Source organism: Momordica charantia (assembly GCF_013281855.1).
Source record: "Momordica charantia cultivar OHB3-1 chromosome 9 unlocalized genomic scaffold, Mcharantia_2.0 BLBB01000009.1, whole genome shotgun sequence".
Lineage (NCBI taxonomy): Eukaryota > Viridiplantae > Streptophyta > Magnoliopsida > Cucurbitales > Cucurbitaceae > Momordica > Momordica charantia.
In genome coordinates this window covers 14,788,242-14,860,330 of record NW_028275167.1, presented here as the reverse complement: position 1 = coordinate 14,860,330, position 72,089 = coordinate 14,788,242, and the positions used below count along the sequence as shown (strand labels likewise).

Here is a 72,089-nt window from a genome sequence, read left to right as displayed (position 1 = left end):
TGAGCCATAAGTTAAAGTCTACGAAGGCGCCCCACATTATACAAAGGTTGTTGCCATTTTCCAAATACCTTTCTTTTACTATCCACGAGGTTAGTACTGTTTGTCAACCTTATTTTATACGTCATCTATTTTAGTTCTATTTTACTGATTTTTGGTTGTACTTGTGACTGTAGACGTGGATTGGGTTATATATTGTTGAGAAATTTTTGTTATTTTTAATTTTACGGTTATTTTAACATTAATGTTAGGTACTTTGAATGTTATTTTAGTTATTTTAATTCTTGTTTACTGCTCCGTGTATCTTCAAATTTTGTTCCCTAATCTTTTAATAATTTATAAGTTCATAATTTTAGACAAGGAGTGTGTTGGAATGCAAAGAATTCGGAAAAGAAAGAGAATGAACATTGAACACAGTAGAGGCAATAAGAATAAGGGCATTGCAATTGCACTGCTTAGAAATCTTAGGATTCGGGAGTTTGAATTAATAAATGAATTAATTAACGAATTAGGTACGGTTACGGGTAGAGGCAATGAAAGCTCAATGGGTGGGAATAGTTGGTGAATTGGTAGATGCTTCCTCATTGGTCTCATTCTGGTGAATTAAGCTTAAAATTTTTTTTGGGTATTTTTGTGTGAGCCACTCTTTCTTCTTCTTCCTTTGCACCTATCCAAAACTGATCAATTCCACGTCTCTAACTGTAATGACCTTTTGAATAAAATAAAATAAAAGATTTGGCACAATGCAGTGAGTTCAAATATGGATGACAAAAAATATAATGGATGGTTCCACTTTTAGTTTTAAATTGTATCCTTATATTATTTGACTGCCAATGTAATCTTGTGCATCTTGGGTAATATCTTTGAATTAACTGGAAGTATATTCTTGTATCTTCTACAGGTTTTTATATTGAAATGTTACAAGTTTCACGATTCTTGTATATTTTACAATATGCTTTTAATGACCCTTTGTTCCTTTAACGCAAAGGAAGTTCTCATTAAAAAAAGAAAAGTAGAGACCAAGAGTTTTAAAAAAAATAGAGAGAAAGAGAGATGCTCACTTTGATTAAGAGGTGTTTAAAATAACGCTCTATTTATTCTATTAACAACATCATGTTATTAGGTCCTGAAATTTAATAGAGTGAGTACTGGGTGGTGCTATTCCATAATCTCTTGATCTCATTTAAGTTTTTATTATCCTTCAATTTCCAATGTCACTAATATAATTTAGCCATATGTCTTAATATTTACCCATATGTTGGCATGTAGTTAATTTTAAACGATGTTGATGATCTTTTACTTCCTTATGATAGCTAGTTTTATTATAGGCTTATGTAATATAAACTGTTGCTTATGTTGGGTTTATTATTGTTTGATATAGTGTTTTTTCCTTTGTTCATTATAGATAATTTTTAGCTAAGTTTATTATAGGCTTATGTACTATAAACTGTTGCTTATGTTTATGTTTATTTTTGTTTGATATAGTTTTTTTTCCTTTTGTCTTGGTATATAATTTTTTTAGATAAGTTATTCTATATGGATAAGTCATGGATGAACAATGTAATGCCCCGAGTCCCTCAGGTTAGTTAGTCTCGAATCAGGAGATTTTAAATTGATTGTTAATAAAATTTATCTATATTTATCGGGCTCTAAGAAAAAAAAATCAAATTAAATTAATAATTACCGAACTCTGTATGTTGGGTCTTGTCTTAAGGGGAATGGACTCCTTTCTCTTGGGCTTGGATGATTGGGCCTCCATTGAGGTGATTTAGTTTTAAAACAAACTAAAACAAAGCAAAAGAAAAAAAAAATAAAAACCCTAGACCAAAACCCTTTCTCCCTTCTTCTTCTTCCTTCTACCCTAGCTGCCCCCCTTCTTCTTTTTCGACCCAGCCGCCCCCTGTGTTTTCCGACGATCCATCCTCCCTCCTCCGACGTTCTCTTGTGCGTGCGACGTCGCGACGGTTCTGCCCACGAGTTCCACGAGCAGCGGCGGCCCAACCTTCCTTTGGCGGCGTTCGAGCAGCGGCGGCTTGCCGCGACCTTGCGGCGTTCGAGCAGCCGCGGCTGGGGGCGACTTCCCTTGGCGGCGTTCGAGCAGCGGCGGCCGGGCGCGACCTTGCGGCGTTCGAGTAATGGCGGCCGGGCGCGACTTTCCCTTGGCGGCGTCCGAGCAGCAGCGGCCGGCGACTCCCGGCGCTCCAGCGGCGGCGCTTCGTAACGGGTACAGCGGCGACGCGGCCCCCTCCTCAAAGCGGCGCACGGCGAACGACGGTAGAATTTGTATGTTACAGCGGTGTTTAGGATGTTTGGCGGTGGCCCACATCCGTTTGAAGCTCGATTTAGGCTACCCACACCTTGGCGAGTTAGATCTAGGTGACCCACATATATACGAAGTCGGTTTTTGTGGGTGAGGTCGACGCAAAACTTAAGGGCACGGTTGTGAGTAAGTAGACAAGGGGCGTGTGTGTGTGTTAATGTATGCTGGATGGTCTCTAACGTGCTGATTTTGTAGCGTTTAATGTTAATTTTGTGACGTCGTTGTGCTAAGTAATTTTTATGGTGTTAGTCGATATACTTGGAATGGTGTTGGATATTTGTCGATGAACAATGGTGAGTTTTGTGCTTTGATGAACTGTGAGCATTGCTGTGGTAATGTTTGTTGCCTGGATATGCATGTTTTGTTCGGCGTGTTTAGTGAGCTATTATCCTTGGTAATACTTGTTAAATAATGATGTTAGATATTGAGCAAGATTTGGGTTATTATTTCGTTATTAGAAAGTTGTTAAAGTTGTGAAAGCATTCTGAACTGTACTTGTGAGTTGAAAGATGCAGGGTTAGTGGTAAAAGAAAGTATATGGTAAGACTCTGGTGAAAGTTGGATTTTTGGAAGGAATGAAAGAGTGGGTGTCAGGGCCTCGGGTATAAATGGTCGGGGGCTGATATGTCACTAGTGGAGTGAAGGAGTGAGTGTCAGGGCCTCGGGTATAAATGGTCGGGGGCTGATAAGTCACTAGTGGAGTATCGAGGCCTCGGGTATAGATGGTCGAGGGTCGATACGAGGAGTTCTTTGGAGGGAAGACTATTGGGGCCTTGGGTACAAATGGTCAAGGGCCAATAAATGGTGAAGTCATCGGGGCCTCGGGTATAAATGGTCGAGGGCCGATGCAGCAGGGTCGGGGCTTTGGGTATAAATGGTCAGGGGCCGACTCTACTCGGAAGGATAACCGTGGAAGGTTAGGATAGCGGTGATGAACGTAAAGGTATTTGAGATGTTAGGGGGTCTAAAGGTTGCTTGTTAACATGTTTTCCTAGTTGTGGTTGTCACTAAATTTTATGGAATGTGTTATGTTTGAATGCATAATGTGTTGAGAAGCATGACTATGAATGTTTCATGATATGGTTGAGCATGATGTGTGCGTGTGTTGGCGAGGGCTACTTACGGAGTATATTTTATATACTCATCCCCCCCTCTATATTGTTTGTTTCAGGTGAAGGACTCGTGGGCGACCATGGTGATGGGACGGAGGAGACATGACGAGCGGGGACCATAGGCTGCTTAGTCACTCTTCCTTAGTTTAAGTGATTGGTTAAGACCTTATGTTATGGTCAATAAACTTTTGTCGTTTTGATTAATTGGGAGGGTCCGCCTTTGTTGTTAATTTCATTTTGAGAATAGGTGACTATCTTAGTTCTATTCCATTTATTGAGTTTTGCCTAGTTTGGTTAATAAACTTGTTTTGTGGGGTGGTCCACGAATGTTGTCGAATGCTACTCTGTGAGATTGATTTATTGTTAAATTGATGAGAATTGGGACTTGATATATATACTTGTTTGCATAAGGGGTTGGCATGCCGTATTTGGGGGTTAAGTTTAAGTAGTTGGGTAGTTAACGTGACCTAAAAGCGTGTGGGAAATTCTGGGTCGTTACAATTGGTATCAGAGCGGAGTTGTTCCTGTAGGCTGTCCTAGAATCTAGGTCTTTAGTGTATGGTCCTTGTCAGTCTCCTCGTCATCACCAGGTACGCTTCCTAGTGCTGTTGTTCGATCATGAATGTTTTACATTGCTTATGGTTGAGATATTATTATTGACTGATATTAGATAGGTCGGCGTGTTTTCCTTGGTCCATTATATAGACTTTGCTTGAACTTTGCACTTGTGTTGTGCCTCGGTTAATGCGTTAATGACCTTGGTGCTCTGTTCTCTGTTCCTTTAGACAATGGCTTTTCGACGGAACACGAGAGCTCACAACTACGAGGATCCGAATCCTAGGGGTTAGGAAGCGGCGGATCTAAATGTTCCCCCGGCAGTTCCTGAAGGGGTAGCACCCCCGGTCCCTCAGGCAGCACCTCAGGGAGTTCCCCAAATGAATCCTCAGGTGGCATTACTAGCTGAGGCATTGCAAGTATTGCTGGATAATGCGAATGAAGCCGGTGGAGCTCAGGTGCAGCAGCCTCGCCGGGCACAGATTCAACAAGAGGAGGTTCAGTTTATCAGGGATTTCAAACGCTTTGGACCACCCGTTTTCAACGGGGTGAGTGAGAGGCCTACTGCGGCCGAGGAATGGGTCCGGGAGTTGGAAGCCCTTTATGTGTATTTGGGATGCTCCGACGAATTCAAGGTCCGGGGAGCAGTGTTTATGCTTTGGGGAGAAGCAGTAAATTGGTGGGAGTCGGTGGCGGCAGCGGAGGATCACGCCAATGTACCCGTCACATGGGCGAGGTTTAAGGACCTACTCTATGAATACTATTTCCCCGTGACTGTCAGGAATGAAAAACGGGCAGAGTTTCTCCGTCTCACTCAAGGGAGCCTAACTGTGGCCCAACACGAGAGGAAATTCACTGAGCTGTCCCGTTTTGGAATGCAATATATTCCTACTGAACAATTAAAGATTGACAAGTTCATTGACGGTTTGCGTAGGGAGATCAAGGGGCTCATTATTCTCAAGGAACCAACTACTTATGCAGCGGCGGTCAGGTGTGCGTTGGTTATGGACAAATGTCTCGAAGAGCCTCAGTCTCAGTAGGTGATGGGCTCCAGCTCGGGGGTCAAGAGGAAATTTGCATCGTTCTCCTCCAGTCAACCCACAAGAGGACACCAGCATCTTGTGCAAAGGCAGACTGCTTCTCCAGTGTGCCCCTCTTGTAAGAAGAGCCATGCTGGACCATGTTGGGCGGGAAAAAGAATTTGTTACAGGTGCCAGAAGGAAGGACATTTCGCAAGGGAGTGTCCGATTACCGGCTCGAATACCCAAGCTTTAGGCCAGAGGATCCCTGCGACAGTGGCAGCTCAAGGTGGGACCCACAGGGCGCGCGTCTTCGCTCTCACCAGGGGAAATGTTGAGCATGCCGAGGCGGTGGTCACAGGGACTGTTTTAGTGCTTAGTATGCCTGCTTACGCATTATTTGACTCTGGATCTAGTCATTCTTTTATTGCATCTACCTTTGTTCGACATGCGAACCTAGAGCTAGAATCGTTAGGCTTTTTGTTGTCAGTATCTACACCGTCAGGTTCTGTGTTGGTCACTAGTCAAGTGGTGAAAGGAGGCCAGCTCTCTTTCGATGGTCAGACCTTGAAGGTGAAATTAATCCAACTGGACATGCAGGATTTCGATGTGATACTAGGCATGGATTGGTTAGCTGCCAACCGGGCTAATATTGATTGCTCGAAGAAGGAAGTTAGCTTTCGCAGCCCTCCGGACAAAACTTTACCTTTAAAGGAGTCAAAGTCGGGGTCCTGAGGGTGGTGTCGGCACTGAAGGCCAGCCATCTTCTCCAGCGTGGTGCCTGGGCCTATTTGGCTAGCGTTGTGGATGTTAGGAAGGTTGTGCCGAGCATCGAGGCGGTTCGTGTGGTTAATTAGTTCACTGACGTGTTCCCTGAGGACCTCTCCGGCTTGCCTCCGTCTCGCGAAGTGGACTTTTGTATAGAGTTGCTGCCAGGGACGGCTCCCATCTCGAAAGCACCTTATCGCATGGCTCCGGCAGAGTTGAAAGAGCTGAAGCTACAGTTGGAAGAATTACTCGACAAGGGTTTCATCCGCCCAAGCGTGTCCTCTTGGGGTGCACCCGTGCTCTTTTTTAAGAAGAAAGACGGTTCTATGCGGCTTTGTATAGATTACAGAGAACTAAACAAAGTTACGGTTAAGAATAAATATCCCCTACCACGGATCGATGACCTTTTTGATCAGCTTCAGGGAGCGAAAGTGTTCTCGAAGATAGACTTGCGTTCGGGGTACCACCAGTTAAGGATAGAGGAGGCCGACATTCCAAAGACAGCGTTCAGAACCAGGTATGGGCACTATGAGTTTATCGTGATGTCATTTGGACTCACAAATGCTCCGACAGCCTTTATGGAGCTAATGAATCGGGTCTTTAAGGATTATTTAGATTCATTCGTCATTGTGTTTATCGATGACATCCTGATATACTCCAAGACTGAGCAGTGTCACGAGGAGCATCTCAGGCAGGTTTTGACCACATTACGAGAAAACAAGTTGTATGCAAAGTTTTCAAAGTGTGAGTTCTGGCTGAACAAAGTGGCTTTCCTAGGTCACATAGTCACCAGGGAGGGTATTGCAGTAGACCCCGCCAAGGTAGAGTTAGTTAGCAATTGGCCAAGACCTAGTTCAGTTACAGAGATTCGTAGTTTCCTCGGCTTGGCTGGCTACTACAGGAAGTTCATCCAGAATTTTTCTCGGATAGCGGCACCGTTGACGCAGTTGACTCGTAAGAATGCTACCTTCACTTGGAGTAGCGAGTGTGAGGAGACCTTCCAAGAACTAAAGAAGCATTTGGTGTCTGTACCGGTGTTAACTGTCCCCGATGGGACGGGAGGCTTGGTGGTTTACAGCGACGCCTCGCGAAAGAGCTTGGGATGTGTGCTGATGCAACATGCGAAAGTTATAGCTTATGCCTCTCGACAACTGAAGGTGCATGAGCTTAACTACCCCACTCATGACTTAGAACTAATAGCAGTTGTCTTCGCCTTAAAGTTGTGGAGACACTACCTTTACGGAGAAGGAATTGAGGTCTTCACGGATCATCAGAGTTTGAAGTACCTTTTCACTCAGAAGGAGCTTAATTTAAGACAGAGACGGTGGCTAGAGTTGGTGAAGGATTATGATTGAGAGATTAGTTACCATCCAGGTAAAGCAAATGTGGTGGCCGATGCTCTTAGTAGAAGGGCGGCAAGTGTGGCATCTCTTGTAACGGTCTGCAGTCCAATACACAGTGAGTTGGAAAGCTTGGAGGTGGAGCTAACGGTGGATGATGTCTCCGCGTTGTTGGCTCGACTCTCAGTGGAACCTAGCCTGAGACAGAGGATCATTGTTGCCCAAAAGGAAGACCCTAGCTTGGCCAAAGGCTTTAGTATGGTGGGCCATAGGGATTTCACTCTCTCGGGTGAGGCAACTTTGCCTCTTCGCGGAAGGTTGTGTGTGCCAAAAGATTATTCTTTGAGGAAGGACTTACTGGGAGAGGCACACAATACTCCATACTCGGTCCATCCAAGAAGCACCAAAATGTACCAAGACCTTAAGAAACATTATTGGTGGCATAACATGAAGAGGGAAATAGCTCAGTTTGTTAGCAAGTGTTTGACGTGCCAACAGGTAAAGGCTTCAAGACAGAGACCTGCGGGATTGCTGCAACCTTTGAGCATACCAGTTTGGAAGTGGGACGATGTGGCTATGGACTTCATTACAGGGCTACCAAGGACGGTTAAGGGATTCACTGTGATATGGGTAGTTGTAGATCGTTTGACCAAGTCCGCTCACTTTATCCCCGGCAAGGCCACATATACCATAGAAAAATGGGCGGAACTGTACTTGCAGGAAATTGTCAGGCTACATGGTATACCGGTATCCATAGTGTCCGATCGCGACCCGCGTTTCACCTCGACTTTTTGGCAGAGTTTACACAAGTCCCTGGGCACTAAGTTGGACTTTAGCACGGCGTTTCACCCCCAAACCGATGGTCAGACGGAGCGTGTGAACCAGGTTTTAGAGGACATGCTCAGAGCTTGCATGTTAGACTCAAGTACCTCTACCTAATAGAGTTCACCTATAATAACAGTTTTCAGGCCACGATTGGGATGGCCCCATACGAGGCACTGTATGGGAAGGAGTGCCGGTCTCCGGTGAATTGGGACGAAGTCAGAGAAAGAGTTCTCTTGGGATCGGATTTGGTGCAGGCGACTAACGGCGCCATTCAAAAGATCAGGGGAAAGATGCAAGTTGCACAAAGCCGTCAAAAGAGTTATGCAGACGTCAGGCGTAGGGAGCTCGAGTTTGTGGTAGGTGAGCGGGTGTTTCTTCGTGTGGCACCCGTAAAGGGGATTTTACGATTCGGGAAGAAGGGCAAGCTCAGTGCAAGGTTCATTGGGCCTTTTGAAATTTTGGAACGTATCGGCCCAGTCGCGTATAGGTTGGCCTTGTCACCGTCGTTGGCAGCGGTTCACAATGTGTTTCACGTGTCTATGCTGAGGAAGTACATTCATGACCCTTCACACATTTTGGACCCTGAACCATTACAACTAGATGAGTCTTGTGCTATGAGGAGGTACCCGTCCAGATTTTGGCAAAAGAAACCAAGTTGTTGAGGAATCGGGCAATTCGCCTGGTTAAGGTTTTGTGGAGAAACCACCAAGTGGAAGAAGCTACTTGGTAGCGGGAGGACGACATCAAGGCAAGGTACCCTGAACTGTTGGAACAGTAAACTTTCGGGGACGAAAGTTTTTTAAGGAGGGAAGTCTGTAACGCCCCGAGTCCCTCAGGTTAGTTAGTCTCGAATCAGGAGATTTTTCATTTAATTTTAAATTGATTGTTAATTAAATTTATTGATTGTTAATTAAATTTATTGATTGTTAATTAAATTTATCTATATTTAACGGGCTCTAAGAAAAAAAAATCTAATTAAATTAATAATTACCAAACTCTGTATGTTGGGTTTTGTCTTAAGGGGAATGAACTCCTTTCTCTTGGGCTTGGATGATTGAGCCTCCATTAAGGTGATTTAGTTTTAAAACAATGTAAAACAAAGCAAAAGAAAAAAAATAGAAACCCTAGCCCAAAACCCTTTCTACCTTCTTCTTCTTCCTTCTACCCTAGCCCCCCCCCCCCCCCCGATTTTCTTCTTCTTTTTCGACCCAGCCGCCCCCCTGTGTTTTCCGGCCCCATCCTCCCTCCTCCGGCGTTCTCTTGTGCGTGCGACGTCGCGGCGGTTCTGCACACGGGTTCCACGAGCAGCGACGGCGCAACCTTCCCTTGGCGGCGTTCGAGCAGCGGCGGCCGGGCGCGACTTCCCTTGGCGGCGTTCAAGCAGGGCGGTCGGGCGCGACCTTGCGGCGTTCGAGCAGCGGCGGCCGGGCGCGACTTTCCCTTGGCGGCGTCCGAGCAGCGGCGGCCGGCGACTCCCGGCGCTCCAGCGGCAGCGCTTCGTAACGGGTACAGCGACGGCACGGCCCCCTCCTCACAACGGCGCACGGCGAACGGCGGTACAGCAGCGGAATGGCGGTAGAATTTGTACATTACAGCGGTGTTTAGGACGTTTGGCGGTGCCCCACATCCGTTCGAAGATCGATTTAGGCTACCCACACCTTGGCGAGTTAGATCTAGGTGACCCACATATATACGAAGTCGGTTTTGGTTGGTGAGGTCGACCCAAAACTTAAGGGCACGGTTGTGAGTAAGTAGACAAGGGGCGTGTGCGTGTGTTAATGTATGCTCGATGGTCTCTAACGTGCTGATTTTGTAGCGTTTAATGTTAATTTTGTGACGTTGTTGTGCTAAGTAATTTTTATGGTGTTAGTCGATATACTTGGAATGGTGTTGGATATTTGTCGATGAACAATGGTGAGTTTTGTGCTTTGATGAACTGTGAGCATTGCTGTGGTAATGTTTGTTGCCTGGATATGCATGTTTTGTTCGGCGTGTTTAGTGAGCTATTATCCTTGGTAATACTTGTTAAATAATGATGTTAGATATTGAGCATGATTTGGGTTATTATTTCGTTATTAGAAAGTTGTTAAAGTTGTGAAAGCATTCTGAACTGTACTTGTGAGTTGAAAGATGCAGGGTTAGTGGTAAAAGAAAGTATATGGTAAGACTCTGGTGAAAGTTGGATTTTTGGAAGGAATGAAAGAGTGGGTGTCAGGGCCTCGGGTATAAATGGTCGGGGGCTGATACGTCACTAGTGGAGTATCGAGGCCTCGGGTATAGATGGTCGAGGGTCGATACGAGGAGTTCTTTGGAGGGAAGACTATTGGGGCCTTGGGTACAAATGGTCAAGGGCCAATAGATGGTGAAGTCATCGGGGCCTCGGGTATAAATGGTCGAGGGCCGATGCAGCAGGGTCGGGGCTTTGGGTATAAATGGTCCGGGGCCGACTCTACTCGGAAGGATAACCGTGGAAGGTTAGGATAGCGGTGATGAACGTAAAGGTATTTGAGATGTTAGGGGGTCTAAAGGTTGCTTGTTAACATGTTTTCCTAGTTGTGGTTGTCACTAAATTTTATGGAATGTGTTATGTTTGAATGCATAATGTGTTGAGAAGCATGACTATGAATGTTTCATGATATGGTTGAGCATGATGTGTGCGTGTGTTGGCGAGGGCTACTTACGGAGTATATTTTATATACTCACCCCCCCTCTATATTGTTTGTTTCAGGTGAAGGACTTGTGGGCGACCATGGTGATGGGACGGAGGAGACATGACGAGCGGGGACCATAGGCTGCTTAGTCACTCTTGCTTAGTTTAAGTGATTGGTTAAGACCTTATGTTATGGTCAATAAACTTTTGTCGTTTTGATTAATTGGGAGAGTCCCCCTTTGTTGTTAATTTCATTTCGAGAATAGGTGACTATCTTAGTTCTATTCCATTTATTGAGTTTTGCCTAGTTTTGTTAATAAACTTGTTTTGTGGGGTGGTCCACGAATGTTGTTGAATGCTACTCTGTGAGATTGATTTATTGTTAAATTGATGAGAATTGGGACTTGATATATATACTTGTTTGCATAAGGGGTTGGCATGCCGTATTTGGGGGTTAAGTTTAAGTAGTTGGGTAGTTAACGTGACCTAGAAGCGTGTGGGAAATTCTGGGTCGTTACAAACAAAGATAGAATGTTAATGGAATATAACTTAGGTGTTGAGAAGTTCATTGAAAATGGACTACGACATTCAAAAGGGTCAAAATGCATATGGTGTCCTTGCTTGAACTTTGCAAATGTAGTTCTACAAGAGTTGAACATAGTTAGAGAACACTTATTTATTTATGGTTTTGATAAGAGTTATAAATATGGATTTGGCATGGTGAGCAACTACCTAAGGATGAAAGTGGTACTAATAAGGGAAAAGAAGATTATGATGATGATGACATAAAGAATACAACTAATATGTTTGAAGCTGTACAAGACTATTTTTCAAATAAGTTTGAAAACTTTGAACAACTATTAAGTGCGACATGTTTAAGATAGTTGACACATCTGAAGTTGCGAAAGAAAGTTATTCCTCACCATACGAACGCGCAAAAAAGTTGGCTAACATTTTCGCTTTAGGACAAACAAACCAAAAAATAATGATACCTTACAATAGCGGGTAAGAAACAATGTTTTTTATAACTTGTGGTTGTCATAATTTAGTTATTTTATATTTGTTTCGCTGATGTTAACTTTTTTCTTATAAGAATCATTGGACATTATGTGTTGTTGATGTGCATAATAATATGATTTACGTTTTAGACTCTTTGCAACCCTGCTATTAAGGAAGACATTAAATATGTTGTCAATAGGTAAGTATTATCTATATTTTTAGTTTGATACATTAATGTGTAGGATTGATAACTTTTTTTTTTTTAAATATATTTAGGGCTCTGAGAATGTTTATGGCATAGAATACTATTACACAAGTAGAAAAAATCCTACTTAGCTTCTTCTACGGGTAAGTATAACTATATTGCTTTATGTTATTATTTTTTAATAAGTTCTAAAACTTAGCATTTTTATATATGTATAGTGCCCATGTCAATCAGGATCGATAGAGTGTGGATGTTATGTCATGAGGAAAATTCGACATATAATGCATAATCGAGACACTCCAATACCTAATCTTGTATGTCTTTCATGCACGCTCAAAACACAACTCTACTTTTCATATTTGAATTATATATTTATATTATTTATACTTTGTTACATGTAGTTCAATTCAAAAAAGCCGTATACTCAAGCCGAACTTGATGAGGTACATGATGAATGAACTAGATTTGTTGCGAACTACGCTTAGTTTGGGTTAGATAGTAAATATAGTTTTATCGTTTTAGCCTTTTAATATGTAAAACCTTGAACCATTTATATGTTATTTCAATATGCATTGCTTGTATTTGTGAACTACTCAACATTTTACTTGGTTTGTTCATTTAACACTTCTTAATATTGTTTACTTAATGAACTAGATATTATAGAAGGATTACCGTGTGTTCTAGTTGCTGAATTTCTGAATTCTATTGAAGATGTGTATTAGAATTTCTACTGATTGTATTGATGGTGTGCTGATGATTGTGTTTGTGATGTGCTGATACAGATCTTTTAATTATTAATTTATTTTGTACGATTGTTTGACTAGATATATTTTGATACAGGTCTTTTAGGTATTATGGTATGTGGAATATTTTATTCATATTTTTGTTTCAGGTTTTGTAAAAAACAATGTCAGTTTAGAACTGACATGGTAGCCAACTGACATTGTAATTATGAACGAAAACAATGTCAGTTATAGAGGAACGATGTCGGATCTATCAATGTCGGTAATTAACTGACATTATATGGACAATCAATGTCGGTCTGGAACTGACATTACAGACCAACCGACATCGTAGGCTATAATGACACCACGGTTAATGTCGGTTTGGAACCGACATTGAAATAACCGACATCGAACATATACAATGTCGGTTTTATTAATGTCAGTTGGCAACCGACATTGTTTGAGAAACGACATTGTACGATACGATAACACCCGGGTTAATGTCGGTTTGAAAACCGACATCTAATATGTATGATGTCAGTTGACAACTGACATTGCAGGCCAATTTTGTAGTAGTGCTAGGATCCGGTGTCCATCGCCACGTCGTCCCCCTTCCAAATAGGTATTCTTAAAGGTTGCAACAACCCGGCGGGTCGCTGAAGATCCACTGGCACTCTGATCCCCTTGTGTAAACCCTTAACAAACCTTTTTGATTTTCACTACTTCGGTGGAATTAATTCCAGAGCAAAACGGGAGAGTTCTGTAAACTCCTTTCATATTGGCTACCGTCAAGGTTCCCTGGGTGAAATGGAGAAACTCCGCTTCCTTCGTATCTTTTACCGTCTCTGGAAAAAATAGTCGTACAATAAGTTCTTGAACCTTACCCACGAGATCGGTACATTAGCGTGGTCTTCCGCCGCTGCTACTGAGTCCCACCAATTTAGGGTCTCGCCCCTTAACATGAAGACCACACCCTTAACCTTGAACTGGTCCCCACAACCCAAGTATGCGTAAAGAGCTTCCAGCTCTCTGACCCACTCTTCTGCTGCCGTCGCTTCCTCACTCCTTCTGTCAAAGGTGGGGGGTCCGTAACGCTTGAAATCCTTGATGAATTCGGCCTCGCCTTGAGGGGCATGAAAATGTCGGGGTGGCGGAGCCTGTGCACCCCCAGCCCCAACTGCGTTATCTATCAGTGCCTGCAACGCCTCAGCAAGAAACGCCACCTGAGGGTTCACCTAGGGAACCGCCGAGGGAACTGGGGGATTCACCCGCTGTTGAGCCTCTGCTGAAGGTACTAGGGCAACTACCCTTGCCTGAACACCAGCCGGAGGGGGCGGGAGGTCAGCCATATTCTCACCACCGATGGTTGGATCGAAATCTGCACGCAACCTCATACTTCGACGGGGCGGCATGGCCTGGATGAAATAGCACCACATCAATAAGCAAAGCGTTAGTACGTTCCTCTAGCGTAGTCTCGAAGGAGTGTGGCAGTCATAATTTTCACATAAGTGCAAGATCAAGTGTAACTAACTAATACGCCTAGGGAACACACTAGGTCTGATCTAAGCAGGGCCACCACCAAAACTGATAAGGAAAGAATCACGCACAAAAGCAATTTCAAATGATGCATTCAAGTTCATGAACAATAAGCACAAAGCGTACCAGGTGACGACAAGAAGGCCGACCGGACCACTACTCCTGACCACCCTAGGTACTAGGTCAGTCTACAGGAAAGTTTTGGCTCTGATACCAACTGTAACGCCCCCAAAATTCACTACAAGGAATGGGGTACCGTTGCCATAACTATTCACCCCTTTTGTTTTTTTTTCATTAATGAAACATAAGATGGAAGAAAACCCGTGGGGTTTCGGTCACAAAAAAAAAAACAAAAAACCTGGAAACACATATTGGCCTCAATGGCTAATAACCCAAAAAAAGAAAAGGGACCGGATCCTAGGAAACCCACAATTTGCTTCAGTGGCTAATAAACCAATTAAAGAAAGTTACAATTATTTGTTTCCACAATTCAACAACTCACCTTGGTTTTAAACAATAATAATGAATCCGGACAGCTAACAGCTCGGTGAAAGAACAAGTATGAAATAAGAAAAAAAAACAAAAAAAAAACGTCCCATGAGTCAACAAAATCTGATACCGCTAGCACTAAGTTTCTAACGCGAAAGGCAAGGAAATCCCAATCCAACTATCCTAAACAAAACATAACTAGTGGTCCCTCCTCAGTCAAGCCTCCTCCACGTCATCACCACGGCCGAGGGTCCTGTTCACACCGTGAACTGGATCGTCGTGTCGTCGCCGGTTGTGGTCATCAGAGGAAGGCTCGCCGGCGATGGTCGTGAGGCAGCCCAAGTGGAGAAAGCTTTTTTTTTTCCTTTTTCCTAGAAGCCAACACGTGAAGGTGGGGGAAAAGGCTAGGGTTTCCCTTTTTTTTATATATATCTTTTTGTTTTAAATTCCAAATAGCTAGGGTTTTGGGCATTTGATAAATCCACACAAGGCCCCTTCTTTGGATAAGTTTTGGGTTCTAAGAAAGCCCACTTAACTAATAAATTGATTAAAAGAAAACAAGACCCATGGACTCCAAAAGATTACAAATGCAGACCTCACCTCCCTATACTTAATTAGTTTCAGTAATAGAATTAAGCAATCGGCCCAACGACCCAGGACAAGTGCCACGGCAACCCACTCACAGTCAACAACTATTAAATACATACATAAAACCAATAACTCACAACAATTACTACAATAATTAAAAAACTGACATAGAGCAATTAGATAAATTTAAGATTATCTCTAAGAAGAAACTCCCGGGACTCGAGGGTAATCTGACCTGAGTAACGTAGGGCCGGACCTGAGTAACGCGGGGCGTTACACAGGGCTTCCTCAAGCCTTGCAAGCTACTTCATCATCTTCTACTGCTGAGCCATCATATCATTGATAGCTCCTAAAGGTGCAGCTCCTCGGCAAGAAAGCTTTGGGAGCATCAGATGCTCTAGCAACGGTTTGTCTATCACCAACTTATCCTCGATAAACTCCTTATCATTCAGCACTGACGTGACAAAGCTTGGTGATCAGACTAGGAAATAATGGACACCCGTCTTCTTTATGGCACATTGGATGATCTTGCAATGAATGATTTGCCCTACATTAATCGATTTGCCCTCTAATAAGCATGATAGCAGTATCACCCTTTCCTTTGTGATGGAAGAATCGTGGGTTGTCGACATAATCCTGCATTTGTGAAAATAAAGCCATACATTTTGTTTAGAAGTTATTAAGCTGGACAATAGCAAGTGATCACCCTAGGGTGTAATTGTCCAAGCAGCTCTCTTTATCTCAACCACACTTAGGGCATGCTCCAATTGCTGCAGCGTGGGCTGCTGCACCTATTTGTTGATATCCGCTTTTGGCCTGTTTGGCAGTTGTAAGGTTTTGTTGATGTGCTCTGGCGACCAGTTTACCTCCATCTCTCTAACCACCATGCACCCGATGCTATTCGAATAAAAATTCATGCAGAACTTCCTGACCAGCCCCATGGTTACTAGAATGGAGGGCACGTATAAATGCTCCCACCCTCTTAGGTCAAAACCCCATGTCAGTCACCCACATCCGATGATCCGGTTCAACTTGCTAGCCTCCAAGCCCGGTGAAGAAAGAAATGCAAATTCAAAAGATCTCGTGAGCTAATGGTGCCTGAGAGTGCCATAACATAAGTAACTTAGTGCTCTCGGCAACCAAAGGGGACGTAGGGGGAGATGGAACAACGTCCAAGCTGTGACAACCCAACAGCAAGAACCTGCTTCTCAGCAAAGAAAGTTCCACGGAGCCAAGCATTCTGCCAGACGTCCTGGCCTGGGAGCCACGAAAGCTTTTGTTTTAGTATTGAGTAGTACTAAAATAGCTAAGTTGACAAAGGTAAACAGCCCCCTATTTTTTATAGTCGTAAAGGGCTTCTCAGAAAAGTTGAAGGAGGCATTCGAAAGCGTCGAGACTGCCCTGTGCTACGCCTATATCTCCAGGTGCCAGACTATCTGCCCCTACTCAACTAAAAAAAAAGGCAGGCTGCCCTGACAACCGACACTCTACCTCGAGCTTTTGTTCTTGGACCGAATCTCATTTCCTGGAGCGCTAAGAAGCTGCTAGGATTTCCCGAGGATCTAAAACCTCAATCCTTGAGCAATTTCCTACACAAATTGGGCATGTCGGTCGGATGAAAGCTTTTATCTAAAAAAGAACTCATGTTGCTTGACTTTCTTGAAGTTCTCAACCGCTTTGTGATCAACAAAATGGCTGTAGGTGGCCTCATATGGTAGCATCATGTTGAACGGCTTGCAAGAGCCGGAGGATGTTGGGCCCTACAGAACAGAAGGGGAAATAGATTGTCGCTTCTTCTCAGACGAATAAACGATCTTTACAAATTTAAAGGGCTTCTTCCCCTTGCTTTTTGTCGCTGGAGGCGGAGGGATTAACTCTTGGTCTTTTGGGCTCTTGCAGACTTAACCTTCTTGCTCGGGCTAGGGGAGACAAGAGATTCTTGACAATCTTTTTGTTGGGTGTCTTGCCCTAAACTCGTAGTTTGTATTATGTAAAAACAAATGTATATTCAATAAATTTGTTGTTGAAACATTGAATTTTCCAAATACAATAAACTAAACATCCAAGGTTATTTTAATGTAATCGGGACAGTATATATACTGGGTATATATTTGATATACGGGGTATGTATTTGATATACCCCTGATATATGAATGGATAATATCCCGTGAATAACCTAAATGGTCTATAGTATATGGATAAGGCTGGGTACCTTATCCTGGCAACACTATGGATACGACCCACTCTGTAAAGATTATAGACGACTCGATCCAGGTCATTCGTGTGGAGACATGCAATTGGGGGTATCCTGTACAATGAGTTTGTATAAGTCCGGACCGCGAAATAGGCAATCTTTAGATGTAACACCGTTAACTAATAGATTGTTATTTCTTAGGATGACCAGGAAACTCATTCTCAATCCTGAGTGAGTTATGGACTCCTGTCCTTGAGGGCTCGTCCTTTGATCTGTATGGGTGAGAGTGGCCCGAGTCGCCGAGTCAACATTCCTACCATTTTGGGGACGAGACCGAGTGGGGAGCTGGGAACATAACTTCACAAGATGGAATTCTCTCCTCCTCGACTTTAGGGGAGTAGATGAGTGTTCCCTTAAATGCTGACTCCGGGACTTGAACAAGGGGCCCCACCCTCTCATTGGCATAGAGGCACTTTCAGTTATTGGTTGGACCATAACCGGGTTGTTCATTAGAGGAGTAGTGGTGTTGAAGGAGTAAGATGTAAATCAGGGGTAAAACGGTAATTTGACCCAACTTGAGTTACGAACATTCCCGAAGGATTGACTCGTCATTAATGGTCGTGTATCCATGGACACGAAAACATTCTGCAGTGAGAAGAGTGCAACTACGGGTCTTTAGTGGAATGACCCGTAGTTAACGAATCTAGATTAACTCGATGAATGAGTTGGACCAATTAATCTTGCATCGTTGGAGCTTCAGATCTGTAGGTCCATTAGGTCCCCTTGGTAGCTCATAACGGGTAAAACGAGGATCAAGTTTTTGGAAGAATTTGAATTGTTCAAATTACTTAAGGGATTATATGTATATTGATACATTATAATATATAGTTAATTGTAAATTAAAATTATATATTATGAGAGATATTATTTGAATGTGATTCAAATAAAATTAATATGAATAAGATTCATATTAAAACTATAGGTAAAAAATAATGTGCATAAGATCTTCATTAGAACTATAGGTTATACGAGAGAAATGTTATAGAATATGATTCTATTTTTTATGATAAATAATTAAGTGTTAATTATTTATTTGGTTTTATATATATATATGAATTATTAATTGGATTAATAATTAATAATTATTTATTAATTAATATGATCAGTTAATAAAATAATTTTATATTTTAATTATTATATATATATTATTTATATATAAATATATATATATATTATTAATATTATTAATATTAATAATATTAAACTCCCCTGCAAAATTGCAGGGAGTGGGAGGTTAGTGTGATGTGGGGAGTTACCCCACGTCACTGCTTTTTGTTTTTTTTTTTTTGCAGTTCTGCAAAAGACAGAGAATAGAAGAAAAACACCCAAGGTTTTTTTCTCTAATTTTAAGCTCTTTCTCTCGATTTTTTCCCTCTCGCTCCAAAGGATTGCTCCCACCAGCACGATCCCGAGACCCAAGAGGATAGCGAGAAAGATCCGGTGGTGGTGTTCGAGGGGAACTCACTGAAGAAACGTTCTTCAAATGTTTGATTTTTCCCCTATATTTCCTTCTTTCCATTTGGATTTTGTATCCCGAAAATCAGCAACGAAGATCCACTTCCGCTCTAGGAATCACATCACTTCACTTTTGCTACCTCATTCTAGACGTTGGCCCAAAAGTAGCGACCCTTTCGCCTGCTTAGCAGGAATTGTCTCATTTGGGGCAATAGACGTTGACTTGGCTGCCAGCTTGTGCACAGATTTTATAGCATTCTGCATTGGGGCTTCGCGGTAGGGAAGACAACTTACGATAAGGCTAGGCGATACAGTCATTGAGTGGCAGGGGAGCCTTCTACAGTCATGACTAGGTTTGTGGCGGGGGCTCGAGGATTTTATGAGATGGTGGGTTGGGGCTGTGAGAGGTTTGAGCGGGGATAGGATGGGCTACACTACAACAGGTGCTTTTTCCTAAGCAGGTTGTGGCGGTGAAGGTTTGCAGATTTGAAAAATATCATGCATGATCTGAACTTGTTGGGCTGATCTGCATCGAACTTCGTGACCTGAAAGCATCGCTAGGCGTGATGTGTTTTGGATCATCAACATAATCATTTGCCGACTGGTCACTATCGGACAACTTAACCTCTAGGTATTTGTTGCAGTTGGCTTTCTGTTTGTACGAGGCATTCTAGGCGTGAGTTAGGTTGAAGGGAAGAAAATGGTGAGGGGTTCTGAATTTTAAGGACAACAAATGAGGAGGGTTGTCTGGAGAGGCTAGACAAATCGTGGGCCGCTTGAGTAGAGAATGAGAGGTACATGAATGAACCGATACCATATCCGAATGAGAGAGATCTTGAGATCATGGAAGAATGATCAACAAAGGCTTAAAAGAATTAATAGTCATTACCTATACTAACAAGGTGCACCTTCCTTTTCGATGACTCAATCATAAGAGCTCCAAAATTAAGCGTGCTAGACTTGGAGCAATCTTAAGTTGAGTGACCTCCTAGTTGCTTTATTAGGAAGTATGTGAGTGAGGACAAAGTATGAAGACGGTGGCGCTGCCAAGTCGTAAGAGAATGTCGGGACAAATAGGTGTCAAATCTAGATTTCGAATCCTGGTCAAAATATTGGGCTTGGGGCGTTACATACCGCCACGTCCCTTACGATTTTGTTTAAATTTTCTCCCAAATAATTTTACCAAAACTTCCATTTCCATCCAGTACTTCTTCCCTTAATTAATTTTTACATTTAATCTTAGTGCCCACGACGTAATAATTCACCCGTTTCGTTTTGCCATTGCATGCATGCTTGGCACGTGTGTCTTCTGGGGTGTTAATGCTCCCGCCTCTTTCCTTGTCTCTGCCAAACGTCTCTCTCCACTTTCAATTAATGCTCCATCCTCATAAACACTCTAGATCTTCTTTTGCCTTACAAATACTCTTGCCGATGATAAAACTATAGGAAATTAGAAAACAAACTAAGACTAAGCAAAATTAAATGAGACAAAACCAAAAGTAACTAGAAATTGGTGATAGAGATAATTAAAATTAATGCCCTGCTCCATTTATTCCCTTCTTCCTTTGGTTTAGTCCACAACGAATTGGTGAGTTCCATCATATCTCAACAACTACTCTCCCTTCTAGGTTGTATTCTTAAATCATGCCATTTTCTAAATTTTCTCCTTCTAGATCTTGACATTCTCATATGCTGCTTGTCTAAATTCCTCAAGCTCCAGAATTGTAGCCTTCTTACATCTCCTGTTGTAGCATAGTGAAATTTAGCTTCTTCACTACCATAAGGCTTTATGCTATAGCTCCAAAAGTAAGTGGCTGGGTTTTCTGAATAGTAGCTTGTATGGTAAAGTACCCAATGATGTTTTAAAAGCTGTGCGATAAGTCCGTAGAGCATCATCTAATTTGATTGCCCTCGAGGTTCCAATTTGATGTTGTATCTTGCAAAAAACATTGCTACATCTTTGTTAATGAAACGAGATCCTTCATCACTAATGGCTACCCTCGGGGTTCCAAACTGTGTAAAAGTGTTATTGTGGAAGAACTTGGTGTTGGGTACTCTGTCCTAAAACTCGTAGTTTGTAAATAGTGAACATTAATGTGAGGTTATTCAGACAAATGTTGTTAAATGAAAGTGAATTTGTTTTTTTAATAAATCCAATAAACTACGAACCCTTGGCTATTATAATGAGTACTTGGACTTTATGTGGAGACATAAACTGGATCAAGTTCAAGTAAATAGCCTAAACAGTCTATAGTACATGGATCAAGTTGGGTACTTTTTCCTGGAGACACTATTGAATACGGCCCGCTTTATGATTGTTACAAATGTTGTAAGGTGTCATAAACGAAGTGATCCTGATTCGTTCGTGTAGAAACATGTGAGCGGGGGTGTTCTACACAATGAAATTGTGTAAGACTGACCCTGAAATAATCAGTGTTACGTATTAACACCGTTTACGGATAACACTGATTAATTTCGTTTATGGATGACCTAAATAACTTGATCTAAATCCTGAGCCATCTATGAACTCTTATTTATTCAGGATTCTCCCTTGATCTGCATAGGTGAGAGTAAACTCATCAGCGCTGCTCAATATGCCTCCCATTTCAGGGATAAGACTGGGTAGATAGCTGGGGACATAGAATTAGCAAGACGGAATTCACTCCTACTCGATTTAGGGATAGTAGAGAGGTTGTTCCCTTAAGGGCTGATCCCGGGTCTTGAACAAGGGGCCCCATCCTCTCACTGGCCCGACAGGAATTGGATTTAGTGATTTGATCCTAAATCAATTGTTCATTAGAGGGATAGTGGTACTTAAGGAGAAAAGATGTAACTTAGGGGTAAAACGGTTTTTTTTACCTAGCTGCGGTTACGAACGGCCTGTGAAGGATCAACTTACCGATGACGGTTATATCGAATGGACACAAATATATCTACAGTGAGGGGAGTGCATCTACAGGCTATAGTGGACAATCCTGTTAGTTAATGAATGTTGATTAACTAAGTTAAAGAGTTTGACCGGTTAGTCTCGAATCGTTGGAGCCCATGATCTGTAGGTCCAACAGGTCTCCATGCTAGCTCATAAATGATAAAATTGATGAACTAGGTGAAGCAAGAATTTGAAGTGTTCAAATTCGATTTTTAAGGGAATATTGTATTTTATATGAGATATAATATATAATCTAATTGACATTTAATGGAGAGTATGACTTACTTAAATTAGTTTTAAATAAGTTCAAAGCATGAAAAAGAGTTGTAATTTGATTAATGTGATTAATCAAGCTTAGGTGTCAAAGACCAATTAATATGAGATATTGATTTGGTTTGGTTTTTGTTTTAATAGAAAATTGATATTTCAATTTTTGTTTTTATAAAAATTAGTTTTATCAAAGTTTTATTTAAAAAATCAAGTTAGTGGAAAAATCCAACTTCAAAGATGGATTTTCCCACTAACTAGTGGTTTTTGAAGTGTTTCTTCAAGGCAATGACACCTATCTTTTACATGCTAGTAGAGTTTGAAGTGGAAGGCATGCAAGGCATGTCTTTGCATGCATTTGGTCTTTATATAGGTGATGAAGATCACTTGGATAAGGCTAATGCTTACTTGCATAAGTGCAGAATTTTTCCACTCAAATTTCTATTGTCTTCTCCTAGCCATTAGTGTTTTCCTTTTGTTTTCACTCAAAATTCGGTCCCACAACCGTGTTCATCAACCCGAGGATAGCACGGATTTGTCGTTAGTGGTCCCATTTGTTGGGTGTGTTGCCTTAAACTCGTAGTTTGTATTTTGTAAAAATAAATGTCTATTTAATAAATTTTTATTCAATAAATTTGTTGTTGAATCATAGCTTTGCATTGTCCAAAATCCAATAAACTAAACATCCAAGGTCATTTTTGATGTAATCGGGACAGTATATATACTGAGTATATAGTTGATATACGGGGTATATATTTGATATACCCCTGATATATGAATGGATAATGTCCCGTGATTAACCTAAAGGGTCTATAGTATATGGATAAGGTTGGGTATCTTATCCTGGCAACACTATGGATACGGCCCGCTCTGTAAAGGTTACAGACGACTCGATCCAGGTCATTCGTGTGGAGACATGCGAGTGGGGGTACCTATACAATGAGTTTGTATAAGACCGGACCGCGAACATAGGCAATCTTTAGATGTAACACCGTTAACTAATAGATTGCCATTTCTTAGGATGATCAGGCAACTCATTCTCAATCCTGAGTGAGTTATGGACTCTTGCCCGTGAGGGCTCGTTCTTTGATCTGTATGGGTGAGAGTGGCCCGAGTCCCCGACTCAACATTCCTACCTTTTTGGGGACGAGACCGAGTGGGGAGCTGGGAACATAACTTCACAAGATAGAATTCACTCCTCCCTGACTTTAGGGGAGTAGAGGAGTGTTCCCTTAAATGCTGACTCCGGGACTTGAACAAGGGGCCCCACCCTCTAATTAGCCGAGAGGGACTTCCGGTTATTGGTTGGACCATAACCGGGTTGTTCATTAGAGGAGCAGTGGTGTTTAAGGAGTAAGATGTAACTCAGGGGTAAAATGGTAATTTGACCCAACTTGAGATACGAACACTCGTGAAGGATTGACTCGTCATTTATGGTCGTATATCCATGGACACGAAAACGTTCTGCAGTGAGGAGAGTGCAACTGCGGGTCTTTAGTGGAATGACCCGTAGTTAACGAATCTTGATTAACTCGGTCAATGAGTTTGACCGATTAATCTCGCATCGTTGGTGCTTCTGATCTGTAGGTCCATTAGGTCCCCTTGCTAGCTCATAACGGGTACAACGAGGATCAAGGTTTTGGAAGAATTTGAAATGTTCAAATTACTTAAGGGATTATATGTATATTGATACATTATAATATATATAGTTAATTATAAATTAAAACTATATATTATGAGAGAAATTATTTGAATGAGATTCAAATAAAATTAATATGAATAAGATTCATGTTAAAACTATAGGTAAAAAATAATGTGCATAAGATGTACATTAGAACTATAGGTTATACGAGAGAAATGTCATAGAATATGATTCTATTTTTAGGATAAATAATTAAATGTTAATTATTTATTTGATTTATATATATATATATTAATTTTATAATATTTAATAATTATTTATTAATTAATATGATTAATTAATAAATTAAGTTTATATTTTAATTATTATATATATATTAATTATTTATATAAATATATATATATTTATTAATATATATATATTAATTATTTATATAAATATATGTATATTATTAATATTTTTAATATTAATAATATTAAACTCCCCTACAAAATTGCAAGGGAGTGGGAGGTTAGTGTGACGTGGGGAGTTACCCCACATCACTGTTTTTGTTTTTTGCAGTTGTGCAAAAATACAGAATACAGAACAAAGAAGTGGAACTCCCAGTTTTTCTCTCCATCAAGCTCTCTCCCTCAACTCTCCTTGACATTCCAAACAAAAGGCTCTCACAAGCACGGTTCTCGAAACCAAAGAGGATAGCAAGGAAGACATAGTGGTGGTGTTCGAGGGAAACTTGTTGAAGAAACGTTCTTCAAAGGTAAAGTTTCCTCTGTATTTTCCTACTTTGTAAATCGATTTTGTATCCCGAAAATCAGCACCTAAAATCCGTTTCTGCTCCGGGAATCACATCCCTTCACCATTGAGTTAGGAGAAGAAGTTATAATGGAGGTCTTCAAAGGTATAAAGTTAATCTTTTTCTCTTTACCTTTTTCATCTTTTTTCCAAGCATGCTTATTTTAGTTAAATTGCTTCATTAAGTGTATTATGATCCTTAGCTTCCGCTGTGCATGTCTAAGAGTTCCATCATGTGGTATCAGAGCATGCTTTTTACACTTATTTAGCTTGGTGGGGTTTAATTCATAAGATGAATTGTTGCATGTACTAAAACGGTTTCTGTTTTGGCATCCCTTCTTTTAGCTTGCTTTTGGTTATTTAATTATTGTAATTAAGCCCTCGTTTTGGGCTTTGTTGTGCTTGATCGAGTCTGTAATTTACTTGAGTCATTTAGAGTTAATCAGAGGTTGTAAACGAAGCCGGTTCAAGATCAAAAGCATGCTGTCTTTTCCGTTATTTTTGCTGTTTTTTGAATTTCCAGCACTTAATTTCACCTTTTGGAGGCCGATTCGAGTACCTTGGAAGGCAGTTTGGGCGGTTCAAGGCTACTTCAAGCTTATTAATGTAATAGCTTAGTTTGTGTGTGCTTGGGATGCCAAAATCAACCATTTTTAGTAGTTGTTCAATTATTTATGCATGTTTGATGTATGTTTAATTGAAGATTAAATCCTTTATGCATAAAGTATGTCATATAGATTTAAAACCCCGCCATAGGATAAGCATGGTTGCATTTATGTTATAAGAGTTATAATGTATGTGAATGCATGGAATTAATTTCATAAATTAGATATAAATGTTATATTAGTTTATGACTTTAATTAGTGAATGCATGGAATTAATTTCATAAATTAGATATAAATGTTATATTAGTTTATGACTTTAATTGGTGAATGCATGAAATTAATATCATAAATTAGATATAAATGTTATTAGTTTATGACTTTACTAAGTGGATGCTTGTTTTAGATTTATGTCAATCATATAATTGTTATGTCTATATATATTTTATAAGTGTTATAAAATCACTTAGACTTTTATAATCTATAAGAAAGATAAACTTGCATGCTCACCTAGGGTTAACCGGTGCATAGCAATTTGTTCCGTCTAATAGTTAAAATAGGACGATAACTTATAAAACAAAAGTTGTTTACTCACCCGGTGAGATCTTGTCTAAGGTTGGGGGTACTTAAGTTGACGGTTTACGAAACACCTCCTACCTGGAGATCAAACTGGCGTCTGAGTCAATAACCCTATTTTTATGAGCATGCGTGAGAGATGTGAGGTAATAAAATTGGTTTATCACCTAGACATCGTAGGTTAATCCCAGTATAAGAGTTATACTGGGAAAATCACCTAGACTTAGGTTGTATATAATTAGCCGGTATATAGCTTAATAATTACCCAATTTTTATAATAGAACACTTTAGTGGGAGATTAATAGTGTATGAGATACATTATTTATAGCTGTCACGTTCCTAAGAGTTCACACCGTGAGATTCATGCTCGGCTTCGAGTTGCTATTTGGGCAATCTCCCTTCGGAAAGTATTTGCATGGGTCAATAACAAGGTGAATAGGGGAAGTAGTTCATAGTAAGTGGGTGAAGGGTGTGTGTCAACACGTCCCACGGTCTCTTCCATTAGGTCACACCGTGAGATTCTTATGTTGCACCTGCTTGGTGTTTATAAGCGTCTATCCCTTCGGAGGGTTGTAACATAGGATGCGGAATACCGTGAACTCCAAAAATGGATAGGGTTACTTAGGTCTGTTTTCAGCAATTGTCTCTCCTTCGAGGGCTTGTTTGATTCCGATCTCTGTAATTCGAAAATGGCGGGTCTACACTTACAAGACTTGCTACGTGTTAGTAAATTCTTGACCAAATTAACGATAAGTAAGTACTATAGAGATAAGAGTTACTCCAGAGGTAGTATTTAATCAAGAATGTCTTGATTCGGTGAAGGAGTAGTCGACTGCCCTTCGGTGGGGCCTACTCTGACTCACTGAAGTATCGTTGCAAAAGTAATAATGAATGGGTACATTATTTCTTGCTAAATAAAATTGGATGAAATAATTAAAGAGTTATACAATTCACTAATAGTTTTGTTCACTTTTCATCAATGTCTACTTCAACTATACAACTGCTAGCTTCCGATAAACTTAACGGAGACAATTACGGAATATGGAAATCGAATTTAAGCACAATACTAGTTATTGACGATCTAAGGTTCGTTTTAACGGAGGAGTGTCCTCCAGCCCCTGCCCCTAATGCAAACCGAACAGTTCGGGATGCCTATGATAGATGGGTTAAAGCTAATGAAAAAGCTCGTGTCTACATTTTAGCCAGTATATCAGAAGTATTGTCTAAAAAGCACGAGAGATTAGCAACTGCAAGAGAGATCATGGACTCTCTACAAGCCCTATTTGGACAACCATAAAAAACTATCATGCATGATGCGATTAAGTATGTTTACAACTACAGAATGAAGGAAGGATCTTCCGTAAGGGAGCATGTTTTGAACATGATGGTTCACTTCAACGTTGCAGAAGTGAACGGCGCAGTCATGAACGAAATAAGTCAGGTTGGATTCATCATGCAATCTCTTCCGAAGAGTTATTTTCAATTCAAAACGAATGCTATGATGAATAAGATTGAATACAACCTGACAACCCTTCTGAATGAACTCCAACTTTACGAATCTTTGTTGAAAAACAAAGGTTTTGAGGCTGAGGCAAATGTTGCTACTACCTCAAAGAGAAAATTCCACAAGGGATCTTCCTCTGGGAGTAAATCTGGACCTTCTTATCAGAAGAAAGGAATTCAGAAGAAGAAGAAGGACAAAGGGAAGGGGAAGGCTCCGGCTGCGGTAAAAGGCAACGAAAAAATTGCAAAAGGAAAATGTTTCCATTGCAATGAAAATGGGCACTGGAAAAGAAATTGCCCCAAATACCTCGCCGAGAAAAGAGCTGAGAAGGAAAACCAAGGTAAATTCGAATTACTAGTCATTGAAACATGTATAGTGGAGAATGATGATGCTACCTGGATACTAGATTCAGGAGCCACTAATCATGTTTGTTCTTCTTTTCAGGAAACTAGTTCCTGGAGACTGCTTGGAGAAGATGAGGTCACTCTTCGGGTTGGATCAGGGGAGCTCATCTCAGCAAAAGCAGTGGGAGGAATTAAGTTGATTTTTGGAAATAGATATCTGTTTTTGGAAAATGTTCTTTATGTACCTTCCTGTAAACGGAACTTGATATCTATTTCATGTTTGCTAGAAAATTTGTACATCGTAAATTTCAATCTTAATGAAGCGTTCATTTTGAAAAGAGGCGTACAAATATGTTCTGCATACCTAGAAAACAACTTATATAAGTTAAAACCAACGAAAGTTGAAGCTGTCTATAATACTAAAATGTTTAAAACGGTTGAAACTCAAATTAAAAGGCAACGTGTTTGTCAAAGTACCTATCTTTGGCCCTTAAGACTTGGACACATTAATCTCAATAGGATTGAGAGATTGGTTAAGAGCAGACTTCTAAGCAAGTTAGAAGATGATTCTTTGCCGCCATGTGAGTCATGTCTTGAGGGAAAAATGACAAAGAGATCTTTTACTGGAAAAAGTCATCGAGCCAAAGAACCTTTAGAACTCGTACATTCAGACCTTTGTGGACCAATGAATGTTAGAGCTCGAGGAGGGTATGAATATTTCATCAGCTTTATTGATGATTTTTCTAGGTATGGTTACATTTACCTGATAAATCACAAGTCTGAAGCCCTTGAAAAGTTCAAGGAGTTTAAGATCGAGGTTGAGAACCAATTAGGTAAAACAATTAAGACACTTCGATCAGATCCAGGTGGGGAGTATATGGACTTGAAATTTCAAGACTATATGATAGAACATGGAATTCAGTCACAACTCTCTGCACCAGGAACGCCTCAGCAGAACGGTGTATCTGAACGAAGAAACAGAACATTGTTAGACATGGCTCGATCCATGACGAGTTTTGCTCAGTTGCCTAACTCGTTCTGGGGGTATGCAATAGAGACTGCAGCTTACATTTTGAATAACGTTCCCTCTAAAAGTGTTTTAGAAACACCTCATGAGTTATGGACCGGGCGCAAAGCTAGTTTACGTCATTTTCGAATCTGGGGTTGTCCAGCACACGTGTTGGTACAAAATCCTAAGAAATTGGAACGTCGTTCAAAATTGTGTCTTTTTGTGGGATACCCTAAAGGAACGAGAGGTGGTCTGTTTTATGATCCTCAAGATGAAAAGGTAGTTGTATCGACAAACGCCACATTCCTAGAGGAAGACCACATACGAGATCATAAACCCCGCAGCAAACTAGTATTAGAAGAGATTTCAAAAGATGCTACAGATAAATCAACAAGAGTTGTTGATCAGACTGGTCCATCAACAAGAGTTGATAATAGACCAAGCACATCTGGTCCGTCACATCCTTCTCAAGAGATGAGAGAGCCTCGACATAGTGGCAGAGTTGTAAGACAGCCTGACCACTATAGGTTTAATTGAAACCGAAGTCACCATGCCTGATGATGGCTTAGAGGATCCATTGACCTATAAAAGGGCAATGTATGATGTTGATCGAGATCAGTGGATCAAAGCCATGGACCTCGAAATGGAGTCTATGTACTTCAATTCATTCTGGGAGCTTGTAGACAAACTAGATGAGGTAAGACCTATCGGTTGCAAATGGATCTATAAGCGTAAAAGAGACCATTCGGGAAAGGTACAAACCTATAAAGCCCGATTAGTAGCAAAAGGTTACACCCAGGTGGAGGGGATAGACTATGAAGAAACCTTTTCACCTGTTGCTATGATTAAATCTATTAGGATACTTTTATCCATTGCCACTTTTTATGATTATGAAATTTGGCAAATGGATGTCAAAACTGCCTTTCTGAATGGTTATCTTGACGAAAGTATCTATATGGTCCAACCAGAAGGGTTCGTAGAACAGGGTCAGGAACAAAAAGTTTGCAAACTTAAAAAATCCATTTATGGATTAAAACAAGCATCCAGATCCTGGAACATGAGATTTGACGCTGCGGTCAAATCTTACGGTTTTGAACAAAATATTGATAAACCTTGTGTTTACAAAAGGATCATCAACTCCACGGTAGCATTTCTTGTTTTGTATGTAGATGACATCCTACTTATTGGGAATAATGTAGGATATTTAACTGACATTAAAAATTGGCTAGAAACCCAATTTCAAATGAAAGATCTTGGAGAGGCACATTATGTTCTAGGTATCCAAATAGTTCGAAACCGAAATAACAGAACGCTAGCTATGTTTCAAACATCTTATATAGACAAAGTATTATCTAAATATAAGATGTAGGATTCCAAGAGAGGTCTTCTACCTTTCAGATATGAAATACATCTATCGAAGGAACAATGTCCTAAGACACCTCAAGAAATGGAGGATATGAGACGTGTTCCCTATGCATCAGCAATCGGGAGTTTGATGTATGCAATGCTATGTACCCGACCAGACATATGCTTTGCAGTAGGGATAGTCAGTAGGTATCAGTCCAATCCCGGTTATGCACATTGGACTGCTGTTAAGAATATCTTCAAGTATCTTAGGAGAACAAGGAACTATGTGCTCGTGTATGGAAATAAGGATCTGATCCTTACTGGATACACTGACTCCGATTTTCAGACTGATATAGACTCAAGGAGATCTACTTCGGGATCGGTGTTCACTCTTAATGGAGGAGCAGTAGTGTGGAGAAGTATAAAGCAGAGCTGCATTGCCGACTCCACAATGGAAGCAGAATATGTTGCTGCATGCGAAGCAGCCAAGGAAGCAGTATGGCTTAGGAAGTTCCTAAATGATCTAGAAGTTGTTACAGACATACATCTGCCCATCACTTTGTATTGCGATAACAGTGGGGCAGTGGCGAACTCCAAAGAACCGAAAAGCCATAAGCGTGGAAAGCATATTGAGCGCAAATACCATCTCATCAGAGAAATTGTGCAGAGAGGAGACGTTAGTGTAAGACAAATAGCGTCTAAGCACAACATTGCTGATCCATTTACGAAGGCCCTCCCGGCTAGTGTTTTTTAGAGTCATCTAAAAAGTTTAGGACTACGATTAGAATAAATAGGGCAAGTGGGAGAAATTGGGTATGAGATGCCCTAGTTTATTGTATTTACATTTCTCGCACTTAACTCAACCACGTTGTAAACCACTAGGAGTTTTAGTCCAAGTGGGAGTTTGTTGGGTACTCTGTCCTAAAACTCGTAGTTTGTAAATAGTGAACTTTAATCTGAAGTTATTCAGATAAATGTTGTTAAATAAAAGTGAATTTGTTTTTTAATAAATCCAATAAACTACGAACCCTTGGCTATTATAATGAGTACTTGGACTTTATGTGGAGACATAAACTGGATCAAGTTCAAGTAAATAGCCTAAACAGTCTATAGTACATGGATCAAGTTGGGTACTTTTTCCTGGAGACACTATTGAATACGGCCCGCTTTATGATTGTTACAAATGTTGTAAGGTGTCATAAACGAAGTGATCCTGATTCGTTCGTGTAGAAACATGTGAGCGGGGGTGTTCTACACAATGAGATTGTGTAAGACTGACTCTGAAATAATCAGTGTTACGTATTAACACCGTTTACGGATAATACTGATTAAATTCGTTTATCGATGACCTAAATAACTTGATCTAAATCCTGAGCCATCTATGAACTCCTATTTATTCAGGATTCTCCCTTGATCTACATGGGTGAGAGTAAGCTCATCAGCGCTGCTCAATATGCCTCCCATTTCAGGGATAAGACTGGGTAGATAGCTGGGGACATAGAATTAGCAAGACGGAATTCACTCCTACTCGATTTAGGGATAGTAGAGAGGTTGTTCCCTTAAGGGCTGATCCCGGGTCTTGAACAAGGGGCCCCATCCTCTCACTGGCCCGACAGGAATTGGATTTAGTGATTTGATCCTAAATCAATTGTACATTAGAGGGATAGTGGTACTTAAGGAGAAAAGATGTAACTGAGGGGTAAAACGGTTTTTTTTTACCTAGCTGAGGTTACGAACGGCCGGTGAAGGATCAACTTACTGATGACGGTTATATCGAATGGACACAAATATATATATCTACAGTGAGGGGAGTGCATCTACAGGCTATAGTGGACAGTCCTGTTAGTTAACGAATGTTGATTAACTAAGTTAAAGAGTTTGACCGGTTAGTCTCGAATCGTTGGAGCCCATGATCTGTAGGTCCAACAGGTCTCCATGCTAGCTCATACAGGATAAAATTGATGAACTAGGTGAAGCAAGAATTTGAAGTGTTCAAATTCGGTTTTTAAGGGAACATTGTATTTTATATGAGATATAATATATAATCTAATTGACATTTAATGGAGAGTATGATTTATTTAAATTAGTTTTAAATAAGTTCAAAGCATGAAAAAGAGTTTGTAATTTGATTAATGTGATTAATCAAGCTTAGGTGTCAAAGACCAATTAATATGAGATATTGATTTGGTTTGGTTTTTGTTTTAATAGAAAATTGATATTTCAATTTTTGTTTTTATAAAAAATAGTTTTATGAAAGTTTTATTTAAAAAATCAAGTTAGTGGAGAAATCCAACTTCAAAGTTGGATTTTCCCAGTAACTAGTGGTTTTTGAAGTGTTTCTTCAAGGCAATGACACCTATCTTTTATATGCTAGTGGAGTTTGAAGTGAAAGGCATGCAAGGCATGTCTTTGCATGCATTTGGTCTTTATATAGGTGATGAAGATCACTTGGATAAGGCTAATGCTTACTTGCATAAGTGTAGAATTTTTCCACTCAAATTTCTATTGTCTTCTTCTAGCCATTAGTGTTTTCCCTTTGTTTTCACTCAAAATTCGGTCTCACAACCGTGTTCATCAACAAGAGGATAGCACGGATTTGTCGTTGGTGGTCCCATTGAGTTAGGAGAAGAAGTTATAATAGAGGTCTTCAAAGGTATAAAGTTAATCTTTTTCTCTTTACCTTTTTCATCTTTTTTCCAAGCATGCTTATTTTAGTTAAATTGCTTCATTAAGTGTATTATGATCCTTAGCTTCCGCTGTGCATGTCTAAGAGTTCCATCACTTGGTTACCACCTTAGCATGACTAGTAAAGCAAGCAGTTGCTTCTACCCACTTAGAGATGTAATCTACTGCTAATAATATAAAAATGTGCCCATTGGATGAGGGAGAAGGACCCATAACATCTATTCCCCAAATGTCAAAAAGCTCCACCTTAAGGATATACGTCAATGGCATTTCTGATATTTTGGAGATATTTTCTATCTTTCAACATTCATCACAATGCTTCACCAACTCATGAGCATCCTTAAAAATAGTTGGCCAAAAGTACCCACTCTGAAAAACCTTGGCTACTGTCCTTTGGCCTTAAAATGTCCTCCATAGGGTGTAGAATGTCATTTTGCTAGGACATGACGTGCTTCAGCATGGGCAATGCACTTCCTCATGATTTTGTCTTGCCATAACTTGTAGAGAAAAGTACCATCCCAAAAATAGAATTTACACTCATGAAGGAACCTCTTCAATTGCTGCTTGTTCATCTCACTCGATTTAATACCATAGGATACTAAATTGGCGATATCCACAACCCACAACTCTCCCTCTTCTAAATTGAGTTGTCTGATTGCCAACAGCTGCTAATCTTGGAAAGTCTCTCTAATTTAAGTTTCAATGCTTGACTCTCCTGACCAGTTAATCTTTACAGGTGATCTGCTATAAGATTCTCTGATCTTCTATTGTCTTTTGATTTCAATATCAAATTATTGCAAGAGAAAAATCCAGCAAAGGAATTGGGGTTTGACATCTTTCTTTGTGAATAAATACTTCAAGGGTGCATGATCTGTGTAGACTACCACCTTTGTGCCCACGAAATAAGCTATGAACTTCTCGAAGGTGAACATTACTACCAGCAACTTCTTCTCTGTTGTTGTGTTGTTGATTTGTGCCTCAATCAAAGTCATGCTAGCATAGTAGATGGGGTATAGTACCTTGCCCTTCCTTTGAGCTAAAACAGCTTCCACAGCATAGTCGCTTGCGTCGCACATCAGCTCAAAAGGTTAAGTTCAGTTAGGTGTTGTGATGATTAGAGCATGGGTTAAAGCATGCTTCAGCCTGTTAAAAGCTTGCAAACAATCAAAGGTGGAGTTAAAAGTTTTTATCCGCCTTGAGTAATGAACAGAGAGGTTTAGAGATTTTTTAGAAATCCTTGATGAATCTCCTGTAAAAGCTGGAATGTCCTAGAAAGTTTCGGACTCCTTTGACATTCACTAGTGGTGGCAGCTTCTTAATGCTTATATTTTCGCCTTATCAACCTAAATGCCTTTCTGAGAAACTCAATGCTCCGACATGATGCCCTCCTACACCATGAAATGACATTTTTCCAAATCCAACACTAAATTAGTCTCTTCATACCTCTGTAAAACCTTGTGCAAATTCTCTAAGCATTCTACGAAGATTTATCCAATACTAAGAAGTCTTCCATGAAGCACTGAAATGTTGCCATCATGCAGCACTGAAATGTTGCTGGTGCATACAGAGTCCGAATGACATCCATCGAAAAGCAAACTTTCCATAAGGACATGAATGTTATCTTGTGCTGATCTTGCAGTGCTATAGTGGATATTGATTATAACCACGATAACCATCCAAGAAACAGTAATACTCTTGTCTAGCAAGCCTGTCTAACATCTGACCAATGAACGGGAGAGGGAAATGATCCTTCTTAGTAACATTATTAAGCTTCCTGTAATAAATACACATCTTCTGTCATATGATAGTTCTTGTAGGGACCAACTCATTCTTAGAATTCTCAACTATTGTCATACCCCCTTTCTTTGCCACACATTGAATAAGTCTTACCCATTCGCTGTCTGAAATGGGATAGATAATTCTAGCATCTAACCATTTGATAATCTCCTCATTTACCACCACTTTCATAGCTAGGTTTAGTCTTCTCTATGGCTCCATTGAATTTTTGCATGTTTCCTCCAACACAATCTTGTGTATACAAAAGCTAGGGCTTATCCCTCTGATATCTACAAAAGTCCATCCTATGGCTCTCTTATGCTCTCTCAAGACATTCAACAATTTATTTCCTTTTCCTCGGGTAGATTAGTAGCAATTATAATGGGAAGAGTTTCAAAAGTATCCAAATATACATACTTTGGGTGATGCGATAGCATTTTGAGCTCCAACATTGGTCATTCCTCTATTAACGTCTTCAACTGCTCCTATTCCCATGTATCCAAGTCTAGAGACTCGAAAGCTCTCTTTAATGGTTGCTTCTTGCTAAAATCGTTGTCTAAATAAGTTACTTCTTGAATGTCCTTTGCTTTGGTATCTTGTGCTCCATCTTCGCTATTACTTATATGTTCCTACAAAGCGTCTGAACTCAAATCATCCATGAAGACTTCATGTAATATTCTCAGCACTGAACATTCCTCAAATTCGCAGGGTACTTCATGGAATCATAGATAAAAAACTTCTTGATCCTGCACTCGCATAGTTTCTCCACCCTTGTGCACATCTACCAATGCCCTTCCCATTGCTAGGAATGACCTTCCCAAAATGATTGAGACCTCCTTATCTACATCATAATCAAGAATTATAAAATCAATAGGGAATATTAGTTTATCTACTTATGCCAACACGTCTTCAATTTTTCCTTTAGGGTAAGTAATAGTGGGTTAGCTAAAGTTCACGATAGTGGGTCTTGCTTCACCCATCTCCAACTTCTGGTAGATAGACAACGACATAAGGTTAATACTGGCCCCTATATCACAGAGTTCATGCCCTATTTTTTGCCCTCCTATTGATACAGGTATGGTGAAACTTCTTAGATCATTCATCTTTTATGGGATTTTGCTTGTTAGGATTTTGCTCATTCCTTTGTGAGTGCCACTGTTCAAATTCTCTCAGCCTTCTCTTCTTAGTAAGGACATCCTTTAGAAATCTCACGTAACTAGTCGTTTGCTCTAGCGCTTCCACCAACAGAATATTAACATGCAGCTGCTTCAACACATTTAGAAATTTCTCGAACTGCGCGTCTTGTTTCTTTTTCTACAGCTTTTTGGGGTATGGTGGTGCAGGTATATATTCAGTTGGGGCACTTTAATGCTCTGACTGCTTCTCTTTCTCGAATGCATTCAAATTATATGCTCTAGAATTTACTGCTTTAGCAACCGTTAGATTTTCTTCCTCTTCTCTAACTATGTCATTATGTGGTTCCATAGTCTGTGAACTGCTGCTCACCACTTTTCTGGGTTCTATGACCTTAGATACTAGTGTCGAGGTAGTTCACTCTTCTAACTCAAAACTTATTTCTGCTTTCGGCTCACTTTCCTTATCCATGTTCAATTCTGCATTATTCTCTAGAGCAATTGGATAAGCTGCCACTCCTTAAGGTGATCACCTTACATCTTTTTCGTCTCTTTTTGGGGCTTTGTATCAATCGGAAATGCTCTATATGGTCTAATTTTCAGTTTTTTGGCCAACTACACCATTTGAATTTCCAGTTTGAATTTCCAAGTTACGTAAGGATGCAGCCTGACGCTAGACAATTGCATCGTTCTTCGCCAGGTAAGTCTTGATTAGGTTCTCCAGAGAGTTTGACATTCCTTTTGACTGTTTTGAAGCCATAAGTTGACTCTATCTTAAAAATCTAGGTGTGTAATTTCTTTTCTGCTGATATGTTAGAGCATTGGATGCTCTCGTATTATGCCCACCTCGATTCCCACACGAATAGAAGTTAGGATGATTTCTCTAGCCTGGGTTAAATGTGTTAGAATAAAGATTATTTCAATTGTTCTGTAAATTCTCCAAATAGCATACTGAGATGGGATTTCCAGTGCATTTTTTTTGAAATGGTGCTCTCCGTTGTAGTAAGAACAAGATATGCCCTAGATATTACACACATTAGCTTTTGCAGAGGATCCTCCAGCAGTAATATACTGTGACATTCTTCTCATCACTATGTCTGTTAAGTTTTAAATATTTGAATTTGTAGATCAGAATGCATCAGCATCTTGTAGTCCTTTATATGTCTTTCCTTTAGTAGAACGTGGATTAGACCATTGATGATTATTGACAAAATTCATTGTAAGATGTCACACCTTCAGCATATTTGCTTCACCAACAATGCCCCATTACTAGAGGCATCAATGACTAACATCGTTGCTTCATTCAGTTCATTATAATATGACTCTATTTGGATGTATCTTGGAATACCATGATGTAGAAACTTTTATAGCGCACCTTTAAATCTTTCCCATTGAAGCAAAAAGGTTTGAGTTAAAGCCTGTGGTGTTCCAGACGTTACAGACAATAGGGCAGTTTCATGTTCACGGATTGAGGACCCCCACCCTCATATGAGGTTCTTCCTAGAGGTGTGTGATTCTTTTAAAAATTAAGGGGTGCCCAAGGAGGCAATGTGCTTGAATCCGTTTCCATATTCACTAAGGAATGGACCACACTAATGGCTAAACTCATTGCCATCCGAATCAATCACCAATTGTAATGATCTAGTAGAGAAATTTTTCATGAAATATTTCCCACCTAACAAGAAAGCAAGCTATCAGAGTGACATACATAACTCTCAATAACTTGCTGGGGAGTTTGTTAGCGAATCATGGGAAAAGTTTAAGGGACTGCTCCAAAAGTGTCTGCATAACTGATTAGGCTTGTTTACATGCGTAAAAAGAAGGTTTTAGATGCTGTTGTTACTATGTTTTAACTTTGTTTCGGACTTTTTCTCGGTCGTTTGAGTTCCAATTCATGCAAAATTCATATATGATGGTTTGTGGTTGGCTTATATTCTATTTATGACATTTTAGGACCATTTGGGAGTGGAAATTAATCAAAAGAAGCAAAAAGTCAGAAATACCAACATGGGAGGCGCCAGGCGCCTGGGAAGGCTGCAGAAAACAGTTTTTCCTCCAACTCTGCCCTTAATGAAACGCGTCTTCCAATGCGTTTTGGTGGTTCCAACCGATGCATACGTGTAGAAGAAGTGTTCCACTATCAGTTTGAGCACGATTTAGTCAGTCAAAGGAGTTGGAAATGGGTGATTCACCATCGTTTTAGGACCTACCTAACCAATTCTGCACAGCTATAAATTCCAGCAGCTTATCCACCAAATGGATCAAGCCTTGCTTCCTTCTCTTGATCATTTTTAGTGTTTCTTTGTTGCTTTCTAAGTACTTTTGAGTTGCTTTCATTAGTTGCTTTTCGTTTTTAAATCTCGAGCACTTTACATTCCTTTATTGAGCTTTGTTTTGTTTCCAATTGTACTTAGTCATTTTTCTACTTATTCAAATATATAAAAATCTAGCACTTTGCTTATTCTCTCTTTGCCTTTACTTTATTTTCAGTTAAGAGAGTTGTGTTTTTGGAGGAAAGAGCACGTGACACTCTCCCTTGCTTGAAAGAGAAGGGCGAAGCTCTCAATCCTGATAAAAACTCTCCATTAGTTAACTTTTGTTTTTCACACATGCATTCCACATTCAACCATTTTACTTGCTGTATTTTCTTCAATATGTCTTTCTAAATTCCCGTCTCTAGCCCGGTTATGGATAGTTAGCCTTTTATGTCTAAAAAGGGTTGCTAAGAAGTAGTGTTTTTACTTTCCATTCATTGCTCAACATGTTTTCCCAAAAAGTTAGGATTTAGAGAAGGCCACTGTAAGTCTTAACAAGTCAATACTGAAAAGGTTGCTTATTTGCATTGTTGAGTGGTTAAACCGAGGAGAGGAGCGCCTTAGACATAAGGGTTCCGCTTAAGTAGCCTAGACATAGGACCTTAACCCGAGGTTGCGACTATTTCCATCCTAAAACTAAGATATCTCTCATAATAGACATGTTAGGGAATATCTTAGGACTTTGAACTTGTTTAGACATAAGTTAAGTGAAAAGCGTAGTCGTTGGTTCCTAAAGTAAAATGCATATCGTCCTTAGCATATCCTTGATTCTTTGTTGGCTAACTTGAAGTAATTCGGGCTAGGTTTTATCATTATAAGTCCAAATCCCAAATCCAAAACCATTATTTGTGACCACTTCCCATTTTACAAGAATCACTCATTTCAACATTCACTATTCTTTAAAACTTTAGAGTTTGGAAATTATTTATAAGTCCTTGAGGATCGATACTTGGATACTCCATCCATTTTATATTACTCTGACAGGTGTGCGCTTGCATCTATATAATTGTTACCACGTTTAGTGCGTGCGTTCAGCATAACCCCACCAGTCAATAACGGTATTCCCAATTGCATCCAAATAGAGTCATATTATAATGGCCTGAATGAAGCAACGAGGTTAGTCATTGATGCTTTTTCTAATGGAGCATGCTGGCAAAGTAGCATGCTAAAACATTTGACATCTTGGAACGAATTTCGTCGAATAATCATCAATGGTCTGATCCACAGAAAGGCATCTAAAGGGTTACATGACGATGATGCATGGTAAGCTATAAATTCCAAGATTGAAAACTTGACGAACCTAGTGATGAGGAATATGTTAAAACATATCTCTACTGGAGCATTCTCAGTAAAAGCAAATGTGAGTAATATTCAAGGCATATCTTCTTCGTATTCTGAAAGAGAGCACCATTTTGACGAATGCCTTGGAAAACCAGCCTCAATATACTATTTGGAGAATCCATAGAACAACCGAAACAACCCCTATTCTAAAACCTTCAACCTAGGTTGGAGAAATCATCCTAACTTCAGTTGGCGTGGTAATCAAGGTGGACACAATGCTAGAACATCTAATTACCCACCTAGATTTGCAAACCAAAGTTAACCTATGGCTCAGAAATAGTCAGAAGCTACAACAAATTATCTGGAGAACTTAATTAAGGCTTACATGGCAAAGAATGATGCAAATATCAAGACTCTGGTTGCATCCTTATGCAACATGGAAATCCAAATCGAGCAATTGGCCACGGATTTGAACAATATACCATATGGAGCATTTCCAAGCAATACAGAGTTTCCAAAGAGGGACGGTAAACAGCAGTGTAAGTCTCTTACCTTGAGGAGTGGCAAGGCATTACAGCCAGCTCAGCCCAATGCTCCAGGTATCACAAGGTACAATCGAGCATGAAGTGGTTAGGTGGATGCACCCTACGCAAGAGGCGTGGCGACACATGGGATCAAAGTGTGATGAGGGTGACATATTGGAGCCGAGTTGCATGATGCAGTGGACATGAGTAATGCACATAATGAACGCTGGGTGTAGGAGGGCGTTCAGCAAGCCTCATGGCATGTAGTCGAATGGTCGCGCACAAGTAGGGCATGCACGTGCAAGACATACAGGTGGTAGGCAGAGGCAAGTTTGCATAGGTTGGTGTGACTGGGTGTTTATGCTGAACGCACGCACTAAGCGTGGTAACAATTATATAGATGCAAGCGCACACCTGTCAGAGTAATATAAAATGGATGGAGTATCCAAGTATCGATCCTCAAGGACTTCTAAATAATTTCCAAACTCTGAAGTTTTAAAGAATAGTGAATGTTGAAATGAGTGATTCTTGTAAAATGGGAAGTGGTCACAAATAATGGTTTTGGATTTGGGATTTGGACTTATAATAATAAAACCTAGCCCGATTTACTTCAAGTTAGCCAACAAAGAATCAAGGACATGCTAAGGATAATATGCATTTTACTTTAGAAACTAACGACTACGCTTCTCACTTTACTTATGTCTAAGCAAGTTCAAAGTCCTAAGACATTCCCTAATATGTCTATTATGAGATATATCTTAGTTTTAGGATGGAAATAGTCGCAACCTCGGGTTAAGGTCCTATGTCTAGGCTACTTAAGCGGAACCCTTATGTCTAAGGCGCTCCTCTCCTCGGTTTAACCACTCAACAATGCAAATAAGCAACCTTTTCAGTATTGACTTGTTAAGACTTACAGTGGCCTTCTCTAAATCCTAACTTTTTGGGAAAACATGTTGAGCAATGAATGGAAAGTAAAAACACTACTTCTTAGCAACCCTTTTTAGACATAAAAGGCTAACTATCCATAACCGGGCTAGAGACGGGAATTTAGAAAGACATATTGAAGAAAATACAGCAAGTAAAATGGTTGAATGTGGAATGCATGTGTGAAAAACAAAAGTTAACTAATGGAGAGTTTTTATCAGGATTGAGAGCTTCGCCCTTCTCTTTCAAGCAAGGGAGAGTGTCACGTGCTCTTTCCTCCAAAAACACAACTCTCTTAACTGAAAATAAAGTAAAGGCAAAGAGAGAATAAGCAAAGTGCTAGATTTTTATATATTTGAATAAGTAGAAAAATGACTAAGTACAAATGGAAACAAAACAAGCTCAATAAAAGAATGTAAAGTGCTCGGGATTTAAAAACCAAAAGTAACTAATGAAAGCAACTCAAAAGTACTTAGAAAGCAACAAAGAAACACTAAAAATGATCAAGAGAAGGAAGCAAGGCTTGATGAATTTGGTGGAGAAGTTGCTGGAATTTATAGCTGTGCAGAATTGGTTAGGTAGGTCCTAAAACGATGGTGAATCACCCATTTCCAACTCTTTTGACTGACCAAATCGTGCTCAAACTGATAGTGGAACACTTTTTCTACACGTATGCATCGGTTGGAACCACCAAAACGCATTGGAAGACGCGTTTCATTAAGGGCAAAGTTGGAAGAAAACCTGTTTTTCTGCAGGCATCCCAGGCGCCTGGCGCCTCCCATGATACTTTTTCGTCTTTTTGCTTCTTTTGATTAATTTGCACTCCCAAATGGTCCTAAAATGTCATAAATACAATATAAGCCATCCACAAACCATAGTATATGAATTTTGCATGAATTGGAACTCAAACGATCGAGAAAAATCCGAAACAAAGCTGAAACATAGTAAAAACAGCATCTAAAACCTTCTTTTTACGCATGTAAACAAGCGTAATCATGGTGCGCACCCATGCACAGGGGAGCCAGCAGGCATGTAGAGTAAGGCGCTACACACCAGGCACACGCAGGAGGCATGCGCCCAATCATGGGTGCACACGCGTGTATTTGTAGGCGTTACATGCGTGGACAAGCGCAGGCGAGCATGGAAACATGCAGACAGGCGAGATGTTGTGGGCAGACAGTGCACACAGCGCACTCTTGAGACATTGAGCGTGCTTAAATGGGAACACAAACATGGAGGGCAAAGAAATAAGTCATGAACTTGGACTTAGTCATGAATGGACTAAGTCACCCTTGGAAGTAGGTCAACATCCCTTTAGAAAATGTCCTATATTCTATTAATAGGGAGTGGTTGAGAGACTTAGGTAAGTGGGCTATAGGGCTGGAGTGCACCCGAAGTAAAAGACTAAATTTAGGATGACGAAATTTAGTGAAGCCAAATATAGTAGGTTTTTGGCAATGTAAAGGGAGAGCTTGGGGAGTGTCCAAGTATCTCATTTCATCCCATTTTATTGTGTATTCTTATTTGTAAGCTAATAGAAGTGAGGTAAGAAAAATTGAGGGCGTTGCCCCTTACACATTGTTGTGTGTGTGGGCTGTGCATATTTATGTTCTTTATGACACTATATTCCTCTGAACACATCTTCGATATGAGAAAGTGAGTTAGGCTATACTAAGGTGTCAACCTTAGGCTTCAAGGAGCGCGAAAAATTTATACTCCAAGAATTGCCTGTGACACCAGGGAACAATGTATAATTAAACAAAGATGAGGAAAGTGAATCAAGAGCAGAAATAAGTTTTGAGTCAGAATAGTTAGCAGTCACTACATCTGTAACTAAGGTCGTAGAACCCAGAAAAGTGGTGAACAGCAGTGTACATGCCATGGAACCCCAAAATGATACAGATTTAGAAGATAGTCCAACATTTGCTAGGGTAGTGAATGCTGAAGCATCTAACTCGCGGGCAACCAAGAAGCAGAAATAGCCAGAGCTGGAAAATGTGCCAGCGGAGTATAGACCAGCACCACAATACCCCAAGAAACAACAGAAAAAGAACCAAGAAGCACAATTCAGAAAGTTCTTGGATATGTTGAAGCAGTTGCATATTAATATCCCATTGGTAAAAGTGTTGTAGCAAATTCCTTGCTACGTGAGATTTTTGAAAGACATCCTTACTAAGAAGAAAAGACTTGGAGAATTTGAAACAGTGGCACTGACCATGGAAAGCAGCACGATCCTGACGAGCAAGATGCCAGAAAAGAAGATGGATCCAGGGAGTTTCACCATACTTATGTGAATAGGAGGCTACAAAATAGGGCAAGTGCTCTGTGATCTAAGGGTTGATGGCTTTGTCCATCTATCAGAAGCTGGGAAGGGGTGGAGCAAAACCCACTACAGAGACACTTCAGCTAGCAGATCGCTCTATCACACATTCTGACGGAAAAATTGAAGATGTGCCAGTACAAGTCGATAATTTTTTTATTCCCAGTTGACTTTATAGTTCTTGATTATGATGTAGATAAGGATGTCCCAATCATTTTGGGAAGGTCATTCTTAGCAAGACATTGGTAGATGCGCACAAAGGAGAAGCAACTATACAAGTCTAGGATCAAGATATCAAGTTCTCTATCTATGAACTATCTATGACTCCATGAAGTACCTCACAGAGTTTGAGGAATGTTCAATGTAAGAATACTTGATAAAGCTTATGGATGATCTGAGTTCAGATGTTTTGCAGGAGCATATAAGTAGTGGCAGGGTTGGAGCATAAGATGCCATTGTAAATGAAAACCAGGAGGTCATTATTTGGACAGTAACTCCAGCAGGGAGTGGTTATTAAAAAGGGCTTATGAATCTTTGGACCTGGGAACACGGGAGTATAAGCAATTGAAGCCGTCAATAGAGGAACCACCAGGGATAGAGCTTAAAGCGCTATCGCAACACTTGAAATATGCATATTTGGGTACCTATAAAACTCTTCTCATTATAATTGCTACTAATCTACCTGTAGAAAAAGAGAAGAAATTGTTGAATGTGTTGAGAGAGCATTAGAGAGCTATAGAATCGACTATTGCGGATATCAGAGGGATAAGCTCTAGCTTTTGCATGCACAAGATTGTGTTACAGGGAATTTAATGGAGCCACAATCCAGCTATGAAAGAAGTAGTAAAGAAGGAGATTATCAAATGGTTAGATGCTGGAATTATTTATCCCATCTCAAATAGTGAATGCGTGTCAAAGAAAGGTGGAATGACAATGGTCGAGAATGCTAAGAATGAGTTGACTCCTACAAAGAATGTAGCAAGATGGAGGATTTGTATGGATTTTGCTCTTGCAAGAGTTGGATATTGAAATCAATGACAAGAAAGGCTCAAAAAATCTTGTGGTAGATCACTTTTCAAGATTAATTAGAGCGAGGATACAAGTGTTGAAATTAAAATTAGAGGGACTTTCCCAGATGAGCAATTGTTAACAATCGCATAGGTAAATGAAGAAGAGAAAGAGTCATGGTTTGCAAACATTGCCCACTATTTAGCTTGTGGTATCAAATCAAGTGAGATGAATAAGTAGAATTTGAAGAGGTTCTTTCATGAATGAATATTTTATTTTTGGGATGACATTTTTCTCTATAGGCTATGTCAAGACCAAATTCTAAGAAAGTGCATCGCTGATGCTGAAGCATGTCATGTCCTAGCAAAATGCCATTCTGCACCTTAAGGAGTACATTTTAGAGGCCAAAGAACAGCAACTAAGGTTTTCCAAAGTGGATATTTTTGGCCAGGTATTTTCAAGGATGCTCATGAACTGGTGAAGAATTATGATGAATGTCAAAAGGTAGGCAATATATCCAAAAGATCATAAATGCCATTGACGTATATCATAGAGATGAAGCTTTTTGATGTTTGGGGAGTGGATTTTATGGATCCTTTTCTCCCATCAAATGGGCAAATGTATATATTGTTAGCAGTAGATTACATCCCAAAGTGAGAGCAAGCAATTGCTTGCTCAAGGTGGTAACCAAGTTCCTTCCCAATAACAATTTCACAAGATTTGGCACCTCAAGAGCATTCATCAGTGTTGAGGGATCTCACTTCATCAATAGAGTTGTGATCATTCTTTTAGCTAGATATAATATCAAACATAAGGTCTCTACATCTTTATCACCCATAGTCAAATGGCTAAGCTAAAATTTCGAACTAGAAAATCAAGAGTATAATAAAAAAAAGGTAGTAAGTACCAATAGGAGAGATTTGACAACCAAATTGGATGATGCTTTGTTGGCTTACCGCACAGCTTTAAAAATACCATTGGGTACTTCACCCTATAAGCTGGTATTCGGAAAGCCTTGTCACCTACCTTTGGATTTAGAGCATAAAGCCGTACGGGCAGTGAAGAAGCTTAACTTTGACTATGCTGAAGTAGGAGATGTGAGAAAGCTACAATTGCTAGAGCTTCAAGAATTTATACGGGAAGCATATGAGAATGCTAGGATCTACAGGGAGAAAACAAAGAAATGACATGATGCAAGAATTCAGCCCCAAAAAGTTTTAAAACTGATCAACAAGTGCTTCTATACAACTCTAGGTTGAAGTTGTTCCCAGATAAATTGAAATATGTTACCTCTACGAGCTTCAACCATATAATATGTTTTGATGATAACAAACTTTACTGACTAATGCTTTTAATGTTTCAAAGTGTCTATTATATAGAGCTCGGAAAAACAAATCTAACAACTCTTGGATCACTCGAATCGAAGTTCAAGCAAATAATTTATTGCCAAAACAAGTTTGGGAAGAAAAAATACATGTGGTAGGTGATATGGACAGTCCAACCAATTAGAAACCGACATGCGGCAAATGACATGGCAATTCGCTAATGTGGGAGAATGGTATGGTAGGTGATATGGCAGGTGATGTGGCATCTAATAGTCAAATTATGCCAACATGGCAGTGATGTGGCAGAGCCGTGATGTCAGCAATTTGGTGACATGGTAGATGACGTGTAGGAATCCAGTGGTGCCATGTGGAACATTCAAATAAATGCATGAATTATTGATTTTTAATTTTTTGTCCATTTTCACAAATTCCTCTCAATCTCCATAATTTCTCAATCTCCACCCATTTCTCTAAAATTTAATTATCCATTTTTCCTTTTCTTTCTTCTTAATCTTAACTGTTCATCCAATTTTGCTCTAAATCTAATGGCCAAGATTCATCTTCCAAACTCTATTTAAAGCCACCAAACTATTCATTCTCTGGACCAACTTATCAAGCTAAACTAGCTTTCTCCTGTTCAATTTTTGCTCTCAAAATCTTTAAATTCTTATTCTCTCATTGATTTTTGTTATTGTGAGAGATACATTAGAGTGGGAGCTTAGTTACGTATTTGAGCAATATTCTATAATTCACCTTTGTGAGGTATTTTATTTGTATTGTTTTTTCTTACTTCATTTGGAATTTTGTATTAAAGTGTGGGTGCACCTTAGGATTGTGAGAGTGGTTTGATCTTAACTAGTGAAAAGAATTGTTGTGGTCTGATCTTGAACCAGTGAAAAAGATCGTGTAGGTTGGGTCCTGAACTTGTAAAATGATCGTTAGGGGGTTTACTCTTGAGCTTGCAAAAAGAGTGGTTGCTCGATGTAAAGCCCCAAGATTTCATATAAACATCCTAGGCAACGCTAAATAATTCTTCTGGCTAACCTTAACTCTAAACACGAGATAAGCAACTCCCTGGAAAAATAATTTAGATGAAATAAAGCTTCAACTCCCATACGTTCTATCAGAAATATAAATGTCATAAACTATCAGGAGTTAACCCTGTGGGCAATTTAAAAAAAAGACAACAACATCTCATATTCGCCTCAGTGGCAAAAATTCTTAAATAAATAAAAACAACCGTGCACCTAAACTCCAATGACAACAACGACGCGTTTATCAGCAACATCCATAACAATTAAAGTAGTTCTAAAGAATACAAAATTTCCTTCGCGGTTCACACCTAGTAATAACATAAATCTCAAGGCTACTCGTACCCAACGACCCTTCCCTCTAACCTCACTAACTAAGCTAGTGATCCTTCATCGGTCAAGCCCTCTCCACGTCATCACCACGGTCGACCCCGTTCACACCTGAAAACATATAAGGGTACAAAGGGGGGGTGAGTACATAGGGTACTCCGTAAGTAGCACTTCCTAACTAACACAAAAATCATGCTCACAGTCACGGCATATAAGATAAAACGATAGCAAGGCAATTAAACAGACAGCGAGAGATAGCGAACAATGACTTGACATTTACATACAACAACCATGCGTCGGAACTACCAAGACTACAACCAATGATTCACTAGCCCTTGTCCACAGTACTAAACCTCTCTCTACATCCCCCCTGTGTTACACCTCGTTTAACTTCTCGAGGCATGACGGCTCTTGACATTTATTCCCAAGATACCGCCCACCCCTCCTTTTACAGTACTTGATGTTCGACCTTGCCATTTATTCCCAGGCCTAGCACCACTACTTCGCAAGCACCACTCTACTTTAGTCCTTCAAGCCTAACTTCTCGAGTCGCATTGACCCTTGACATTTATCCCCAAGGCCTCAATACTCCTCTACAGAAACTTGATGTTCGGCCTTGCCATTTATTCCCAAGGCCTGAACTGTGCACCGGTCCTTGCCGTTTATCCCCAAGGTACCGATGACTTTCCAGCGTATTGGTCCTTGGCATTTATCCCCAAGACCCCAATACTCATTTACAGAAATTTGACGTTCGGCCTTGTCATTTATTCCCAAGGCCACTACTCAAGGCTTTGAACCTTCAAGCGATTTATATGCATTTTCAGATCAGAACACCCATAGTTAACGGACTGCCAACCCGTCCCTTCACCCTTCACCCTTCACCACTTCACAACCCTCCCATGACCACCTACATGTAAATTTCCCACATTCCAAGTCACTGCACAGTTCACAAGCATGTTTTTTCTTGTAATAAACAAGACACACCCAACAGCTCACAACTAAGACAATATAAACTAAATTATCAGTTTAACAACGCGAGCATTTCATTTACAACATATTTACAAAACGTCATAAGCCAGTTACTTCTAACCACAACAATTCAGAATTTACTAGTCACCTACAACAACAAGAACATAAGGCATGTTTCCTCATAAGTGTTCAATATTAAAAAGACGGCATCAAAATCACTAGAAGTTCACAAATCAAAACTAACAATCCCTACATGCTCAATTAAATTATTTTAGCTAAAAATCAGCATCAAAACATTCCGTTAACGCTAAATAACGCACGCACTCGCCCCCTGGTACTACTTACACAACCACGTCTTCAAGTTTGCGTCGATCTCACACCTAAGCACCAAAAACAGAAAAAAAAAACAGCAATTTAAATTTACTGTTCAGCCTTCGAAAAACGTCTCTACGAGGGTTCAAAGGGCTCATTACCGCAAAACGACTTCGTGTAGGTGTGGGTAAATTAGATCTAGCTTGCAAAGGTGTGGGTAGCGTAAATCGGGCTTCGAACGGATGAAAATAATCGCCGAACACCACCAAAACACTGCTGTCCACGTTTTTGCAGCAGTGAAAAGTGCCCAAAACGACCTCCAACGACTTCGTTTTGATGCCCGTTACTACAAAACAACTTCGCTTAGGTGTGGGTATTCCAAATCGGTTTCGTTTGGATGTGGGTAAGCCAAATCTAACTTCGAATAAATGTGGGTCAAAGAAAAATTACCGGGTTCCACGGATCTAAGCTATTCCAGGTTGTTAGGCTCGTTGGATCGGAGAAGGGACGCCGCGAAAACAGCCACACGTAACGATGCCGCCTGCAGCAGTCCGAACGTCACGCGCCGCCGCTGCCCGTCGCACGTCGCCGCCGTCTGCCGCTGCCCAACGCCACACGCCGCCGCAGCCCGTCGCACACCGCTGCTGCCCGTCGCGCGCTGCCGCCGTCTGCCACTGCCTAACGCCGCGCTGCTGCTGCCCGACGCCGCACCTACTGCTGCCGACGCTCGCGCCTGCTGCTGTCCCATCGTCGGTACTGCTTCGTCGAAGAAAGAATTTTGGATGGGGGCTGGCGGCTCCAACGAAAGGGGAGGGTGAAAGAAGATGAGGAAGGAGGACAAGATGGGCAAGGATTGTTTTGTTTTAAAATCCCCTTTTCCTTTTGTTTTGCAACATAGACCCACTTAGGCTAGTTTCTTTTGTTTAAGGCCCATTTACCCAATCACACCCGTTAACAAAACCAATAATAATTTCGTAGTTGATCCAATGGCCCAGAGCAAGTGTCACATAGCGGAATCCATAAAAAAAACGTAACTTAATAAATACTACACGCTACTAACTCACCACTAAATTTGTAACAACACACACTAGCCGAGATGCCACACTAAAATTAAATAAAGATCACTGGTGAAACAAATAAAATAAAAATGAAATAAATAAATAAATCAATAACTAAAATCCATTTTGTTATAAAATTCCCCGGAACTCGGGGCAAGCTAACCTGAGTAACGCGGGGCGTTACACTCGGTTTAGTTCTCACATGCAGAGAAAAGAGTGGTTACCCAAGGAGTTTTATGGAATGGAGTAGGATTTCAGAACCACTATAAAATTTCCAAGTTTTATCTCTCTCTACTCTTTAATTTTTACCTTTCAATTTCGTTTGATTTTTTTTTTTTTTTTGTTATTCTTGAACTTTTATTTTAATTATATTTTTTTATCATGTTTCATGTAATTTTGCTTAGTTTAATTTTGTTTTTGTCTAATTTCTTGTAGTCTTATCATGGGTAAAGAATCCATAAGGTGAAGGAAATCTGGCAAAATTTATGAGGTTGGGACGTTTGCATGGACAGGTATAGAGGAGAATTAAAAGCAAGTAAACTTTTGGCAGAAACAAGGAAGGTGGGAGCATTAATCTCCCTGATGAGGAACGTGGTCATCATGCGTGCATTCGCAAGAAAGAAGGTTGTTGCATCATTGAGGCGTGGGGGTGGGAATAAATGCAAAAGAATATATCAAAAAAAGGAAAAGAAAGATGGAAAGGGAAATTTGAGTAAAACTTTTGTGGGGAAATTTAAAACAAAACTGTGGGGTGACGTGGCGGTATCCTTCTATTTAAGCCCCTGCCATTTTTCTGTCACAGACCCTCCTCTACGAATCCTAATACCTTCGAAAAATGTCTCGCATCAAGCAAAAGGCTAACCACAACTGAGCCTTGGAGGTTCAGTTATCTAAAACTGACCAATAGGTGGGTGAGTTCACCGACACTACATAAATGTCACGTCCAACAATTCGTCTGGTTCGCAAAGTTCCTTGCATGTCGATCTGACGAGCTTCGAACAGGGTCTTCATGACTATGTTGTTCAGGAGCAAGAACTCCCACGGCCGCCACAGCCAACCAAGAGGAAGAGACCGCGATCGTGCCACCCACCTCATCCCCTATTAAATCATCCACCACGACACCCCTACCAACCTTCTCTGAGTGCCTCCAGCCCTCACCACACATAGCTTACCGACTCAAGAACTCTCCTTTGCTACCCAAGACACTGTATCGCCTTGCCTTACTGTAACTCTTATGTCAATCCAATAAGCCCTAGTGCAGGATGCTCTAGCATTTGTGTGCGAGCCTACTAATGAAGCACATCTAGTTCTTAAGGAGATAGCTTCCACTAACCAGGTGAAAAGGCAAACGCATCTGGTCCGATGTCTCGCACGAGGATTAAAAAATGCAGTCCTGAACTTCTCACATCCCTCAGTCAGAGTAAGAAGGTGAAGACGTCCAGTGCCAAAAAGCATCCACGCGTTATTCTACTACCGTCATAACTTGGTGATAACAAGGGGAAGAAGCCCCTTAAGTCTGTAAAAACTATTTCCTCATTTGAGAGGAAACAACAATCCTCTTCTACTTCTGTTTTGCAGGCTCCAACATCATCTGCCCTTAGAAAGTAGCTCAATGTGGTGCTCCTTCATGAGGCCACCTTCTGTCGTTTTTGTAGATTATGAGGCAGAGGAGAACTTCAAGAAAATCTGGAAGAGAGAGTTCTTTCTGGAAAAAGGGTTTCGCCCATTCAAAATCCCTCCCTTTATGCGAGAGGTCGCTCAGAAACACGGGTGGGAGCACTTTTACGAGTCGCCTATCCCAGTGCTAACAGGGATGGTATGGGAATTCTATGCAAACTTCGATCCTAATAACTTGAAGTGCACAGTAGTAAGGGGGATGAAAATCGATTTGTCGCCAGAGCGCACTAGCAAGACGTGGAGGTTGCCAAAAAGGCCAAAGGCGTTGTTCGATGAACAGGTGCACACCCCACGCTGCAACAATTGGAACATGCTCTCTGAGTGGTGGGCATAAAAGAGGCTACTTGGATGGTCATGCCCTAGGGGACTTGTTCTTTGATGTTGGCATTTCTAACCCATGAAGCGAATGTATGGCTTTATTTTCTTAAAGGCAGGATTATGCCGATAACCCACGACTCATCAGTCACCAAAGAGAGGATGATGCTGCTAGCCTGCTTGTTAGAGGGCAAATCGATTGATGTCGGGAAAATCATCAACCGTGACATCATTACGTGTGCATCAAAGAAGACTGATCGACTTTTCTTTCCAAGCCTGATCACCAAGCTCTGTTTATGCTGAGACAACTCTATGCTGAATGACGAAGAGCTTCTGAAGGACAAGTTATCAGTGATTGACAAGCTTTGCTAGAGCGTCTGATGCTCCCCGTACTTTATCGCTGAGGAGTAACTCCCTTAGGAGCCATTAATGAAATGTTGAAGCAGCTCACCAGGCTTGAGGGAGCCCGCTCTAACTTCACGAAATATTTCAAAAAGAGAAAGGATGAGCTCCCGGCCACATTGAACCACCTGGTAAGAAAGTCTACCTCAACATCATCCACACTCCACCCTGCCTATAGCGATGAAGAATCTGTTGGAGGAGAGTAGTTAGTCTAAAGAGGAAGACCAGCTAGTTGGCAACTCTTCAGTGGGAGAAGAGAGCGAAGAAGAAAGCTCTATTTGACCGCAAGAGAAAGTCCCTTTCCTTTTGCCCTTATGAATTTGACACCTCCCCAGGATGTTTTGCATTTCCTTTTTTTTTTTTTTTTTTACTTTATGCCATTTTAAATTCCTTGCATTTAACTTCTGTAGTTAGATTAGCTATGTCACCGCACAAGAGAAAAGACTAAAAATTTGAAATGAAAGTTGAATATTTCTGCTAGTCTTTTGCTCTGTGCATCTTGTCTCTGCCCTTGCTTTGTTTAGTAGTAGTAATGCCAGCGCAGGTGCAGTTCTGAAATTCTGTCTATTCTAGGGTAATTAATTGCGGATAACAAATGATTTTCCCTCTCTAGTTTAGGTTTTAGTACCAATGCCCCAGCATCGCCTTGTTAGTACTAGTCATAAATCACGTGCACTTAGTTGATAATTCCCAATAGCTCACCTCTTGTTAAGAAACCCTTGAGACTTGGATCTAAGAACCTTGTTAACGAACAACACTTATAGAACTCAATCTCAAAAACCCCAAAAACAAGTATGGAATCGACCCAAGGAAAAGTTTAAGAACAGATTACCTTGATATATATCAAGAGTAGAGAAAACTCGTTTCTAAACTCGTGATTCTAATCACTCCACAAGAGGTATGATCAACACCGCTTGAATGATTCTAACATACAAATTCTAAAGACATGAGAAATTGCACAAGAAATGGGAGATAAAGCTCTCAACCAAGCTAATGAGAAAACTCACTTTTCATTAAACTTCAAATTGTGTTTACAACCAGACATCTCAAGGCTATATATAGTCATCCTAGCAAGCCATATGAAAGGTTTTACGAAAATGGAAAGACTCATAACTTACAAGAGAAAAGACATGTAAATGTAAAGACATAACCTACCAGAAATGAAAAGGCTTGCAAATAAAAAATCATAACTTAGAAGCAAATGAAAATGTTAAGAACATGGAAATCCAACCAAAATAAGTGCAATCCCGTCCATAATGAGGGATGAGAGTGTTTGACTTGGTTTTGAATTGAGTGAGTTGACTTTGACTTATCTTGATGGAGTTGACTTTAATATTGACCAAGTAGACTTTGACTTGTCTTAAAAACAACTTAAAATTGCATAACTTGCACCAAATTTCCGAGCTCTTGATCTTGTAATCGGTCCATGAGACATGACAAAGGGAGCTCCTTAGTCTATATCACCTCTCCAAGTCCGGACCCGACTTTAGTATTTCCCTCAGAAGGAAGAAAACTTACATTGTGTCCACGGGATGAACCCCTCCTTATATAGGCCCAAAACAATCCATTTAAAATTTAGATCGTGTAATCTTTGCTTTTAAATCAAAAATCAAATTTAGATTCTATTTTAAAATTCCAAACCTTAAGCGAAGAGAAATCAATTTGAATTTCAATCTTCAAATCACATATATATTTTTTAATATTTCTTTTTCTATTTTTAAAATCTTTTTTCGGTATATTTCAAATTTTGAAAATCTCGTAATCTTAACCAAAAATCAAATTGAAATTGAAATTTCAAATCCCATGATTATTCTAAATTTTTTTCTACTTTTTAATGAAAGACATAAATATTTTTTCTTCAATTTATTTTTTAAAAAATTAAAATTTGACTGGACCAAATACCGAAACCTGCAATAATAAATGACGTGTCCTTGAATTAGCAGTTTCAAAATATATGGTCCTTGATGAGTTGGCCGTAATTGATCTCGTGCCCTCACATCATGCAATATACAAGCATGACTCTGTACCGTTTAATGGTGGAGTCATGTGCCGTAGGCATGATTCTATTCTTGATGATGTATAGCCACTAGCCAGATTGAGGCAATATCTAGTGGAAGTAGAGTGTGAGCTCCAAGCCTTTATACCATCCTTAAAAGAACCTGGCTTGGCTACAAATGTAAAGACTTCAACCATTGTATTTCCATATTTCAACTCGGACATTTTCGGGATGTCCCTAGTAACCAACGATCGACTCCTTTCATCCTCGAGGTACCATATTGTGTGTTTATCTCTTTTGATTAAATTAAATGGTCTTCCCTTAAACTTGTTACACGAAGGACAGTCGATCAAAAGAACGAAAATCAGAGAGTTGATTCTACACCAAACCAATCTGAAAATTCTAGAAATGATGTTGAAAATCCATCTTCTATTCCTATTATTGATGTTGAAAGGTCGAATAACCTCTCTTCTATTTCTAAGGTTTAAAATACCTTGCCTATTATTTTTTATATCCCAATGTTCCTATTTTTTATAGAAAAGGGAAGGTACTCAAAATTGCACTAAATATTTCATAGCAAATTATATATTACATGAAAACTTGTCAAATGTTCATAAGATTTTAATTACCTTTATAATAGTTCCGAGGTATATACAAGATGATACAAATTGGAACCATAAGTTATGGTACTTGAGAAGTAACAAACCTTACAAAAAGATAAGAAGATAAAAAGGTACACTAGGATGTTTAATTACTAATAAAGTGTAATGTCCATGGTAGTGTTAGAAAGATGTTTAGACTGGTAGTTAAAAACTTTACCCAAACTTATCAGATTTATTATTAGGAGTTGTTTGCCCTTGTTAAGATTAACTACGTCATAGTTCTCTTATCTCTTGCAACTAAACTAGATTGGCCACCAGATCTAAAAAAATGATTTTCTCAATGGTGATTTTAAAGAAAAATAAGTTTATGAGTCTACCACCAAGATTCCAAATGGAGCTTAAAATAGTAAAGTTTGCGTATTAAAGAAATTATGGTCTCAAATAGTCTCCAAAAACTTGGTTTGAACCATTTGTATTTTACTAGTTATGGATGCCTTCAAAGTCAAGCATACCATAACTTAACATTCTAAGAATAACAAAACTGCAATCTCATGATGAGTTTGATAACCATTTCGTCTTTTGTTTTTGGATTTTTGTTTTTTGTTTTTCAAAAACAGAGTTGTCTGATAACCAATTAAATTTTTTGTTTTTTATTTTTCAAAAACCATTTTGAAATTCTTTGTAAATTTAAAAAAAAAAAAAGAAAAAAGAAAGTAGTTATGAAAAACAGGTTTTTGTTTTTCAAAATCTATTTTTTCCTCTGATATTCAACTTTTTTTTATCATATTTATTTCTAAAAAATTTATTTTTCACTCTAAATTTTTTTTATTTCTAAATTTCTCTTTACAAACTTTATTTTTTTCTGTCTAAAATTTTCATATTTTGAATATTTATTATTATTTGTCTCTCTTCAAATTTGTCTGTATTTTTGTTTTTTTTTCTAACAGACCAATTTCATTTCTCTCTTTAAAAATTTAATATTTTTCCTAACTTCTCACTAAAATTTCATATTTTAAAAATTATATTTTATTTTCTCGTTCAATTTTCTTTCACGGTAACTTTTATTTATTTCTGTATTTATTTATTTTCTATAAAAATTATATTTTGAATCTTATTTTTATTTCTAAATTTGTTTTCATGGTAATTTTTCTCTTTCTTTATAATTTCTTTTTTTTTTCTTTAACATATTTTTTCTTCTAGACTTTATTTTTTTCTCCAAAATTTTTCTCTTTTTGTCTTTAACTTTTTTTTCTCCTAAATATTTTTATTTATCTTCCAAGTTCGTGGATATCGAGGTTCCACAAGCGGTACCTGATACTGTATTTGAAGCAGTTGCTCAAATTAACTGATTTATGTATAGGATTCCATTCGCCCCATGGTTGGAAACTAATGATTGGTTCTGTCTACAAAGATTTTGGATTTTCTCATAACGATGAAATTATATCCGGTCTTGTTTCCACTTTTCCAGTCATTCTTGACACAATTTTTAAATATTGGATCTTCCCTTATTTAAATCGTGTATCTCCGTCACTTGTAGTGATTTATCATTCAATGAATGACTGAAAAATCTAATGTTTGTTACTTTGTACATAAGTAAAACATTAAAAATTTTAGGGGATTTGTAATGGGTAGCATATAAGTTTTCTATATTTAACAAAATAGCATGCCTTTTTGATATTTTCAGATATAGCATTTTTTTTTTTAAATTCTGATTTTAAAATTTTCAGTATTCCCAAATTACCCTTTTTAGTTATCGCTTCGTTATTATATATCAAATATATATCACATATATATCAGGAGTATATCTGACAACATTAGTATATCAGAAGTAAATCAATAGTATATCAAAAGTCAATCAGTTCTATATCAGTTGTAAAATAGTAAATCACTATTTTACATGCTTTAACCCTTTGTCTTGTATTTTTTTGATCAATTAGAAATTAGTAGGTATTGGCATGCATGAAAAATGAGAAAAAAAATTTGATACTTATTGAAAATGAGAAAGAAAACTTGAAAGGAACGTGAATGTGAACGTCAATGGTGATTTTCGAAATTACTGTGAATGAGAAATCAATTAGAAATTAGAGGTAAATAGAAACTTAGGGTTTTTTGTATATCAATAATATATCACTGATATATCAAGTATACATTGTACATATATCAATAGTACAATTAAGTTTTATTTAAAGTTTTAAAGATCAAAATGGAAGCAGCAAAAATGTCATTCTTAAAAGGTTTAAATATCATTCTTGGGTAGCAACATCAACATCAAATCAGCAGCAAAGTCCTTCAACCAAAAACTTAAAGGTTTAAACATCAAAACGAACCAGTAGCATAAACCAAAAGTAGACTAACAATGTCATTCTTAAAATTCTATAAAAGAAGAAGCATAAGTTCCAACAGTCTAGAAAAGCGTAAGTTTCATTCTTGTATAATCTTTAGGTAAAAGCTTGAGACATCAAGTTCTTGGTGATTGTCGTGTTTTCGGAGATACTATCTTTGAAGCTTTCCGTTTTTCCAAATACAACACTTTTGGCGTTGGTTTATGTTGTCTTTTGGGACGAACGACATCAACATTTTCGACGATGTTTTTTTATTTCATTTTTCGTGTTTGTACCATTGCTTTTATCTGGAAAAAAAATTATTTCATATATTAGTATATCATAAAACATATATTAGAGGTAATATGTTTGAAATAATTGGTAGATATCATAGTTATATAAGAAGTAAATCAATTTTATATCATATGTATATCAAACATATATCACTTATATATCAAGAATATATATGTTAATCATAGTTATATCAGAAGTAAATCAATAGTATATAAGAGTCAATCAGTTTTATATCACATATAGTAGTAGATATCATAGTTATATCAGAAGTAAATCAATTTCATATCAAATATATGAAACATATATCACATATATATCAGGAGTATATCTGTCAATCATAGTTATATCATAAGTAAATCAATAGTATATCAGAAGTCAATCAATTCTATGTCACCTATAGTAGTAGATATCATAGTTATATCAGAAGTAAATCAATTTCATACCATATGTATATCAAACATATATCACATATATATTAGAAGTATATCTGTCAATCACTAGTATATCAGAAGTCAATCAGAAGTAATTTATTGTTGGTTCGGGCCTGTAGGGTATATTTGTAATTTATAACGTGGGCCTCCGGTTTTTTGCCAAAAAAATGCTATATTTGAAAATCTCAAACCTTATTGCTATTTTGCTTATTTTCCTAATTTTTTTTGTCATATCTCAAGTTGCCCCAAAATTTTATTCCTTCTACCCATCCAAAAGGATGCCTCCTATATTCGAGTAACATTATTCTCTATTTTCATGTCTCTACATTATGGGGAAGATAAAAATTTATGTAAGGTCGGGTCCCAAAAATAGAAAATGCATGTCCTGACTCCATCCCCGTCCCGATTCCATTTTTTAAATAATTAGTATATTTTTATTACACTTTTTTTATACTTAAATTCTAAAAATAATTAAAAACAATTATAAAACCAATAATTTTTTTCAAGAACATCTCTCGGACTCAAGAACGAGGTGGAGACGGAGACTAAAAATTTTCACGAGCCCGATAATAGAGAGAGCATCCTCACTCGCACCCACACCATTGTCATTTCTACTCTATATAAAATTTTCTCTCTCTAATATGTATTTTTAATTTTCTAAATTTTTAAAAACAAAAAATTAAAAATGGTTACCAAACATGTTTTGGTTTTTTGTTTTTAAACAAAAAATGGTTCTCAAACATATATGGTTTTTGTTTTTTAAAAACAGAAAACCAAAAACCAAAAACTAAAAACAACAAAACCCAAAAACCAAAAACTATCAAACGGGCCCTTAATAATTTATATCAAATATATCATCGAATAATGATGAAGTAGGTTTTGTTGATCTTAAGAAACAAAATGCAAGTGGATTTCATATTAAAGTGTTCAAAAACTTAAAGTACTGGAGTTAGCAAGATCTAAGAAAATGTTTACTTGGCTGCAGGGGAGAAAAAACTCCAATCAAATCTAATTTGAAATTAGAAGCTACGAGACTTATGAAAAGATTAATCTGTTTGTTTCACATGCACTAAGATGTTGCATTTGCGGTGAGTATGATGAGTCAATTCATCTCAACGGGATCTATTCATTTTGAAATTGTGTATATAATGTTGAGATATTTGAAAGTAAGAAACATAATCATCTTTTACGTTTATATTGAGGCAAATTGAGTAGAAAGCACTACTGATAGAAGATTTATTTTTGGCTGTTGTTTGTTGGATGGAACTTAGTTACATGACGAATTAAAAAAATAAAATGTAGTAGTTAGGATAGCGTTGAAGTGGAATTTAGAACTTTGGCCCATAGAATATGTGAACGTATATGGATTAAAAATATACCTGAATAATTGATGTTCTCTTAGAAGACAACTATAAGAGTTTATTGGGACAACAAAACTGCTGTTATTATAACTCATAATCCACGTGTTACAACAAAGTATGCTTGAAGTTGACAAACATTTTGCAAACGAGAAATTTGATGTTGTCGCAATATATCTCTTTTCTTCCAACAATAAAACAAACAACTAATATGGTAATTTAAGGTCTTTGAAAGGGACAAATCGAAAATTAATAAACAAGTTGGCTATGAAAGACGTTTTTAAACCAACTTTAGGGCGAGTGTTGAATTTCTTATTGTAAGTATTACTTATCGTGTTAGTAAGAGTACATTTGGTTGGTAATCTGAAAACAAGTGTTTTCAAATACGTGTTTGGTAGTAGATTTAGAAATTGAATTTAAATTTTAAAAAATGTTTAAGGTATTTAGTAGTATATTTATAGTTCAAGGTATTTAGTAGTATATTTCTAAACAAGTGATAGTTACCAACTAAATATTTAGTTAAATCTAACATAATATTAATTAATCTATTAACATATATGTTATAAATTTTGTACAATTATTATTTTACAATATTATATATTTTTATTATATTTCACATTTTTAGATTGACAAAAATGAAAAGAGATTATAACATGATATAATATATTTATCAAAACTTTTATCTTTCTTAATACAATTCTACATTTTAAAGCTTCATCAGGATTTGAAAACCCTAAAAACATAAATTTTGTTTTTAAAATTTCAACTGTTTGGATCACAGGATCCAAAAACAGTTTTCATATTCATTGAATCCATTTGAATCAGTGAATAAAAACGAAAAATATAATCTAGATTGCATGACAAACAAGCCCTAACATTTTTATTTCTTCCTAAATCTCTAATAAAACACTATTTTTGCTCATAAAATAATTACTTGTGTACATCTCCTAATTTTTTCAAGTTCTTAGGTATTGTTTTCCATAAAATATGGTGTGACATAAAATATGGTGTGACATATAAATTAGCAAAGACATACATACTTGGCCTAATCAACAAATCCGTTTCCATTCATGAAGAATTACAGATAAAAATATTTTATTCTGCAATCAGTCATCCATATTTGCTGCAGTTCTCCAACCAAATATTTAGCCAAATGTTACATAATTAAGAGCAGACGAATCAAGAACAAGTTGTTTCCTAACCTTTTTCAGCACCTCTGTTGTGGTGGTTGTATTTGACAAAAGAGTTTTAAAAAATAGAAAGAAAAATGAAAAATAAAAAGAGATGTATCAGATGCAAGACACTTTCTTGCAAATTTAAGCCTATGGAGAAAAAATCTTCAATTTGGAAGAATGTCTATTATACCCTTTACAAGACGTACAACTGATTAGAAACACATGTTAGACTGTACAAAGAATTCCTTCAGCAACTGCAGCAGTGCCAAAGAGACCTCAACCAATATCTGGAACTGAAACCAACTTCTCAAAAAGTAAATCTTAGTCAATTGATTTAATTGTCTTTTCTCCTGAAATGTATTAACCTCTGAACTCTGAAGTATGGTTGGCAGTTGAAATATGCGAACGTACCTCGAAACTTGCAAGCTTCATAGCTTTTAAGGATTTGTCCAAGCCCCCAATGGAAGCTAACCAATATGTGAAGGATGCTGCTCTACAAGAGCCTCCCCATCCCGCTTGGATGGAACTCGTGACAGTGTATGGTTCAATTGCCATTTCTCGCATGGTGAAGCAACGATTCAGTTTGTCCTTTGTCATCATATGCCTTTTTTGTCTTAGCTTTATCTAATCGAGCCTTGCGCACGGCATGCTGGATTTGTTTTTCATGCTCTTTCAGCATTTCCTCAAGGTTTCCACCAGGAGGCATCAAGGGTCCAGAATAGTGAATTCTCTTCTTTGGAGCGAAACTCTGATGAAAGACGAAAAAGGAAAGTCATTAACTACAAAAGCCCAAGAAGGATTATTGAATGCTTTATTAAAAATGGATTATACACTCGAGAGTAAAATGTTAATATCACAAGATACTTTACCATAGCAGACTCTTTTCCAGATGACTGTTCATCTATCTTATATGAAGACTTTGGCCTGTCTAGCAAATGGTGGGACCATTCATGCTTTTCTGAAGATTCACCACCATTGAAATGGTTATACGACGCATTAAAACACTCTCCTGGCCAGTGTGAATTAGCACTGCTTTCTCCACCACAACCGTATCGTGAACCACCTCGAACTGCAACGGAATTGGAATACCGGGATAGCTGTGCAGCACCATGATGCAAATAAGATCTCTGTTTTCTAAGTTCTGCACCTTTTGCCCTGACAGAAGAACCACTTAGAGCAGCACACACATTCCCATTCATGTTTCGTGAAAACCCCAAAGTAGTCGGTTGAGTTTGTGTTCCTTCTTTGGGAGGCTCAATGCGAAAGCCAGAGTCACCATCCTCTTCAGGATTATACTTTTCACTGATACTTGTAGGATTCTGCTGCCCTTGTTTCTTCTGAATTTCACAAATTAACTACATTATAAGTCCTCCACTAAAGATGATATTCTTCTTCTAAAACACAAACTCTTATTCGAACGCATCTGGTACCTTCTAATTACCTGTATGGATGCCTGCAATTCAGCATTTGCATCTGGAGCAGGAACTGCCTTAGATTCTCTCGGAAACTTTTGAGTTGCTTCATGTTCGCGTGCTATACTGATAGGAGCTCTTCTTCTGGTTTTTCAAAAATAGAAGAATGAATTTTGTTAGAAAGAGAAACAAGGGACCAACTGGATATATAATTCTCATTACGGTAGGAAGCCAATAAAAGATATTACCTCCGGGTTTCCTCATCTCGAAGCTTGGCATCAAACTCCTTGCTTGGTGGGTACTTTGGCAAAGAAGAGGGATCGGAGGGGAGCGGTTTTGTAGTAAAGAACTGAAAGAAAATCAACATAAGAATCAAGCACGAGACTATAGAATTAAGGGATGCAAATTGTAAAATAACCTTAAACATTCTGGGTATTACATGCCAACTTTGACAGGAGGGTTTTATCCTGTCAATTTTAAATTATTGTTCTTCCTTTGAATTCCACTCTCATATTTCCATTTCTCTCTTTGTTCAACAATCATTGAATCTTTGTTACTTTTGTCTTTATCATTTATGTTTTTTTCTCTCCATAAAGAGATTGAAGAGATAAGGATAGAGCAACCAAAGAAATTCATGTTGATCCAATGCTTCTACTAAGATTGAATCTGATTGCTGTACCCAACATACCACCCAATGAAGTTCAAATATCATCTTTTCGAAGCAAATTGCCTTCCAAATTAAAATCAATAGCCTCGTCCCAGTTACTCATAGGACTCATCCTTCCAAGAGAGAGGAAAAAATTGTGGTTCCAGTTTGTTATTGTTTTGAACATATGACTTGGAAGAAATAGAACTTTCAACTTTTCCACGTTTGATATTTCTCATTGCTGGAATAATATTCTATTAGAATAAGAGTTCTGTATGTAGGTATTTTGAAAGAAATGGTCAAGTAGATTAGGTGGGAAATTAGTAAACTCTAAGGGGGGCCTTGCTATGTTGTTCATTTATATAACCTTAAAAGGACATTGGGCTTATTCATTTGTATTATGCAGTTTTGTTATACTCCTAAAAGAGGGTTGTAATTTGTAACTTGTTACTACTTTAACGAAAATTTTGTTTCTTTCAGGTTAAAAGACAATGAAGAGAAATCTTTTTTGCTTTTTTATTCTTCTTTGGATAACTCACTTTGTTGGTCTTACATTGTTTAAATTAAATTATATGTTCCTTGTAATTATAGTCCAAGATCTCCTTGGTGCTAACTGGAAGAGTTTAGATTAATTTTTCTTGGTTTAGCCTGAGACTTTCATCCCCTTCTTCTGTAATTTCATTTCTTAGAAAGGAAAATTGTTTCCTACCAAGAAGGAAAACAAGAATCAGATGTAGCATTCTACACACACCATCCATTCAGCTCATATTAAAATGGGAAATCAGGTCCAATTCTTAGTGGTTCACAGGCTAAATATTCTAAATTACAGGACCAGTTTTAAACTTGTATAGCCTAAAAAAATCTAAAGAAAAAAGGAAATTCATAACAAAAGAAAACAGAAGATTTAGCTCACTTCTTTTTTCTCTAAGAAACATACTTCAATGAAAAAAAAAAAAAAATACCTCACTCTGAAGGGCAGATGAAGCTGTTCCACGACTGTCAGGTTCCACTGCAAGAAGGACATCCAAAAGGGCCAATGCAGAGGAAGGGAAGTCTTTGAATGTCTCAGCAACACACCGCTTGTAAGGATGTTGAGGTTTAAAGATGGTGGCATGAGGTAATTTTGACTTTTTCCAGTATTCTTCAGAAGGGGAGCCACAGAGTTTGAAGATCTTGTGTAGTTGCTCCACCTATATTGATGGTGACACATTTAGTAATATAATTTATAGTATCCAATTATAAAAGGTGTCAAATTCTGTGTCTAAAAGTTACTGTAATAAATAGTTATCATCAACCCCACTAAAGTATACATCAAAAGGTTGCATACAGAAGAATCTTCAAGATAGAGAGGGAAAATAAAAAGAAAAGAAAAAGAAAAAGAAACTAACGGAGGAAAACTAATGGAGTAAAACTTATATGGATGCATTTTGTCCGGGCTTTGCTTTGGTCCATTTGGTTGGTAAGTAATCGTAGGATTTTTATTGGCAAAGAAAAATCTACCCACTACATTTTCGATTCTATAGTGTCTTTGGTTGTATCTTGGAGTAAATGTTCAATGTTCTCTTTTTCATTGCCATAGCTTTGTTCCCTTGTTAACCAGTTGGAGAGCTTTTTTGTAGCTCCTTTGGGATGTCCCTCTTTTTGTAATCTTTATTTTGGTGCATTAATGAAATTGTTTCTTCTTAAAAAATAAATAAAATAAATAAAAAATAAAAAACTAACAAAAACTTTTCCAATCTAATACTGAAAATCAATATTCTTAAGTAGATTCATGAACTATATCACCAATCAGAATTCAGGACACGGATTATTTAAGACTTCAAACTTCAGCACTCTAACAACTTCAAACCTTACACGGATAGAGATATCCTATTGAATGCCGAAACAGGGACAATAAGAGCAGATATGTCTACAGGGAAGACATGAAGAAGAAGACAGACAGCAAAGGTGGTTTTAAACACAGTATAATAAACCAAGCTTTGTTAAAAAACAAAAAACAAAAAAAGAAAGAGGAGTCTTTGCAAAGGCCACTTGTCCCAGAAGAGTAGAGAAAAAACCATCATACATTTTTGCATATAGAAGGATCCTTTTTTTTATTCCCTCGCTGCAGTAAAGCCATAGCAAAAAACCATAGTTCTTCTATTTTAATGCCAATAGTCCCTCACTTGTACCTTGATTAAAAAAGAAAGAATCAACGCCAATAGAGGCAAAACATAGTTCATCAATCATGCATTTCTTCTACAGAACATAGGTCATGCATTTGAAACTATGTAAAACAGATTTTTCTTTTTTCCTTTTTTTTTTTTTTTGAAAATGAGATAGAAATTGCTCTTTTATTTTCTTTTTTTTTAAAAAAAAACATAAATCTACTAAGTAAAACAGATAAGTAGGAAGGGGCCATGTAAATGCATTTTGCTTTAAATTTGCAAGAGCAAGAAAGGTCATTAGATATTAGATAATACCTCTGTTCTTCCAGGCATGATAGGCTTCCCAGCATAAAGTTCTGCAAGAATGCAACCAGCACTCCACAAATCCACAGAAACTCCATAGTCCGTTGCACCAAGCAAAAGTTCAGGTGGCCGATACCACAAAGTTACCACACGACTTGTAAGGGGCTGCTTTTGTCGGGAACGGAAAAAGGTTGATAGCCCAAAATCACCTATCTTTAGATTACCATTATTGTCAATCAGAAGATTTGAGCCCTTGATGTCACGGTGCAAAACTCCCTGGGCATGGCAATGTTCAAGGCCACAAAGCAGCTGTTGCATATAGCATTTTATCTGGCATGTCAACATGCATTAAGTGTATAAGTCTAGGTTCAGTCTTCCTGTATCATTATCATTGCCATATAGAATGAACTGAAGTACAACCAGTTGATTTCAAATTCCTCGACCTTTTTATACTTTCACAGTAAAAATGCACAGTATCATATGGCTTGAACGAACAAGTCCTCACATTTTCACAAGCAGTTGAAACACAATTATCAAAACGTACTCACATTCTTACCACCAGCTTTAAATCCATACAAATTATATACTGAGAAACAAAGACAAAAAATCTATTGCTAGCATCAGCATGGGGCCTAGTTTCACTACCTATTAGAGAAAATAGTAATGGTTCACATCTTTTTTACCTTTTAAAAGTTGCAAGAGACAGGTTTATTTTTTTAATGAAATTAATTATGGATTTATTTTAAGAAGCACATAAATACAAGAAAAAATGTAAAGACATTATCAGTCTTTTTCGGTATTACACTTAACACAGGATGTCCTCAGCTACCTCCCACAATCAATCTTGCATTGAAATTCTACAACTAACATCTTAACTTTTCAAATATAAAAGTATGCTATGCAGATAGCGTACTATTTATATAATTATCATCTAAGAGAAAATAACTCTTTAACTCATTTGTTGCTTCCTGTTATTAAGATTTCTATTTTATCGTTATTCATTTATGATTTAAAGTTATCATCACAGATGGGAAAAGTAAATCACCTGTGGTTCAGTGAACTTGATCCCTGGGGTTGCTGCCAACCCCGCGAGATCATGTTCCATGTACTCAAATATGAGATACAAACTGCCGGATACCCTTGAAGTAATAAGACCTTCAAGCTTCATGACATTGGGGTGGTCAAGCCTACGTAGGATAAGAATTTCCCTGGCCATAAAACGAACACTTTCAGGATCCATGTTAGCAAATCGTACCTTCTTCAATGCAACAATCTTGTTTGATTCAATATCACGAGCCCTGTACACACTGCTGTATGTTCCTTGTCCAATCTACATTCAAGATATCCAAAATTGAATCAGTATGTAATTGCCAAGAGATATATGTCCAAAGAGTACAGGTGTTACATTAAATTCAATATTTTTTAGCAGCAAGAACGACCCTGGAAAAATACAGGTTCAAATGTTAAAAAGAATGAAAGAAGAAAGAGATCAGGTGACAATCATGTTGAACTCTTTGGAGGTATGTGGTTAACTAAAATGTGGTAGTATTACCGATAGCATTTAAATAATGTGGACAACATACCCAAAAAAAAGTAATAATAAAAATAAAAGAAAACCTCCTTCCAGATAGTTTTTCAATTCCTACATAGGTTGTTTTATTTGAATCAATCATTTGTGTCGGTATTTCTAATCATTATAAATAGCTATAAATCTTAGTCTTTAATATTGTATAATTACGATATTTTCATTTTCATTATTTTTCTTATTTGTGGGTCTTTCTTCTATATAAGAAGACCTAGCTTCTACACTCTTGAATGATACATAATATTTTATTCCTCTCAAAACCAACTATTTGCACCGTATTTTGTTTCCTCTTGCTCAAAGTCACACAGGTTTTTGTTAATTTTCTATTTCTGTTATCAATTTGTATTGCGTCCTTCAAATTGATAACAGAAGTAGAAAATTAACAAAAACCAGTGTGACTTTGAGCCAGAGGAGAGGAAACAAATTACGGTGCAAATAGTCAATTTGTATTAGGTCCTTCAATATTCTACAGTGCCCATTTTCATAAGAAATCTAATCTTCTTTGGCTTAATGGGTTTAAAGTCATCATCCCAGAATTATGGTATGAAAGAAACCAGCGGGTTTTTGAAGGCAAGCACAAAACCTAGATGGATTGTTTCTCCACAGCCAAGTGTAAAACCTCGCAATGGTGTGCTCTCTCCGATCTTATTCTCTAATTTTTCTGATACTCTCCGAGTCTAATCCGTATGAATTGGAAGGCTTTTATAACTCCCCCTTAGTAATGGTGGTGTTGTTGTTATTGGTATTTTTGTTTTTGCTTCTTTTTGTTATTCTTTTTACTCCTTTTGGAGTTTTTATCTCTAAACATTACTCCGTTTCATTTATCAATGAAAAGTTTGTTTCTTGTTCAAAAAAAATTTATATTGGGTCCTTCTTTTCATACATAAGAGACACGTCACTAAGTTATCATTGTGGAAAAAGAAAGAATAGAGTGCACAAAAGAAGAAAAGGAGTTGAGGCATCTCTGCCCAATGACTCAAGCAATCATTCAAGAAATGAGATTTCCAAAAGGACTCCAATCGAAAACAATAATACTCAAAAGGGGAACATTGGAAAGATCTGGTGTAATTTTCCCTGGTGCCTGCTGTACGATTACCCAAGAACTATTAAACTCTCTGTTCTTATCTCTGAACAACCTATTGTTTCTTTCCATCCAAATAGATCATAGAATGATAGAATAGTTCTCATATTAGTTTTCCACAAAATCTGTCTTTTATTTGAATGACCAGCCCAATAGAAGCTCTAAAAGGATAAAGCTCGTATCGTTGCGCATACACTAAATCTTGCAAAGTCTGGATCAACTAACCAAATCCAGAAAACATCCCCAAAACTAGTGATCTACGGATGCTTCCCCCATTTGCACATGCTAGGGAGAGTAAGGCCCAATGAGAATTTTTCTGGACTCTATGTTGAGTGTTTAAGTTCTTCCAAGCAAGAGGCCAAAGGAAAATTTTCACCATTTTAAATTTTAGGAACCTTAAACTTCCAGATCTGATTTGTCAAAGGCCCGTCAATCTTACCAAAATTTGGAGACAAAAAAACCATAGATGATTTACATGTGAAGCTTTCAGATGTATGTCCCAAATCGATTGGTCTAAGGTGATTGGGGGCTTTTTTCCAATTTTCCAATAAGGTCCAACCATTCATCCAACTCCCTAATCAAGAAGATTTATTCTCAGCTTTAACTCCAAATTCAAGCTGTCTTCATTCCACATATCTGCCACTGCATTAACTTTTGATAGAGCAACTGCAAGTAAGTTTGGAAAGCGATGCAAACGACGCAGGAGATAGCCTAGCATCTTCCCAAAATCTCACCTTATTTGCCTTACCAATTCTAAAAGCAATGAAACGGTCCCATCTGCTTCTGCATTTAGCTATTATTAGTATTCCAAACTCCTCAGTAAAGCCCACTGGGACCCTTTCCTAAAATCCCCCTTTTGACTACTTGGGAGAGATGTCTCATCTCCTTGTCTTTGGTGGATTAACATTTGGGAGTTTCTTCTAGCAATTTTGGAGGGAAAAAAAAAGGCTTGAGGATCTTCATTTGGTTGGCCACAGTTTTTTTGTGTCCCAAGTTTCAGTTCAGCTATTCTTAGGCCTTTTGTTGGTGGTTTTTGGCTTTTTTTTAATGTTCATTCTTATTCAATCTGACTGTATTGCTCCTCGATGAGCTTGTCATTTTCTTGTAGCTGATATCCTAGCTGGTTGTTAGAAAAGACATTCAATCTAGCCTCTGGAAGGTTTTCTAGGAGGAACCAAATTAATGTGAAACACTTGCAATTTGTTGATGATGTATTGCAACTGTTGTTGCTGAATAATAAACCCTGTATATGGCTTCATGGCAGTTGGAATTTGGGGAAAAATAGATGCATCTTTTTCAGGAAAATTGGTTCAGATTCAACTCGAAGTAATTTTTTTCCTTTTTACTACAATGCTTGTTTCTTTGTAGGAAAATTCTTGAGTATGGATGCCTAATCCAATCCTATCTATAATTTTCATTATTAGAAATTAAATTCCTCCATTTGCCATAAAAAGTCACAAACGCATTCGCATATATATCCTAGTGCAATAGAATTGATTTGAAGCACATACTTATACCAAATAAAGCAAGTAAAAAGAAAACAATTTGTTCTTATAACAGAGTCCCTGAGAATATATATAAACTCCTATGCAGAGAAGAGTGAGCATACAGAATGAGGAATATAAAAGAGTAACTAAAAGCAAACTAAAGACATTGGTGCAAAATCAAAATCCTACTAACCTTGTCCAACTTCTGAAAAGAGTCTGCCTTTCTAGGAATCCATCCATTGATCGCTTCTCCAGCCACAGATGTCAGCCAAGAAGGCCATCCAGCAATAACCAAAGCCCCCTTTTCCCCATTAACAACACTCACTATTCTAGGTATTGCATTATTATTATGCACTACTCTCTTTGCTCCATCCTCCATAGTTGGACGTTCTTGACGCAGTGGCTTGGCACTGGCAGCTTTTTCAATGGGGGGTGCTGCCTTCTCAACATCATCCAACTCGGGTGTCGATCCAGAATTCTCTTCCCCAGGTTGATCCGGTATCAATCGTGCCATTGCATCGCTTTGGCCTCCATCAGCATGCAACACGGGCTCTTCTTTCCTCAATGAAGCCCCAAGAATTCGGGAAGATTTACTCGACTTCAAATGTCTTTCTTTGGAATGGTTCTCAGCAACGTAGTCGTTTGCTGGGACTCCCTTAGAGCAAATGCAGCCCATACTCCCTCCTCAGAGTTCAACACGAAAACCAATCCTACAAATTTCTCTACCAAAACAAAACCCAACAACTCCTTCCTCCAACAGCGTCAAAAGCATAGAAGAATAAATAACATCAATACTTTAAACAATCCTGTATAACTTAGAGAATGTATCACCGTTTCCCAACAAGAATTCACAGAGTTATCCAATGATCCACTGCCATGCAAATATAGCAAGGACAACTTGAAAAGATGAGATAAAACCAGATCCCCAGTGAAAAAAAAATCAACAAGATCTTCTCAGAAAACTAGAAGAACCCAATCAACAAACATTCCAGAGAGTGAAAATGGGGAAAACCTTGAGGAGGGAAATCAATCAATCCACATCCAGTTCCAACCAATGCAAAGCGGAAAGAAAATTCCCAAATGGGATGCTTCTACTCCACCCCATCCAAACGGCAAACCCGAGAATTTCTGATTTCGGGTATGTGATCAGTTGAACGTCAGTTGGGTTCCAACTCGAAGCCAGAGGGGAAACTAAAACACCCAAAACACAAAACACAAAAATACTTTATGGAAGTTGTGAGAAGAATTAGAAAACCGGTTACCCTTTTCGGATTAGGGGAAGTAGGCTTGCTTGCCAGCGACAAGAAAACGCGTGAAAGATTCTAGAGAGACAGTGGGGACAGAGAGAGAAATTTTCGGATCTGGGGTGAGCCGATAAACGCGAATGGCCAGTGGTGGCTCAGTAAAATAAGCAGAAACAAAATTAACTTCTCTTGCAACGAAGAAGGAAGAAAAGGGAAAAGAAACTGACCCAATTGCCCAATTCGCCCGATTTGTCTTCAGACTCAGAAAAAACAAATTTCTCATTCGTCAATTGGGTTTGGAGAAGAGAGGGAAAGGAAGACGAAAATGGCGAAGAGCGTGGCAGAGGGCGGCCACGTGGCACGCGGAGAGAGACTTGAAATTGGAAATGGCAGCATCAGAGACAGAGTAGTAGGAGAATCGGAAAATTGATGGCCCGCCGGAGAATTTCATGGCTGAATGGCCATTGCCATTGCCATTGCCAATGGGTGTTGTAATCGTTGGATGTTTGTTCTTGATCTCGACGTGGGCCGATGCGATGTTGGGGGCAGCGCCCAGTTGGGGCCCATAAAACTGCCCAAATGTCCATTTCAGTTACCAGACCACAAACAACATTTTAGGTAGATAGAAATCACCCTCGTCCTTTTAGATATTTACATAATGAATTTCTACTTTTAAATATAGCGTAAAGTTTGATATTCTTTTATCATTCAGAATTAAGACACGTCCTTCAAAATTGCTAGTACATTCAATGAGAGGTTATCTAATAAAGGTTTAAGTGATATATGACATTTTAACATTCAAGAAAATATAGCAATGGTTTTGCCAATAAGAATTATGTTCGATCATGGGTCTAAATTGTGATGAATACTCCAAATTCGATGAGATTTGTCAGAAAATAAAATAATTCCTCGCCTTAGGAACATATATTTCGAGTATTGTGAATCAATTTTGATACAATGGATATTTTAACATCTTTTAACATGAGTAGTGAACATGATGAAATAATGGTACAATTACCAATTCGATGTACCTTGATGTATTTCATCTCAAGTATATCAAGTATACCACTAATTTATGTTTAAAAAAAATTATACCACTGATTAATATATTTCGTTTAAAGTATAGGTTACAACTAATATACTTTAATATACTACATACTAGACATATCAGTCGACATTGGCAACATGAGCCCTCACAGCTGTCTCCTGAATAAATTGATAAGACAGGCATTTTCGACCCACCAAGTGGAACCGGTGATTGATCACGACCAAGCTAAAGTTCTGAAAAAAGTGTCTCCACAAGTTAGAACCTCCTCAAAGAATATAAGGTTTTCATGAGGCTCATCTTTAGCCATCATCCAGGCATGGATACCTTTGTTTAAGAGAAAATTTTTTGTATTAAAATTCTCATATTCTAAATCAAATCAATAAGCGTTTCCACACTGTCTAAATAATTTGATTTCTCAAACACCATTATAGTTTCTTTGATTGATTTAAATTGTTCTTAATTAATACTTGTAATTTTCTTTGTTAATTTTTTTCAATTATTGTTTCGAGGGTCATAATCACTTATTGATTATTTTTCTATTTTTGTTGTAGAAAATATGACAAAGATGATAAAAACACCACAAATGATTAGGACAAAAGCTCAGAGGACTAAAGTGAATAAGATGATAGAAACTTTATCTCTTATAAATTTAGAATTGAGGCATGATCTAAATTGGATTTAGTACACTTAGTCTAGTATATAGTCCCAGTAAATAGTCAACTTCAAATGATTATTTGAGAATGAGGTTTATTGAAAGATGACCAAAGACCAAGTGTTTAAGATCACTTTTATCTCTAGATAGAGCCTTGAGAACTTAAATAATGTTTGAAATTGATATAATGGAAATTATCTTTATGACCTTGTGACCAAAGTTTTTGTGTATGAACTCATGATAACAGCAGTTTTGGAAAGACATAGGGCCCTTAACATGTGGAGATAGGATCCATTTTCACCGAAATAAACATGGAGCGGTTGTTTTCAACTATGAAATTCCAAAAAGTTCTTTATGAGTACTTTCAAAATTCATTTCCAAGATGAATGCGTATATTGTATGTATATATTGTTGTTGTATATGTTAAATGAAGTTTGTGCCCAATTTTGGAATTTGAATGTGGGTGATCGAAGGATGATTGTGTTCCCATTATTCTTTTATACTTTTTTTTATGTACTTCCAGATATTCAGATTCTACCCATTCCTATTCCAGATCTCAATTAACCAAAATTCCATAACAAAATAATCTCAACAATTATCATATTATGAATAAAGTAAAATCGAGAAAGAGAAATAGAGTTGGAGATGGAGATGGACACACGGATGTATAGTGGTTTGATCTTAATATTGATCTACATCCACTTTTAGTCATTTCACTGAATCAGAAAGCAATAGTCAAAGAATACTGTCCGACGAGAAATTCAATGAAGAGATACTCAAATTTATGAACTTGATTTGTATTTATGGACGTTCGTGTTACAATCTCTCTTCAGACGGCCATATGGGAGACACGTTTGATTTGTTGATTTAAAAATTAATTTAGGACACGTGTAAATTTGTGATTGATCATATACATAATTTTAAATTTGTAGCGTGACATTTAATAATTAGCCGAAATTTCTTATTCAACAAATGTCCCTTTTCTAGATTTATGCACGTATGTTGCGTGGATATCGAAAAAAAAATAATATGTGTGACATTTGACCAAAATATGAAGTATGGTTATTTGATGT

The 72,089-nt window shown here is 38.3% G+C and overlaps 2 protein-coding genes, 1 long non-coding RNA gene and 1 pseudogene across 3 annotated transcripts; 2 read left to right on the top strand and 2 right to left on the bottom strand.

The window, feature by feature from the left end:
* The first annotated feature begins 26,951 nt into the window (after positions 1 to 26,951).
* LOC148209045 (uncharacterized) lies at positions 26,952 to 29,039 on the top strand. Its single transcript, XM_088117400.1, has 3 exons — positions 26,952 to 27,787; positions 28,241 to 28,326; positions 28,435 to 29,039. Exons 1-3 carry the CDS (start codon positions 26,952 to 26,954, stop codon positions 29,037 to 29,039), a joined length of 1,527 nt encoding a protein of 508 aa, XP_087973526.1.
* Positions 29,040 to 29,949: 910 nt separating this feature from the next.
* LOC148209044 (secreted RxLR effector protein 161 pseudogene) lies at positions 29,950 to 30,603 on the top strand (annotated as a pseudogene).
* Positions 30,604 to 46,355: 15,752 nt separating this feature from the next.
* On the bottom strand, positions 46,356 to 48,595 carry LOC148209043 (uncharacterized). The gene is made up of 4 exons (XR_015787382.1): positions 48,233 to 48,595; positions 47,944 to 48,128; positions 47,816 to 47,850; positions 46,356 to 46,612 (listed from the first exon to the last, which is right to left on the bottom strand). It is a non-coding gene; the product is annotated as an uncharacterized LOC148209043 (long non-coding RNA).
* A 10,687-nt stretch (positions 48,596 to 59,282) lies between these two features.
* Positions 59,283 to 69,821, bottom strand: LOC111025103 (putative serine/threonine-protein kinase At1g09600). Its single transcript, XM_022302954.2, has 9 exons — positions 69,544 to 69,821; positions 68,266 to 69,263; positions 64,965 to 65,249; positions 63,932 to 64,249; positions 62,432 to 62,659; positions 61,072 to 61,172; positions 60,853 to 60,967; positions 60,281 to 60,748; positions 59,283 to 60,159 (listed from the first exon to the last, which is right to left on the bottom strand). The coding sequence occupies exons 2-9, from the start codon at positions 68,746 to 68,748 to the stop codon at positions 59,956 to 59,958; spliced, it is 2,202 nt and encodes a 733-aa protein (XP_022158646.1). The 5' UTR covers positions 68,749 to 69,263; positions 69,544 to 69,821; the 3' UTR covers positions 59,283 to 59,955.
* Between the last annotated feature and the right edge of the window lie 2,268 nt (positions 69,822 to 72,089).

Coding starts and splice junctions, on each gene's coding strand:
- LOC148209045 (XM_088117400.1), top strand. CDS start 26,952: ATGCATGATGCGATTAAGTATGTTTACAACTACAGAATGAAGGAAGGA. Junction 27,788..28,240: donor TCATGTTTGCTAGAAAATTT/GTACATCGTAAA, acceptor TGATTTTTCTAG/GTATGGTTACATTTACCTGA. Junction 28,327..28,434: donor CGAGGTTGAGAACCAATTAG/GTAAAACAATTA, acceptor TCTCTGCACCAG/GAACGCCTCAGCAGAACGGT.
- LOC111025103 (XM_022302954.2), bottom strand. CDS start 68,748: ATGGGCTGCATTTGCTCTAAGGGAGTCCCAGCAAACGACTACGTTGCT. Junction 62,660..63,931: donor TCATGCCTGGAAGAACAGAG/GTATTATCTAAT, acceptor CCATCAATATAG/GTGGAGCAACTACACAAGAT. Junction 60,160..60,280: donor CTGGAAAAGAGTCTGCTATG/GTAAAGTATCTT, acceptor GTCTTTCATCAG/AGTTTCGCTCCAAAGAAGAG.